Below are 72,089 nucleotides of genomic sequence, written 5' to 3' on the forward strand. Positions count from 1 at the left end.
GGCCTACAGAAGGTTACAACCTTCTCTTTTATTCCAGGGACCACATTTCATAAATTTTCAGACTGGATCCATCAATAGCATCAATCAAACATCAAAATATATCTGCATCAATCAATCTCCCTTTCACTATCCAAAACTGAATCAAACAATCACTTCTCTGAATGTTGTAACCAGAATACAGTAACAGTAACAAGAAACCAATCTCGAACCCAGAACACTGTAGCAATAAACAGAAGTAGCTAAAACATATTTTATGAGACGTACGCTACTTCAATACGTAGAACCTCTGTGCATATGCTGTTATATTATGGCAAACCTATGTATACGTGATTTTCAATTATCGAACAAGCGTGTATATGCGCCTTTGATATGCTGAACCTGCATACAGATCTATAAAAGGTAATTTATCCTTTTCAACTATTCATACATTAGTTATACCTAGATCATCAGATTTATATCAAGTCATGCGCCAAATATAACAGATCAAAATCACATAAAGATACTTCTCTTCAAGCCTAAAGATCTTAACACATCAATAGAACTTATCCTTCTTCTTGTGCTCAGGTTCCTCCTTGATTCAGATCCAGCTATGCACCATAACCCGATGACTAGTGTTCTAGATCTTGTTCTTCATAAGGTATTCGATCCTTGAGTACCTTTGCCTAATGATCTCCTTCCCCTTTTATAGTCTTAGGCCTTACTCAATACCATGGTCCAAAACCACTTAGAACCAATACCTGGGTCCAAATACTAGGGTTCAACACTTCGGATGAGATACCATGGTCCAAAACCATAGATCCAAATACCAAGGACCAAAAACCATGTTTTCCCAAACTGTACGCACTTTTCTGTGCATGAAAGTGTGTGTATATGCATATGCATCTTTTGGTCTGTGAATCCATGTGTATACGTGGCTTGATCAATGGGAACCTACGTATACCTATTTTTCCTTTATTATAAGAGCTTGTGATCCTGAACTATCATCTAAGTGATTTGCCAAGTGAGTTGCCATCAAGGACAATACCTGTGCCATAGTGCCAAGCCTGTGTCATAATGCCAACAATCTCCCCCTTTGGACTTGATGGCAATCCCAAGTCACTCTCCCCCTTTGTCATCAAGGGCAAAGGGTTATGCTCCCCCTGAGTTCATGCTAAAATCTCTGCTCTGTTGTGCTATCCATGCTCCCCCTGACTGTAGGCAAGGTATGAAAAAAGATGTTGTACAAGAAAGAACATGACTCTATACATCATAGATAACCTTCCTATCACCAAAGACTCATACATACATCCATCTCCCAACCAAGTGGGGATATACCAAAAGTTTATACATGATAAAACAAGAACATTACATCATCCATCCCAGGCATAGTGGGGAAACAAAATATGTCATTACATGACCTTGATACTAAAAGAAATACATGACATAGAGAACAAGTATCTAAGACAATATCAACAACTATCATCAGCAACATCTATCAATCACCATCTGTACCATCAACCATGATCTCCCTCTGCACCTGTTCCACCTGAATCAAAAACAACTGTGAATTTGTACCAAGATCTTCTAACATAATGCCAACAATGCATTATTAGAAGTACATGCTCCCCCTGAACTTGTGCCAGATGGTCTCTGTCAGAATCACATCATACTCTTTTCATCCCAAGTTTGGCCCATTGTTTTTCTTCAAACCAATATATGCGCTACTGTATCCACAGAAACCGGCGTATGTATGCGGATACGCTTCATGAAACTCGCGTGCACCAACTTTTCTCTGAAACAGATAAATGTCAACAACAAGATGAAGCATTTATTACTCCCAACTTCTGTCTGAGGTATTCAAATGTCTCCCTGGGCAGTGGTTTGGTGAATATATCAGCAACCTATTCCTTGGAGGGAACAAACTCCAATTTGAATTTTTGTTCAAGCACTTGTTCCCGAAGAAAATGATATTTCATAGGTATGTGCTTGGCCTTGGAATGGATGATAGGATTCTTTGAGATGTTGATTGCACTTGTATTATCACATAGAATGGAGATGGGTGGAGTATAAGTGATGTGAATGTCTTGCAATGTTTGCATCATCCAAAGGAGTTGTGTGCAGCAAGATGCAGCAGCCACATATTCTGCTTCAACTATAGATAAAGCAATTGAACTCTGTTTCTTGCTGAACCAAGATACTAATCTGGATCCCATAAAGAATGCATCACCACTAGTGCTTTTTCTGTCATCCACACTTCCTACCCAATATGCATCTGTATATGCATGAAGTGTGAGATCTTTATCTTTAGGATACCATAAGCCATAGTTTTGAGTTCCTTGAAGATATTTGAAAATTCGTTTAACTTCCTAAAGATGAGCTTCCTTTGGATTTGCCTGAAATCTTCCAACTATTCCCATAGCATGCATGAAGTATGGTCGTTACCTGTTAGATAGAGCAGACTACCAATCATGGATCTATAGGTTGGTTGATGTACTGCTATTGATTCATCATTTGCGCTGAGGTTGCATCCTGTTACCATAGGAGTACATACTGGTTTCGACTCTTCCATGCCATATTTCTTCAAGATCTGCTTGAGGTACTTGGTTTGAGATAGAAAGATACCATCTTTGTTTTGTTGGACTTGTAAAACAAGAAAGTATGTGAGCTCACCAAGCAGGGACATTTCAAATTCTTTCTGCATCACCGAAGAAAAGTTTTGACTCATGGCTTCTTCATTGCTGCTAACGATGACATCATCAACATACACAACAAGTATTAGTAATTTATCATTGTCTATTTTTATATATAGATTTCTATTTGCTGATCCTTTTGAGAAACCTTGTTGATGTAGGTATTTGTCCAGATGATAATACCAAGCCCTTGGAGCCTGTTTAAGACCATAGAGAGCCTTTTTGAGTCTGCATGCAAGTTTTGGATCATTTCCAAGGACAAATCCATCTGGTTGCTCAATATACACTTCTTCTTCTAAGTCTCCATTTAGAAAAGCAGATTGCACATCCATTTGATATACTTTGAACTTCTAAAAGATAGAAAGAGCAAGGAACATTCTTATGGCTTCAAGTCTGGCAACCAGTGCAAAAGTTTCTTCAAAGTCTATACCTTCTTGTCGAGCATACCCTTTACAAACAAGTCTGGCTTTGTTTCTAGTAACATCTCTATTTTCATTCAGCTTGTTTTTGAATATCCATTTGGTCCATATGACATTCTTATCATTAGGTCTAGGAACCAATTCCCAAATGTTATTCTTTTCAATCTGTTCAAGTTCTTCATTCATGGCCTTGACCCAGCATTCATCTTTGCATGCTTCACTTACATTTCATGGTTCGACAGAGAAGAGCAATGCAAGATAGCTTGAAGCTTCTGTAATAGTTCTTCTTGTTTGTACCCCTACCTCTTTCTGTCCCAAAATTTGAGTCTCTAAATGATTCTTCTGAACGTACCTAGATGGAGTCTTTTCTTCTGCCCTTATCTATTCTTCTGGTTCCTCATAAGTGTCTTCTTCAACATTAGTCTGATTTGATGTTGAAGGATAGTCCTCATCATCTTCAAAGTCTTCAATTTTTATCTGTTTTGGATTGTTTCCTGCTTCATCAATCACCACATCAATACTTTCAACAATTTTACCAAGTATTTTATTGTAACACTTATATCCTTTACTTCGGGAAGAGTAACCAAGGAGAATGCCTTCATTTTCTCTAGGTTCAAACTTGCCAAGCTTTTCATCAGTCCTTTTGATGTAACATTTGCTTCCAAACACTTTAAAGTATTTTACAGTAGGGGTCTTACCATACCAAAGTTCATGAGGAGTTTGCGTGTTGTTTACCTGGCTATTTGTTTTGTTGAGAATAGTAACGGAAGCAAATGCAGATTCACCCTAGAAAGTTGCAGGAGTTCCAGACTCATCAAGCATAGCACGAGCCATTTGTTGAATTGTTATTTTCATCCTTTATACCACTCCATTTTGCTAAGAAGTCCTTGCAGTAGAGAATTCCCTTCTTATTCCTTGTTCTTCACAAAAGTCGAAAAATTCATCCGAGGTAAATTCCCCCCCTTGATCAGACCTAAGACATTTGATTTTGTGATCTCATTCATTTTCAACCAAGGCTTTAAAAGCTTTGAACTTTTCGAAAGCTTCGTCTTTATGCTTCAGAAGTCCTATCCAACATATGCTAGAAAAGTCGTCATTGAACATTATAAAGTATTCTTCTCCTCGAGGTGACTTTTTCCTTGATGGACCACATAAATCAGTATGGACAAGTTCAAGTGGCCTACTAGCTGATCCTTCCTTCTCATGGAAATGTGTTTTGGTTTGCTTACCAAATTGACATGATTTACATATTGTATTGTCTAGAATTATGTTGTCAAGAAGATCGCGAACAACCTAATATTTGCATGCTTTCCTTATCTGAGGGAAGCTTAGATGCCCCAATATTCTATGCCATAGCTATTGTTCATCATTTTTTCTTAGATAGCACTGTTATAGTCCTCCCTTGAGTATGTATAAATTATTTGGAGTTCTTACGCCTTTGATCATTGTTTCTCCTGTATCAAGCTCGCGAACAATACATCCATTTGATTGAAATAATACCTCATTTCCTTGATCACACATTTGACTAACACTCAATAGATTATGCCTTAAGCCATCAACATATATAACATTCCTAGCTTTGACCTTTTCTTTTAAGAGAGCAAACCCTTTACCTTTTATGGTTGCAAGGGTGTCATTTCCAAATGAGACCTTCCTTTCCTTTTCTAAGGCACTATATGATTAAAGTTTCTCTTTATCACCTATCATATGTTTCGAGCATCCACTATCGATGTACCATTGATTTTCCCGTCCTTCTGCATATAAGGGTATACCACATCTTTCTGTTTGCAGTTCTTTCTTTCCCCATGTTTTGGGACCCAATGAAGCTTGCTCCTTCTGAGATGGTTGCCGAAACTTACTCCTGCATTCAGAATCTTCATGACTTAAGTTGTTACAAATAAAGCATTCCATTTCATTTTCAAGAGCAAAAAAGTTATTGTCGGTTCTTCTCCTAATCCCAGTCACATTCCCTTGATTTCGTGCTTCTCTAGTCATGATGGTCTTGTAAGCAACACATTGAGCAGCTTTGTGTCCAATGTTATGACATGAAAAACATTGGCCATTAAAGAAATTCCTGTGATTATCGAATCTACTGACCTAATGATTGTAGTTTCCATTGACATTCATTCTTGAAGCAAATTGAGAATGATTTACCTATCGTTGGTTATAGCTTCTATTTATCCTTGAAGTAGATTGAAACTGATTTACATGGTAATCTGCTTTATGCCTTTGTTGACGATTGTCAACCTGTTTACTTCTCCTTGCTGCATCAAGATAACTTTTGGAGGTGGATGACTTCTATGCTTGAGATGCTTCTTCAGCATATCCTAGACCTGTATTTGTTCGAGGAGAATGCTGCACTTTGATAATCTCATCTAAAGTTTTAGATCCTTTAGTAAATCTAAGATTAAGAGATTTTGTTTTCTCAATGTCTTTTCTAAGTCCCACAATTTCACATTCTAACTTTTCATTGTGTTTTTCCCTTTCAGCAAGTTGGAATGTCAGAGTATCTATAATCATACTCTTTTCTTCTAAAAAAAATTTAACTTTAGAAATTTCTTCATAGAGATCATCTTCATCTATAGCATCCAAGAAATCATCATCTTCAAAAGCCATCAAAAGTCTATAATCATTACCATGTTCATCTTCATCACTATTTGAAAGTCCATCGTTGTCTTCATGTGTATAATAGCTCTTCTTACTTATGCTCTATTTCTATTCCATTTAACTGGTTCCTTACCTTTAGCAATCTTATCTTTATGAGGACATTTGGCTGCATAGTGACCGACTCTTCCACAAGCAAAGCATTTGAAAGGTAACTTCTGAATCTTCCAGAGCCCTATTGAAGGTTCCTGAAAAAGTTTGATTCTTCCTCTCCTTCTGATGTATGTTCTAACTCATTGTATTCTCCTTTTCCTGAAGCTTTGAATGCGGCTTCTCTCATGTTTGATGGACCCCCTTTTCTCATTTCGAAAGCAGTTAGGATTCCGTGTAGCTATGACATAGTAATACTTTGAAGATTCTGCTTTTCTTCTATGGCAGAAACTTTTGATTCAAACTTAGAAGACAAGGATCTTAGAACCTTTTCAACTAAAGTGACTTCTTTTATCTCTTCACCCAGATTTTTCATGCGATTAACAATCTCATCTATACGTAGGAAATAATTAGCTACACTTTCATCATTGTGCATTTTGAGAGTTTCATATTGAATTTTGAGAGATTGTAGTTTTGCACGTTTTACCTTATCATCTCCTTCATAGCTTAGAACGATCTTGTCCCATATTTCTTTGGTGGTTTTGAGCTGCATAACCTTAACGAATTCTGATTGTGATAGACTCCCCAATAGAGTATTGACAGCCTTTGCATTTGTTTCATACTGCTTTTTACCTGTCGTATCTGTAGGGGTTGCTGCTAGAAATGTGTATCCTCCTTCCACGATATCCCAAACTTCTGTTCCAAGAGATTGAAGATAGGCTATGATTCTTACCTTCCAATAGACGAAATTGCTCCCATAAAAAATTGGTGGCCGGATGGATGCTTCTTTTTCGTAATTGCTCATGATGATAGATCTTCCTTCAAGCGATCAAGCTTCTTTTTGAAGGACCTGCTCTAAAACCAATTGTTGGAAATAATACTGAGGGGGGGGTGAATCAGTATTATCAAGTCATTTACTTTTCATTTCTCAATCAGATTTGTATACGCTACTTCAGTTAGTGAAAACTGCATATATACACAACTGTAGTTAAGGAAACTAGCGTATAACCTGCAGACTTATAATTTAATTTATTCTTCAAATGTTGATTGTTAATCTTTGCATTAGAACCATATAAACAATAACTAGGTATAGTAAAACAGAGCAGACTGTCACACACAAGAACACAAGAAATAAGGTGGAAACCCAATGTTGGTGAAAACCACCTGCTGCAATTTGTCTCTATCTTCTTTTAATAAGAAACTTCTTTTTACAATGTTTCTATATTGGTACAGTCTTATACCAGTATGCAGGCTTCTACCTGTAGAAGGCTACAACCTTCTCTCATTCTCCAGATTCTTCTGGAAGGGAGCTACAACTCCCTTAGCTCTTGTACTAGCTAATGTACTAGTACGTAGGTGCTGGCCTACAGAAGGCTACAACCTTCTCTTTTCTTCAGGGACCACATTTCATAAATTTTCAGACTGGATCCATCAATAGCATCAATCAAACATTAAAATATATCTGCATCAATCAATCTCCCTTGCACTAACCAAAATTGAATCAAACAATCACTTCTCTGAATACTATAACCAGAATACAGTAACAGTAACCAGAAACCAATCCTGACCCAAAACATTGTAGCAGTAAACAGAAGTAGCTAAAACATATTTTATGATATGTACGCTACTTCAATATGTAGAACCTGTGTGCATACGCTGTTATATTATGGCAAACCTGTGTATACACGATTTTCAATTATCAAACAAGCATGTATAAGAACCTTTGATATGTTAAACCTGCATACAGATCTATAAAAGATAATCTATCCTTTTCAACTATTCAGACATCAGTTATACCGAGATCAACGGATTTATAGATCAAGTCATGTGCCAAATATAACAGATCAAAATCACACAAAGATACTTCTCTTCAAGCCTTAAGATCTTGACACATCAATAGAACTTATCCTTCTCCTTGCGCTCAGGTTCCTCCTTGATTCAGATCCAAATATGCACCATAACCGAATGACCAGTGTTCTAGATCTTTTTCTTCATAAGATATTCAATCCTTGAGTACCTTTTCCTAATGATCTCCTTCCCCTTTTATAGTCTTAGGCCTTACTCAATACCATGGTCCAAAACCACTTATAACCAATACCTGGGTCCAAATACCAGGGTTCAACACTTCAGATGAGATACCATGGTCCAAAACCATAGGTCCGAATACCAAGGACCAAAAACTGAGTTTTCCCAAACTGTACGCGCTTTTCTGTGCATGAAAGTGCGTGCATACGCATACGCATTTTTTGGTCTGTGAATCCGCGTGTATACACGACTTGATCAACATGAACCTGCGTATACCTCCTTTTCCTTTATTCTTAGAGCCTGTGATCCTGAACTGTCATCTGAGTGATTTTCCGAGTGAGTTGCCATCAAGGACAATAACTGTGCCATAGTGCCAAGCCTGTGTCATAATGCCAACAAAAATGTGTAAGCATAACATTTTTTTCTTTTAGAAATTCTTGAATTCAATTTCAAATTTCAAATAAATGAAAGTTATATATCCTCTGCTACTATTTATAGGTTATACAATGGGAAAAAAGGGAAAATCTACAGCATCAAAACAATAAATAGAGCAGACCAAAGCAAAGATTAAGAGCATGGATGTTGAACCAGTACAACAAGTGAAATTCATTGCATTACTCATGTTAGATTCAACCTATAAGATGCAAAAAGAAGGTACAATGACCTAGAAGGAGATATTTGAATTGTTTGAGCAAAGGAAATGGTTACAAAATCCAAGAGATACTAAAACAAAGAACAAATTATTTGAAACAATCAAAGCAATGGAGTTACATAAAGTAGAAACCAGGTCTATAATTTTTCCCTATTATGACATGATTTCATGGATTCTCTCTCATGCTCATATTAAAACCTGAACAATATCTGACCCTCAAGAAATTATGATTTCCTCCTGGAAATATGAAGTGTTATCAGCCATATATAAGCTCAGTGGCCCATAAATCTCACTTAATTTTGAGTTCCTTCATAAATTTCAAAGTATTGTCTTGAACGAATGTCATGAGAATTATGATATAGTAATTGAAGAATGGTTGAGAGAAGAAGCCGAAGGTTCCAAGCTCAAAGGAAAACAGGACTATCCAATCACTATTTTTAAGAAGCTTGTTAGGTTTCTTTTTAAATTGCTAAGAAAATAATATGGGGAACAACATGCTAAGCATTGTAGAATTAAATGGATCCCAATAATCCATACCATTTTGAATGAGGGGAAACACCTAAACTGGGTTGAGATGTTGTCACAGAATATCATAGATTCAGTGAAGTTGTCAGCGTCATCTCCTCCAAGGTTCAATTATGTTTTTTGTATGTCTGCCTATTTGTTAGATTTTATTATTGCCTCGTTCACATTTTCCCTCATGAAATGGAATTACCCATCTGACTAGTAACTACCAATTCAAAATTATGCTCCTATTCTATGGGAGTCTAATTTTAATTAATGTTTCTATGATGTTTTCCACTATGTTTTGATTCATTTGCATCAAAGGTTGTTTGGAACAACACCTCCTAGAATAAGTGATAATCTAAAAGAAGGCATAGAATCAATAGGTTGCTGGTTTGTTGAAGAATTATTTTCCTACATTAGAGTTTTTGGAAGCAAAGTTGGTCCCTGTTTTCTACCTTGATTTATTCTACAAAAAATGTCTTTGAGAGAAGTGGCTAATCAAGTTGTTTTGTATGGGTAAGCCAAAAAATTAAGTAAGTTTCAAAAGAAACTCTGGCCTAATTTCCCAATAAAGTTTGGTGACATTAATATCTGAGACAAAGGGAACTGAATCATAGAAGCCAAAAAGATTGAGTAAATTTGGTTATTTACGTTGCCCCATTATGACTATGATCCCCAATTTTTCATTGGCCATCATTATATAACAGTTAGTTGTATTAAAATTTTCTTCATCAGGAATCACCTTTCAATGAAGTTTTTATATGCATTGATGATTTTCAGCAAGTTGTACAAAGAGGCAAAGTCCTACATAGTGAATCAAGATGACAATTGCAAGAATTTAGAGAGGCACTGTATATAAATTTTCTAAAGGAAAAGGCCCTAAACCTCAACATTTCATATGAAGAGTTAAAGTCTACTAAATTTTAATGAACTCACTTCAGAGGCTTCTATTATTTTGTAGGAGGGAAAAGCAGTAGAAATTGAAAAATTAGAAAGTTTTGTTGTCATGGGTGAAGAAGCTGAATCCACATAAACACAAAATCTAAAAGAGGAACATGAACCTACAGGAATAGAAAAGACTCCAAGAAAAGAAGAAAAAATTGGATAGGATATTATTATTATTAATTCTCCTAAGGAAATAGAGCAAGAGAAACTAGAAAGTGCGGAAGTAAAAGAAATGGAAGTACCTAAGGACAAGGAAAAACATGTATCTACTAAAACCAATGCCAAGGAAAATGAGAAAAAAATGAAATAATCTAGCAAAGTGGATATTATATCTACTTTATCCCCTCAGGCATCAGTAACACTGATTTCTACTAAGATTCCTTAGGAATCATTCTTGTTTAAACCGATTTTTGAATTAGAGCCAATTGCATATACTATTCCATCTTTGACAGATTATTATTTTAATAGTCATAAAAAGTCAATTGTCCGAAGAACAAAGAAACTAAAACATGATACTTTGGAAAATATATCTGAATTCAATTGGCGGCTCTCAAGGAGATCTAAAAGAAAAAGCTCAAGAATCTTCCCAAGGTTTAGGAGATTTTGTCAATTACAATCAATATCATTTGAATGAGCATGCAACTTCATATGATGACATTTTATAGAAAATTAATATTTAGGAGGAAAAATTGAAGAAAAATGAATTTTTCAGTGCAAAAAATTAGTATTGGAATTATGCTAATTTAATTCAAACATTTACTGTAGAAAAAGAAAACCTGCAGAATGATTTCCAGAAACAATTATAATAAGAAAATACAAAACCTGAACAAAATATTCAACAATTGAGAAAATTACATGAAAATCAAACTCGCATCTGGAAAGAAGAAGCAAATTCTTTTTTCATTATTGTCACAACTTATCAACGAGAAATTGAATCTCTTAAATATAAAGTGAATGAGAATCAACAGGAAACACAGAGTCTCAATATTTTCAATGATCAAGCTTTAAAAATTTGTCTAATTTTAGGGAAGAATCGAGCAAAGTTCTATAAAGAAATGGATAAGATCTCAATGGTTTATCGAGAAATTAAACATTCAAGTGAAAATTTTGATTCGTTGGTAGAATAAAAAAAGTTTTATGAGAATATTTTTCAGCGTAAATCACATTGGGATGATTTTGTTGATGTGTTTCAAACCAACGAGTGTGGCTCATTGTTAGGACAAGTTGAAGAACCAGCTCCTGGCTACAAGTTAAATAGAAGAGCAAATCACCCACCAATTGTATTAGATCAAGGAACGTCTATATTCGACTAGGCAACTAGACTTTCTAACGGCTATATTTGACTGGGAAACAGCTAACTAGATAGGACTACAGTATAGGGGTAGGAGAAATAAAATTAGTTAATTAGTAAGCTATTAAAAGCTATGAAAAGCTTTCCAAGAATCCCCTGAAAAAGATCTCAAGAACTGTGGCTCTTTCTATCAAGTCTAGTAACTCTGTGAGTTCCTTTTACCATAAACTCATTGAGAGTAGCCCCATTACTCCAAGGATCTATGGGCTTCCAAAGATTCACAAGGAGGAGGCTCCCATTAGGCCCATTGTTAATACCATTGGTGGTCTTACTTACCTTCTTGCTAAATACCTGGCCTTGAAGCTTAGACCCTTAGTTGACCTAAGAGAGTCTTTCATCAAAGGCTCTGTGTCCTTTGTTGAAGAGCTTAAAGGCATAAAGCTTGACCCTAGGGACATTCTTGTGAGTTTCGATGTGGTCTCCCTTTACACGTGTATTCCTATAAAGGAGGCCATTGGGGTTATTAACTTGGTTAGTTGAGATCTATCTCACATCCACTTTTTTCATCTTTGAAGGTGAGTTCTATGAACAGACCTATGGTGTTGCCATGGGCTCCCCTTGTCCCTGGTTGTTGCTAATATTTTTATGGAATATTTCGAATCCAAAGCCCTGGCCTCAGCCCATCTTCTGCCAAAACTCTGGAAACGATTTATGGATGACATGAATGTCAACTGGTCGCATGGCCAAGATGAGTTGAATCTGTTCTTCAAGCATCTCAACAATCAATCCCTCACCATTAAGTTCGCTATGGAACAAGAAGTCGATGGATGCCTTCCTTTCCTCAATGTTCTTATTTCAAATAATAATGATGGTTCCTTATCCCACCAAGTGTTGCAGAAGAAAACACATACTAAGTAGTATCTTCTTGCCAGCTCCCATCATTTCCCTGCTCAAAAGTTAGGCGTTCTCAACACTCTCGCTACTCGTGCATTAAGAATCTCTAATTAAAAGAGCATTGATAAAGAGAAGGACCATCTCCTTAATGTATTTATTAATAATAATTATAGTAGGCACCTTGGTCAGAAAGCCTTCCTTAAAGCCAGCAAGAAGTCATTGGTCAAGAAATACCCTAAAGATCGAGTCTCTAGGGTTCATCTCCATTTCGTCCAAGGGACCATTGATAAGATTGCAAGGATTCTGAGGAAGCATAATGTTTCCTCTACCTTTAGACCCCTTAACACCATCCGTAGCTCCCTCTGGTCAGTAAAGGACCTGGTTGACCCCCAGGAGATGAAAGGTGTCTATGTTATTCCCTGTTCTTTAGGGACCCCCTATGTTGGTGAGATTGGTCGTTCTATTAATTAGAGGATTAGTGAGCACTCACCCAACTTAAAACATGGGAGGACCCAGTATTCCGCCCTAGAAGAACATGCTGAGAAGAAAAAACATCATGTATGTATTAAGGAGGCCCGTGTTATTGCTAAGGTTTCACAATTTCATCACCGGAAATTTAGGGAAGCCATTGAGATTGAAAAAAGGTCGAACAATCTCAATAGAGATGATGGCTGGAAAATTAGCAGTTTCTGGATCCCTACCCTCTCTTCCTAGCCGCCTTTGCTCACTAGGGTTTTCTTCTTTGTAAATTCCTTCTTGAATGAAAATCCCTCTTATTAAATTTTCTTTACCTAAATATTGATGAAAAGATGAAAATTGTTCCTAATTAACTAACCAATTTAAAACAAACTATTTTGTTTCTCATTAGCTCCTCATTGTTTTGATCATTCTTAAGGTATTTGCCTCATATCCTCTTCCTATTATTTATTAGAAGGTCCATGATTTATCTAACCTAATTAGTTATCCTTTTAATGAAATACCCTTATTATATATTATTATTGACTTAAATTTTATATTTTATTAGATAGTTTTAGTTTATGACTTAATGGTTTAAGTTTATACTTAATTTAATAGTTTTTATTAATAGGTTATACAAACTATTAATTTTTTATAGTATTTAATTATATAATGTTAGCCCTTTGGATTCATACTAATTAAATACATACTTGATAATAGATATACAATTATTTAACTAAATATTTTTTATAAACTTCAATATGATACTAATTATTTAATTATATACCTTTAAATAAATATTAGCTTATATGTAATTTAATAGTTTTTTAATAGGTTATGATATTAAATATAACATAACTAACTCGCAATTAACTATTTAATTAGATAATATTAGCCATTTATATTTCATATTTGAGAATTAATTGTTTAATTACACAACTTGTTAACTTTAATACAATATTAAATATTTAATTATATAGTTTTTGATATAAATTTAATACTAACCCTTTTTCATATTAATTAAATACATTACTTCATTTATATATGGTAATAGTTATGAAACTAACTTAAGTTAATTTTACCAATTATTTAATTAAAATATAAGTCCTTTCGATAATTAATTAATTCCTATTAATTTAATATATGTAACTAACTTACTAATTAACTAATTTTATTTCTCCTACCCCTATCTCGTAGTCCTGTCTAGTTAGTCGTTTCCCAGTCAAATATAGTCATTAGAAAGTCTAGTTTCCCAGTCCAATATAGTCGTTACATGATCTAATACAGTTGGTGGGTGATCTACTCTTCTATTTAACTTGTAGCCAGGAGATGGTTCTTCAACTTGTCCTGACAATGAACTACACTCATTAGTTCGAAATGCATTGACAAAAGCATCCTAATTTGATTTACGCTGAAAAATATTCTCATAAAACTTGATATGGATCACAAAATCCTAAAGTCAACAACAGAAGAAAACAAATCAATTAAAAGGGAGTTTCTTTCCACACTTGACTAGGAAAATGAATTTCAATCTACTGAAATTCCAAGAGCTTCTAAGAGAGACAAAATATCGATGCTTGCTTCACTAAGTTGTAGGGAGAGAGAGAAAAAATAAATAAGATCATGTATACAAACCGCATATGAGCAATGTTTATAAATGTTGGGAAAATGAAATAAACTTTATAGAAGAATTTGACCTATCAAGTAGCAATTCATTAAAGGAAGCAGTTCGAGGAGAATTAAAACTGACCACAGAATATCTTGTTGCTAAGGGCTAGGTAGAAATAAAAAAACATTATAGTTTTGACACAACTAAAGTTTCCAAAAAAAAAATTCAACTGTGTTTTGAGAAAATCAGGCTTGTTGCCAAGTTTGAGTTCAAATATCAGAGGAAGAAGAAAGAGGCGCAATGATTAATTTTCAACTGTCAGATCAACATCAATAAATTTCCTCCCATTTATTTCTCTGCATTGTATGATATATATTCAAAATGGGATGCTTATGTCGAAGTACATGAACCTGACCTACTACTTAGTATCAATTAAAAAGGCTTTGAAGATGAGGAGAAAAGTTTTTCTTTCCTACTAGATTTCAATCGAACATACAACATTTTAGAATTAAGTCTTTAGTTTCTGAAACAAATTGTTGATTTTCATGTTCTAAGACCTATTTTATTTTATTTTATTATATTTTAGTATTTATAGACCTTTATGCATTGGTGCAAAGGGTCAAGAATTAATGAAGACCACAAACTTGAATGTTTCTAATTAATTTTGAAATGCCAACTTTTTTCAATACCATTTTCAACACTCATGTGTAATGAATTGTGGCATTTATGTCAGTGCATGATTTTAATTACTTAATAATTGCTTCTGATTTTATTCTATGACTTGTGTTGTTTGATTCCCAATGAGTGTTTGCTAACTCTATTTAATAGTCGTTATGAAATTTTGCAATTTAAATCTTTTTGTAATCAGCAATTAAAAAATTGTAGATTGACTTATTCCTAGTTTATCATTGTAGTACAATACTCAAATATAGGAAAATTTTCTCTCCTCTATGACATATAAATTGCTATTAATTTACTTTAAATTATGCATCTATAGATATTCCAAAAAATACTAAAAACATTGGCTAGATAGTATAAAAATACAAAAATATTTTTGGAGATTTTATTTAAATGTTTAGCCAAAACTTATCTATTCAATCTTGTGAATTCAATTCCAATTAGGAAATTAAGTTTCATTATATTATGTGTATTTTTATTCTCATTTAAACCCTTTGATTGCTAGTATTTATACTTATTAAATAATTTGTTAAATGAGCATTGTAGTTGAGATTGGTACACACATAATGTACTTTGGAGAAGGTGTTTGATGAACAGAATCTCAAGAAAATATCTTTTGTTTCTGTATTGTAGATATATATGTTAACATCAAATAGTTCACAAATTCTTTGCATTGCAAAACCTTTTTCCTCTATATGTCGATATGCATATGGAAGTAATGAGTTTATAGTATAAGCCCATGAATAATTGATACATTGCCCTTGTTAATTGTTTCTAGCATCCAATGTTGTTTTAAGAAATTGGTAGTAGTATTCTTATTGCAAATGAAACAATTATAAAAAACTTTTGCAACTATTATTTTCATATTAGACATATTGAAACATAGTGCAAGTGTGCAAATAGACTCAAACAAACAATGATCGCAGTCATAGATATTTTGTCCATAGATCTACAAACCTTGTTCAAGTAAGATTTGCTCAATTGGCAATATGTCAAAGTGTATAAGTGAGAACTTGTATGAACATTTTCATGGCCCAATTGCTTCAGTTATTGAAGCTAGGATATCTATTGTGCTATGTAACAGAAGTGGTGAAAATTTTCCACATACAAAATTTTGATTATCTTGCAAAATATTATATTCATGATCATCAATGGCTAGATAGAACTGTAGATATTAGTTTAGTTTTAGTTTTAGATAAACAATGGGACCCTTTTATAAGTGATATGCAACCATACAAAATGAAGAAAAAAAATGGAACTTTGATCGAGCATATACTGACATGTTCCAAGAGGGATTTTGCCACCTATCAACAATTTCTTTTATAAATTGAATGCAAGAATATTAATTGTTCCGGTCATAATTGTGACTTGATCCATTTTCACATTCAAAATGCTTATAATATAGTAGACTCATCTATTTCTAGTTAAAAAATTTATCACTGTATAAGGTACATTAAACTTACTATTCTTTTTAGCACTATTGTACAAGTTTCCTCAACAAACTACATTCCACTAGTTCTCGTTGCATTGTTGTTTCTTGTTATGTATATGTGTCAATATGTCCATGAAAACTGGTATGCCTATAAGATGAAGCACAACATTACATTGGATTCCATCTTGAACTTTGGTTGCACACTGAGTATGCCCAGATTCTGAGTAGAATATTTATTATACACAAAGCTAGCACAAGGAATTGAGCAAATACTTGCATATTTTTTCAAAAACTTCTCTATCAATTACTATGTTCTTGTATTAATTTATTTCAAGTATTTAGCTCTAAATATAACTGCAACTATAGAAGCCAGAGTTATCATATTGTTGTTCTAACAAAGTAGGTCTTTTCAGAACATATGTTATTTCTTCAGCTCGATCAATGTTCATGAAAATTGTTATTCTAGCAGTTGAAAACAAAGACAAAGACAAAACAATGTGCATTTCTTGTCCACTTGACATTTGTTGTATATTTAGCAATCTGTTTCCAAGTTTTTGCGTAGCTTCAACTTTGTTGTCTCGACAAGGCATACAATTTTTTGCCGAATTTGTTTAAATGCAATTATAATGGAGCATTCCATTTTTATCATATAAGATTGGGAATACATTACTACATGATAGAGGTCTAAAATGGATTATGCACCTATGTTTGCTTGCTACACTATGTTCTTATATTCAATTGTCTCAGGTGTTTTGCTCTGAATACAATTGTAACTAGATATAAATATATTACTAGATATAAATGTAAACACAAATAGACAGGGAATATAGGCTTTGAGAACTAGTTACTGAAATTCTAAAAATAATTTGTAGTGTCATATTCCATATAGTCTTATGATGTCAATTACTGAGATGAGAGTCAAGAAAAGAATTTCCAGTGTGCACACAATAAACTCTTCTCATAGTCTATTGGAGAGAGGCAAATCCAATTTTCTATATTTCTTTATTCTGCAATTATTTGGTATGAAACTTATAATCTAAATATTTACTGAATAATTTTCATTCTTTTTGTCATGTTTACAACACGTTTTTTTTCCCTTCGTGTGTCACAAAATCAATAAAAAAAAAAATCCATAAATAATGTTGTTGTTGTTGTTGTTGATTTTTTTTTGAAGACTTAAGTTGCAGATCGTATTGAGGAAAATTTTGTAAAAAAAATACAATCTCCTGAGTACCTGACCTTTCGACCACACGACCAAGAACTCAAATTGACCATAATTTTTTTTATGAATAATCGGGTCAACTTGTCAACCTCGGCATTGCCAGAATTTTGGCCGACCTACTGACCTCTACATTACCATACTGACAAACTCCCAGACCTAATGAGTTCACCCAACTATGATCTACTCCATGTCAGGTTAGAATAAACGCATCATAAACAAAACAAAAATGCTTGACTGTGTGGCTTCCTGACTGTATGTTCGACTCAAAAAAAAAAAACGTGACAATCACAATAGTGATCTTGTAATTTTCATACTTTCAGAGTTAGTTACTAAAACTCTAGTCTCCTTTATTTTTCTGTTTTGCAATTTTTTCTTTTGTTCGTCACAAAATGCATAAAAAACAAGAGCTTTAAACAATTTTTTTTTAAATTTAAGTCGCAAGTCAGATCCAAAAACATTTTGTAAAAAATAAATATGACCTTCTGACTACCCGACCTTTCGATCACCTGACTACCAACACAGAGTAACTACGAATTTTTTATAAATAACCAGCCCGACCTTTGACTTCAACATTGTCGAATGCCAAACTCCCGACCTCCCGATTTCAGAAATGCCATACTGTGAAATTACTGAACTAATGAAATCACCTAGCTATCAAATGACCCTACCTTCCATCCATCTGAATTAGAACAATGATTGACTATGATTTTTATAGATAATCCAAACAAACTCCCAACCTTAGTATTACTTGATTGTGAAACTACCTGACATCTAGACCTACATATTCTCGAATATCAAACTACTAGATTTTCCGACCTTAGCATGTTCTAATCTAATGAAACTTCTCGACTATGGTATAGTCAGTTCACGATATAATAATTGAAATAAAGCAGAAAACACTCAAGTGTCCAACCTCCCAACTATACAATCGGCCCAATATTAAGTCGAACATCGAATCCATATTTTTTTTATACAAAAATGTAACCTCCCAACTACCCAACCTTTTGATCACATGACTACCAACTCGAAGTGACTACAAACGAATATGGACTGACCTCCCAAGCTTGAAGTAAATGGATTTTGGCACTACTTTTCTTATGCTATTATGAAACTATTACTCTATCCTGCCAACTCTCCATTACCCACCATATCGCTTGAACCCTGCAAATAATCCATGTACGATGTCCAATTGTACAACAGTAGAATCGTGCTACCCTAATCACAAGTTTTCTTGCCCATGGTCCTAACTGCAACAAGATAAGCCTTATCCAATTCTCTCTATAAATTCAACATTTTTCCCCTTTGCTCGACATTGAACATCCTTTCTTATTTTTCAAGAATGGTTGTGTCATGGCCCTTTGGCTCTACACCATGCATAGTCTTTAGTCAACATTTTTGCACTATCCTCAAAGGCCAGGTGTGTTGCTACATCAAATATATCCAGCTAATCCTCTCAATTGTGGGATTCTCTCAGGAATTCATTTTGCTTGTATATCTAAATGCACACCTTGCCACTTTTTCAAATTCATACTAGGACGTTCCACAACGTTATCCCTTCTGAGCTTGGGTGATAGTCACATTAAGGAATTGCTATCTCATGGCATTTATTTGCCTTTGGGTAGAGAATTCCTTGCATGGTGGCACAGGTACTCCTGCAATTCTTATCTGACAGAAGCTTTGAGCCACCTTACACTGGGATTCCACCTCACATGCCACATACCAATTATTCTATAATGGTCGGGAACTCTCTCAGCAGCTCCTTGACACTACTCCTCGTGGTGGAAATGGAAGCTCATGCACAATAAAGGCTAAAGCCTGTAAAAGAACTACAACAAGAAATAATCGGCCTAAGTACATTTCTTTGATGTTTCACATATTATTTGCCTATCAGAACAATATTTTCAAACAAATATATTAATGTACACATTGGTTGTCTCTATCAAATAGAGCGTCTCTGGTATAGATTTGTATACTAACACAAAGGCTCTTAGAACCCAATTGTTCTAACAAATCTTGTTTTGCAAATTGAATAGATCATCGAGATCCTTAATGTTAGGCCCCTATACTACTAGTGTAACCCCTTATTATTCTTAGTACAACCCCCTTATTATATTGTTGTACCCATGTAGTCCGCATATTGTTATTATTGTGCCCCATAGAAGCCCACTATTGTTATTATTGTGCCCTTACATTATTATTGTTATGTCAGCTCTCATTATATTATGACCCCTTAGACTCCTATATATAGAAAGGAGGTCTTATCATTTGTATCATCCAAGAATTGTTCATTTGTGTAATGTAAAGGAGGTTGTCCCCTCAAAGAGGATGAATTCTAAGGCGTTGATCTATCTTTTCTATCTTTTTGTGAGCTGGTTTCATAACATTTGGTATCGAAACTTTGGATTCTAGGGTTTTTTTGCTCCAAAAAGGTCATTGTGGAATTTTCACTATAACTTTTTTCTACAACGTTTCAGAAGGGGAAAAAAAACACATTTTAGACGAAATTGCGCTAAACCTCGGGTCCAAATTTCATAGCTTTTCGCGCAACATTTGTGGAGATATGATCTGAGGAAGTTGGTCTTTTTGTAGACTCCTGAATTACATTCCAAATAGATGACCCGGGGAAACTCATCATAACTTTCTCTATGAGCATCATATTGAAATTTCATCAGAAGTTACAGAAAGAGGACAGACTGTAGTTTCTTTTGTACATTTTTTAGATCCAAAGGTCGAAACAGTGACACATGGCACGCTGTACAAGTTTTCTCTACTGAACTAGTCTATAATCAGGTCACCGTGGGAGATTTGGCATAGCTCTTCCCTGGAGAATCCAATTTGGATCAGACTGGTGGCATTAGAAAGAGGACGTAGAGGGATACTGTAGGTCGTGATTTCAAAACTGGAAGATCCGAAATTACAAAGTTATAGTTGTTTCAAGATCGAGCTCCTAAAATCAAGAAAAAGCGAGATGAGGAAGTTTGATGGCAAGGATTCGGTAAATTGGATACTACAGATGGAGAAATATTTTGATCTACATGGTGTACCACTATTACAAAAGGTATGTATTGCATCTAATTATTTAGAACCGAATCAATTTTTGTGGTATAAAGGGCTTTGTTCTCATAAACCACTTGTCACGTGGTCAATTTTCACAGAGGAAATGATAGCACATTATGAGGATACAAAGAAAAACTCCTTCTTTAGCTATTTGATAAATCTCAAACAAAAGGGTTCAATGGAAGAGCACATTGAGGACTTTAAAAAATTGAATAGAAGGGTAAATTATATTCCAGAGAAGCAAAGATTGATGTCTTCATAGGGACTTTAAATGATAACATTCAACATGAGGTTCGTTTTTCGCAACCTGATTCATTGGAGGAGGCATTCTAGTTTGCAAGGAAAATTGAAAGCGAAATTATGGAAACAAGGAATCCCACCACTCATGACTATAATTATGGAAGTGTTTCTTCTGCTAGCCTTCCACAACCTACAAGGATTACACCACAACAATTGGAAGAAAAAAGAGAAAAAGGGCTTTGTTACAATTGTGATAGAAAATGCACTAAAGGTCATAAGTGTGCTAAGAAGAAATTATTTTACATAGAGTATGAATAGGGGGAAGAAAAGGATCAAGAAACATCAAAAGAAGAGGATATACGCGAGGACCCAACCCTCGAGAAAGAAGAAATGAATCCAACCATATCTTGTAAAGCATTGGCAAGAATTACCACTCAAACTCTCAAGATAGAAGGACATATCAAGAAGAAAAAGGTTCAAGAAGTGAAAGATCACATCGAGAAAGAAGAAGTGAATCCAACTATTCCATTGGCCAGAATTACTACTCCTCAAACTCTTAAGATAGAAGGACATATCAAGAAGAAAAAGGTTCAAGAAGTGAAAGATCATATCAAGAAAGAATAAATTAATCCGACCATATCTTGTAATGTATTGGCTGGAATTACCACTCCTCAAACTATCAATATAGAAGGACATATCCAAAAGAAAAATGTTCAAGAAGTGAAAGATCACATCAAGCATTAATAAATGAATCCAACCATATCTTGTAGAGCATTGGAAGAGATTACCACTCCTCAAACTCTTAAGATAGGACATATCAAGAAGAAAAAGGCTCAAGCAGTGAAATATCACATCGAGCATCAACAACAAGTTCTCCAACTTTTAAAGGATAATGCCACTTTGGTGCAGAATCGAATGATACAACAGGTAGATCAACATCGTAGTGAAAAAAAATTTGATGTAGGTGATTGGGTATTTTTACGATGACATCTCAAGCAAGCTATTTATGAGAAGGAAATGTTGGCAATACTACATGAAATTAAGAAATGGCGACCTTACGCAATGGGAAGACACTTCAAGGTAAAAATGGATCATAATAGTCTTAAATACTTTTTAGAACAAATATTATCTTTAGGAGTAGTCACAAAAACAAGAACCCGATAGCTACGAAATCGATCAATTTCAGAGTATCTCATCAAGTGGAAGAACTTACCCGCCGGATATTCCACATGGGAGGACAAGAATTTTATACAGAAGCATAAAGAACTACTCAAGCATTGAGGACAACACTTTTTGAAGGAGAGGGGCATGCTAGGCCCCTATTCTACTAGTGTATCCCCTTATTGTTATTAGTACAACCCTCTTATTATATTGTTGTACCCATGTAGTCCCCATAGTGTTATTATTGTGCCCCATAGAAGCCCACTATTGTTATTATTGTGCCCTTACATTATTATTGTTATGTCGGCTCTGATTATATTATGACCCCTTAGACTCTTGTATATAGAAAGGAGGTCTTGTCATTTGTATCATCCAAGAATTGTTCATTTGTGTAATGTAAAGGAGGTTGTCCCCTTGAAGAGGCTGAATTCGAAGGCATCAATCTATTTTTTCTATCTTTTTGTGAGCTAGTTTCATAATACTTAACATAATTTATTGAATTTTTTATGATATTGCTAAGCATTTAGGGAAAATTGTTATGGGACTCTTCTTCAGTTTGAATTTCAGACACTTTGTAATTACTATTATTTACTATATTAACGTTTTACTTTTTCATGTAACCATAGGACACATGTGCCCATACATAATCATAACCACAACCAATATACAAATTATGAAAATATCGGTTCACAGTTGCATAACAGATATATTCAAAACAACAGATATTCCACTTGCTATTTATCCATATCTATTACAATGACAATGCAACATAACCCATTAATTGGAAATTGTAATTTCATACAACATATATCTCTTTTTCTTCTCCAGTAAAACTGAATCTAGCACTCCATCCACATCATCTCTTCCATGTGCCTCTTTTTATTTTGGTGCAAGTTTTTTGTCCCTCCCTTATTAGCACATCCTTGTTCTTGTAATCAATCCATAAATTGTGTTCCCTTTTGCTCCTTGTATTATTTCAAGAAAGCATGGCCCTAAATGTTTTCCTAATTCCATTTAATTTCATGAACCATCACCTTTACTTCATGGATCACTAAGCCTTTAATTCTTATCGTCAAGTTTAAGTTTCATTTGTGAAATAAATTGTTTCATCCCTAACGTAAATTATCTATTCCTAGCTCGACAATCCATGTCCTCAGACTCATTTCCCCTTTGTTCTGTTATTCCAAAAATTACAACATATGTACATTCTTTTTTTAATACAGCACATGAACCTTTGGTAACACTATGACATAGACAATAAAACCTCTGAAAACTAATAACCAACAAATACCCTTTTGTACTCTCTATTCTTGTTTTCTGATTTCATGCAAAGTGAAGAAAATGTCAAGTTGCTCTAGTTGTTTACTTATTTGTTTTAGTAAATAGGTTATCCATCAAACTAATAAATGTAAATATCGGTACACAATTAAACCAAAAAAACTACAACACAAATTTCATTTTGTAAAAACATAACTACAAGTAATTCTTGCCAATAAAACTTGTTTTCCCATTCCATGTAAATAAATACCAATAAAAATAGAATTAGTTCACAAAAAATTGATATTATCAAAACATGATGTTTTTATGTGTGAATAAGAGAATGAACCTATAGCTCAAGTTCATACATACAAGGAAATTTTAGACCTAACTAATTGAGCTAAAAACTACATGCATATGAGTCATGTATACAAATTAGTGACATGCCACCATGTGGCTCTTGTTTCAAAATTCAAAGAAATTCTCTCAAATTAAAACCTAAACTTAATCATAGGAACTAAATACAAGTTAATGAATAATAAATAAAGTAGAAGGGAACCAAAACTAAGAAAATAAAATAATAATTGAAATAATAAAAATAAATGATAATAATAAATGAAATTAAGATTATAATAATAACAAGATTATTTATTACTACTAATAATAATAATTGAGATCAATACATCCAAAGTAGCTCAATAATAAAGGAGAATAAACCATAAAAAGAGGGAAATAAGAAACTAAAAGCTACAAAAATTATCTAACATTATTAAAATTTAAAAAAAATTATTAATGATTTTATTATTATTATTACTATTATTATAAAAGGAAAGGAGGGAAATAATAAAGACATGGAAGGAAGGAAAAAATATGACCTGAAACAATAAAAAAGTCATAAAAGAAAGTGACCAAAAAAATATCCTAACAACAAAAAAGAATAAGGCTAAGAAAGCAACAAAAGGGAAATGAAAATCGACAAAATATAAAAGGAAGCCACCGAAGAAAGGAGGGAGAAAAATAAAACAAGAAACCTATGAATAAGGGGAGGGGATCCAACAACTTCTTATCTTCCAACCACCATCCCTATTTAGTGTCTTAAACCTTTCTTCAATCTCAATGCCCCCCCTAAACAGATGGTGATGGAAGTGATCAATCCTGGCAATGAAATGGGAATCCTCTATACAAGTGTGGTGCTTTGTCTTCTCAGTGTGCTCAACCAAAGTTGAGGAGTGAGTCCTACAATGTTTTATGTCAGTCACATGCTCCTCAATCCTTTGATTAATGGAACAACCAGTTTCTACAATGTAGGGAGTCCCACAGGAACCTAGGATCAAATAGACATCTTTCATGTTCCTATATTCCAATGAGTCTTTGACTGATCGTAAGGAGCTACGAATTGTGTTCAGGGGTCTAAAGGTGGAAAAAACATTGTGCTTCCTAAGAATCTAAGCAATAGTGTTGGTATTCCATTGTATAGAAAAGGTTGAACATTGGAAACCAATTCTCTAGGTTATTTCTTTATCTTCATACCTTTGCTCTCCTTTAGAAAATATTTGATACTTTGGGATATATTGTATCTATTCTTCTCAAATACATTAAGAAGATGGGTTTTCTCACCCTCCAAGTGGATCTCATTAGAAAATTTTAAAGTATGAGTAGCTAATGTCTTTATAACCCCCAACTTTTCGGCTAGATAGTGATGGGAGCGAACATGAAGATATTGTTCAATGTGTGTTTTATTACAAAAAACTTAGTGAGAGAAAGAATCATCAACTTTATTAGAGATAAGAATGTCAAGGAAGTGTAGGTTCTTGTTAACCTCAGACTCCATGGTAAATTTTATGGATCTTGATTGATTATTAATATGCTGAAGAAACAAATCCAACTTATCACAACCATGAGGCCATAAGATGAAGGTATCATCAACAAATCATTTTGTAAAGTTTTTATTGATATTGAGTTGAGGCCAAATCCCTAGAGGGTGATCAGTTTTTCCAAATTTTATTTTTGTTCCCAAGTGTATTTGCTTCCAAAAAAATGGGTAAACTTTTCCCTTGCTCCTAGAAAAATCTCCATTGAGGAGATTATCTGCAATGTTGAATTTGGCATTAAGGGCTTATCTAATCCCTTAAAAGACATTATTAGGCAATATTGTGTTATCATTGTTAGGAAGGCCAAACTCTCTAGGAGAAATATTCGCAAGGTGGAATTCAAATCCCTTAAATATTTGACCAATAACCTTGACATTTTCATTGTCAAAGCTGACAAGGGTGGTATGGTTTTTATATTGGATCCCGAAGATTACCACAGAAAAATGATCGATCAATTATGTAACAATGGTAGCTATGGAAATCTTAATAATAACCCTCTGAATGTTTTTTTAAATTGGTATCCCTAACTATTAAATCTAATAGCTCTGTCAACTCCATAAGCCAAAAACTTATTGAGAGCAACCCTCTCACACCAAGGATCTATGTGCTCCCCAAGATTCACAAGGAGGGGTATCCCCTTACACCCATTATTAATACAAAAGTTGGGCATGTTTATCTTCTATCTAAATATTTAGTGTGGAAGCTCAAGCCCCTTGTTGGTCATATATATATATTTTTTTTTAAATACTCCTCTTCCTCCATCAATGAGTTAAATGATATAAAATTTGAGCCTAATAATATTATGGTGAGTTTTGATGTTGTATCTATTTATACCAATATCCCTATGAATGAGGTCATTTAGGATATCAATCACATCACTGATATTGGTATTGAGACTGCCAAGCTTGTTGAAGCTTTCCTGATCTCTACTTTTTTCAGCTTCGAAGGTGAATTTTATGAACATACATGCAGCATTGCCATGGGTTCTCTACTCTCTCCTATTGTATCCAACCTGTTCATGGAGTATTTTGAAGCTAGGGATTTTGGCCTCAGCTTAGTTTCAACCAAAAATTTGGAATTGATTTGTTGATGATACTTTCTTCTTATGGCCTCATGGTCATGATAAGTTGGATCTGTTTCTTCAACATCTTAACTATCAATCAAGATCCATGAAATTCACCATGGATTTTGAGGTTAATGGAAACCTACCCTTCCTTGACATTCTTGTCTCCAAGAAATTTTATGGTTCTTTCTCTCACTAATTTTTTCGTAAGAAAATGCACACAAAACAATATCTTCATGCTAGCTCCCATCACTATACAACCCAAAAGCTACGGGTTATAAACACATTAGCTACTTGTTCTTTATAGGTTTTTTATCAGAGTCACTTGGAGGGTGAGAAAAACCATCTTCTTAATGTCTTTGAGAAGAATGGCTATACTAGATCCCAAGGTTTCAATTCTTTTCTTAATGCGAGCAAAGGTCCAAAGATAAAGAAATCACTTACAAAATTGTTTTCTAGTGTCCAACTTCCATTTATACAAGGGACTACTAAGAATATTGCTCAGATTCTTATGAAGTACAATGTTTAGACTTCCACCTTTAAATCCATAAACATGATACGTAGCTCCCTACAATTAGTCAAAGACCCAATGAAACCTAAGAACATGAAAGGTGCACATTTGATCCCATTTTCATGTGGGACTCCCTTCATTGGAGAAACTAGCCATTCCATTAATCAAAGGATTGAGGAGCACATGACTAACATAAAACATTGTAGGAATCACTACTTAGCTTTGGCTAAGCACACTAAGAAGACAAAGCACCACATTTTTATTGACGATTCCCAGATCATTTCCATAGTTGATCACCTCCATCACCATAATTTTATGGAGGCCATTGAGATTGAAAAAATGTCTAAGACGCTAAATAGGGATGTTGTTTGGAAGATAAGCAGTTGTTGGATACCCTCCTTGTATTCGTAGGTTTCCTCTTTTATTTTTCTCCCTCCTTTCTTTAGTGTCTTCCTTTTCTTTTTTGTCAATTTTTATTTTCGTTATCTTGCTTTTTAGCCTTATGATTTTTGTTGTTAGGAGATTTGTTTGGTCCCTTTCTTTTATGACTTTTTTATTGTTTATGGCCATATTTTTTCCTTCCTTCCATGTCTTCATTCTTTCTCTCTTTTCCTTTTATTAATAGTATTATTACTAGTAATAAAAATACTTATTTTAGTAATAGTAATAACTGTAATTATTTTAATAATGTTAATAACAATAATATTATTAACATTTTATTTTTTAAATTTAATAATGTTAGATAATTTTATTTTATAACTTTTAGTTGTTTATTTCCCTCTTTTAAACATTTATTTTCCTTTATCATTGAGCTATTTTGAATGTATTGATCTCAATTATTATTAGTAGTAGTAAATAATATTGTGACTATTATAATCTTCATTTCATTTATTATTATTATTTTAAATAATATTTTCTTTTCTTAGTTTTGGTTCCCTTCTAAGTTATTTATTATGTTGACTTGTATCTAGTTTCAATGATTACCTTTAGTTTTTAGTTTGAGAGAATTTCTTTGAATTTTGAAATAATGTTTACCCTGCCTGTTTCTCTAGTTTCTATTTACTTCTAATTTTATTCCTTTTTTATTTTTATTATTTAATATTAATTCCTTTTTAAATATATTTTTTTCCATTATTGTTTCTTTTTTTAATTTTAACTTCAATGTTTTTTAGTTTCTCTCTATTTTTTTTAAATATAATAGTATTTAATTTTTTGTCCATTAGGATTTAACCATTGCATCTCTATTGTTATTTATTGGTTCTTGGGTTTAAATTATCCATCTATGTCTTGATGATGAACCATAGTAAGTGGTTCAAACCACATCATCATTAAAACTCCTATGTGATTTGTCTGGAAAATATTTTATAGAAGAGAAGCTATGAGGAGAATAAAGAAGGCTCTTAGAAACCCTAGAGTACTCATTGTCAATGTAGAGACAAGGTTGCTTTGTTCAATTGTTGTATAAAACGATTATTTTCCCGCTACTATGCTTCATTTGCATGGAAATGATCATCCAACCAACTTTTGATGTTGTGCCTCTAGTGTTGCCAAATGCTTGGAGAATCTCCTATGGAGTCGATTTTCCATCTTGTTAAAATCCTAGCTACGTAACCTTCAACTTTATCCCATTATCCATTCGTGTTTCCTCTTATTTACCTGCAAGAAAACCACATTGGTCAAACACATTTGTAGTCAAAAAATAATATCAGAAACTTAACAAATTTATTGAAAGAAATATATTAAATTCAACCCTTATATAGTCCTTTTCTACACCACAATATTGTCAATGTACGTGATTTGTGTAAGATCATTTTGCACTTCCTCGACCATGTTCTTTTTTCCTGAGATGAGATAATAGCCAATATTACATCATCTAATAGTAAAAGAAGATACCAAAATACTACCAACATTCTTCCTTGTTCAAACATTAAAGGTGACAATTTCTTTCTCTGTTTAGGGATTCCTCAAATCAACCTTGCAAATCGTATTGGAAAAGATATTGTTCTCACATTTTTGGATAAATTCCCTTTGGCCTAAGTCACATATCCAACACCTAACCTAATGGAGTCATCATCCATAGATAAAATGTTGAATACAACTTCATTATCCTGCAATGCCAAGAGGCATGTATTTTCACTGCAAGATGCTCACTTCTCTATTGTATTTGCACATATCTTCCACCACACCATATTCAACTTCAATTTATTTATAAGTAGAGGTGGCACCATATTTATGTTTGATGCTTTCTTTCACATCGAGAGGCCATGAAACATCACCAATTCTGATCTTCCTAGGATTGTGGGGGCTAACATTTTGCAATTGAGGAGCCATGTTGGACTCAACCACTGCATTATTATCATTATCCTTCTCTTTAGTAGAGCTAAGCAATCTTCTCAAGGATTCATTGGCTCCAGTAGAAGCAAGCTCAATACTATCATACAAAGGGTCATATTGGTCTCTAAGAGAAGAAACATCTTTGATTGACTGATAAAGCAATGTTGTGCCTACCATGGAAGCCCCCCATGGATGAGAAAAAGGGTAAGATTTCCATTATCCAACAATGTAAGATGGATTTGAACTAAGAGATTTACTAAATGGCTACATTCTAGATCTAGAAGTATTCGGTGGAGAAACAGGCAGCATGGTAACTAACCTTGACATATGTCTTGCCTTCCCATTTCTAGAGAGTTGCTATAATTGTATGGCTCCAAAGAGATCTTTGAACGAAATGAGGCATGATGTGAAAAATTAGTTATTCTAGCATTGAAAGTACTTCCATTGAAATCTAGCTCTCATGTCAATGAATTAAAAGTAAATCCGAACTTAGATTATGGGTTGTGATTCAAAACAAATGAATTATTAAGACTTAAAGGTGGGTTTCCTTGTAAATTATTTCACTCAAACAAAGATAGATTCCTTGAAATTGTTGAATGTGTAGAAGAAGAAGGGGTGTCTGAATAGATCATGCTGCTATAGACTAGGCAAATATCTTGGAACAAAAGGGAAGTGTAAATCTTCTCTAGAGTAAGTATTAGAAAGAAAAATGAAGATCCTTGACCATTATATTTTACCAGGCATCTTGAATTGTGGCATTATCAAAAAATTGATTAGAATAACTGAGATTTACTAAAATTGATGGCCTCACGATGGCATAGCTTGACGAAATTGTCCCTTCTATATTCTTCAACAAACTATCACAAATTGTTTTATGTGCAACTACATTAAGAGGAAAAAGATGCTCCAATAAAAAATGTGCATGAAACCAATGGCATCAACAATAAGAAATTATTTTAGAAGATCTAGTTTCTTATTTGTAATAAGTTATGTGGAACACTCACCACTAGCTTCTGATTCAATATCCAGAGTTGTGAGTAAATCAATTGTAACATCTCCCGACTTTTCCTCTTCCATTAGAACCTTGTTGCTGGAATATTTATCTTGACAATTTCATTTGTCTCGTCTAATTTGAGATCTCTTCATCATGCTCAAATGCTACTTCATCCTTGGGGATTAAATGTGCATATATATTATCAAGGTCAATAAAATATCCCTCACTAGTTATGTCATAAGTTTGTACAATCCCTTAGATATAGGCTCATTTAGATCTTGAAGATGGTAGTACTGGAATTTAAATCCAAAAATATGCGCAACATGAAACTTTGGTAAGATAGTTATTAGTTCAAGGAAAACATCAGTTTTAGGTTGTAGTTCAAAACATTCCAATACAATTTCGAAACATGGTTTAGGTCCAAATCAAAGTGGCCAATTGATGAATTAATTACGTTGATCGATGTAAATGTAGTCCTATGTGTCAATCCCCCAAAGCCACATTGGCATAAGAGAGTTACCAATTTTTCTTAGCATTCACTCTCCTCTCAAAGAAGGTTAAACTTTGCTTGTTGATACAAAAGGAAAATGTCCCCTGAACTCCTTAGCTTTTAACTAGGCTACATTTATTTGATCATCTCAGATTCCCACAAAAATTCGGCCACACCTATTTCATGAAGAAGGATCACAAGGATCTAACCAGATTTGACAAAATAATTTCCAATCCAATAAGTCGACCCTTATGATCTCATGGCATTCTTGGATGTGTACTATTCATTGCCTTGATTACAATTATTGCAACCCTCTACATGACCTTTCAACGTGAGTAAATATTAGGGTGCTTGAGTTGCTACACAAGTTAGTTAAAATAAACTCCTTTCAATGCTTGAGAATGATATTTCAATGGTATTTGTCAATTTTCCTCCAAGGCATGACTATGGTGTCACATTTATCATTATCCCATGGTTTTTTCAAATGACAAAATTCATTCAGCATGCAAAACTCTAAAAGGTTGTCGCACATAACCAGCTATAAAATGAATTGATCGATAATGTGACATGAACTTTTACAATTTTTTAAAGTAGAATGAATTGCAAGAATGAGATGATGTAAGACCTTGAAACTACATATGATCTGGATGCTTTAGATGATTTTATTTTGAATATGTGCACAAAATATTTCTTCAAACATGTTAAACCCTCAAGGATATGAATGGCCTCAATAATTGAGGGCAATATTCATGTCATGAAATACGATTCCAATGACGATCAGGCAACTACTATGTCGAAGATTCAAATCAAGGTTGCATCTTAGAGAGTGGGAATCAAGGTAGAACATTCAAGTAATGAAAATATTCAAACCCTAGGGAAGTCATAAGAGTAAAATCTCCCATAAGATTCAATTGTAGCTAAAACATTGAAAGCATAGGTGGACTCAAAATCTAGTGTTAGGATAAAATTTGGGTGGTGTTGTAGCAACTGCAATAGATTCATAAGATACTAAAATCTTTCCGTGATGGCCCTTGTGGGGTCACTTTGCAAAGAAAATAACTTGGTACATGTGCTTCATCAAGGGTATTATTGGCCCACAATCTTTAAGAATGCCAACCAATACGTGAAGTGATATGATATATGCCAGCACATCGAAAGACATCGTTATATATGTCATTAGTGTTAGAGCCCTTTGAAAAATCGTCCATTGATTTTGTGGGACCAATCAATCCTTCCTCTCATTAAAATTACTACATTCTTGTCTACATGGAATATGTCACAAAGTGGATGGAAGCTAAGGCACTTTCAGTGGCAACTGAGTAAGTAGTCGTGGAATTTCTCCATCAGGAAATCTTCACAAGGTTTGTAATACCTATGAAGATAATGATCAAGAGTGGAACTCATTTCACCTCAGGGATCATTGAATAATTAATGGAAAAATACAAAATAAAGCATAGGGTGATGACATCATACCACCCCTAGGCTAATAGACTGGTGGAAGGTACTAATAAGATAATTTAGGAAATCATTACAAAAACCATTAAGTTGCACCTTAAGGATTGGGTTGAGCGATTCCCTAAAACTCTATGGGCCTACAGAATAACATGGTTGACTAAAATTGGATGCACCCCTTATGAATTAATGTATGAAAAGAGAATGATTTTTCCTATAGAAATAGAGATATAAACACTAAGGATAAGCGTACAACTTGTAATGGATTTAACTAAAGCACAGAACAAAAATCTCTTTCAAATTAATGAGTTAGATGAACTTCGACAGGATTCCCTGCAACAGAATACAATGATACAAAAACAAACGAAAAGGTGTTATGACAGGTTCGTAAAGAAAAATAAGCTTAAAGCTATAGATTGGGCCCTATGATTCAACTCCAAGTTTAAAGACTTTATAGGAAAATTCCACAGATGATGGCTTGGACCAGAAAAGATCAACATAGTATATGAAAATGGAGCTGTCAAGATACGCACTATTGATGAAGATAGGACTCTTATGGAAAACTAACATAGGCTTTGACTATATCATAGAACTCTATCTAAGGAAACATTTCTGACGAGGATCACTAGCAGATGTCCTCGTAGAAATTGGAAATTGTTCATAAGGAAATATTCCCCATTGGATAAGTCATTGTCTCATTTTATTCATTAAAAAAAATAAGAAGAAGAAAAAGAAAACTTCACAATTTTATCAGAATACTTCTGCTCATGATTTTCTAGTTCGTTTCTCTCTAATAAAGTATTTGTTTCAATATGTGCAAGGAGGAATTGTTGTTGTTACTACAACTCTTATTCCTGCAGCTCCTGTTGTTGTGTTGGGTCCCTATAATACTAGTGATTACCCCATTACTATTGTAGTTATACCCCTTATTTATATTTTTGTGCCCCCATTGCCCCCATATTGTTATTAATGTGCCCATAGAATCCCTCTATTGTTATTTTTGTGGCTTTATATTATTATTGTTAGGTCGGCTGGATTATATTGTGACTCCTTAGACTCCTATATATAGAAAGGAGGTTTTGTCATTTGTATCATCCAAGAATTGTTCATTTATGTAATGTAAAGGAGGTTTCCCCCTCGAAGAGGCTGAATTCTAAGGCGTTGATCTATCTTTTCTATCTTTTCTTGAGCTGGTTTCATAACATTTGGTATCAGAGCTTTGGATTCTAGGGTTTCGCTGCTCCAAACAGGTCATCGTGGCATTTTCGCTATAACGTTTTTTCTGTGATGTTTCAGAAGTCGCAAAAAAAACCCATTTGAGAAGAAAGTGCACTAAACCTTGGGTCCACATTTCAGAGCTTTCCGCGGGATATTTTCGGAGATATGATCTAAGGAAGTTGGTCTTTTTGCAGACTCCTGAATTACACTCAAAACAGGTGACCTGGGGAAAATCGTCATAACTTTCTTTCTGTGCATCGGATTGAAATTTCGTAAGAAGGTACAGAAAGAGGACAGAATTTAGTTTTCTTTTATATATGTTTCAGAGTCAAAGGTTGAAACAGTGACATGTGGCACTTCATACAAGTTCGCTCTACTGAACTAGTCTATAATCAGGTCATTGTGGGAGATTGTGCATAACGCTTTCTTGGAGAATCCAATTTGGATCAGACTAGTGGCATTGGAAAGAGGACATAGAAGGCTACTACAGGTCACAATTTCAGAACTGGATGATTCGAAATTACAGAGATACATCAGATTCAATATCAGGCTTCTACAAAGTGAAAAAAGGTGTGTAGTTTTTTTTTTAATTTTTGCATAAGCTTGGTTTGAAGGAATTCAAAGGGCATAGTAAAGCATTATTATCGGTAACTGATGCCCCGAGGAAAGAAAATGCAAACACCTAGTAAGGAACCTGAAAGCTCTAGCATGACTCATGAAGAAGAGGAAGAAATGCTACATGATATATCAAAATTACAAGAACAAGTGCAACAAATGTCACGCTCACAAAAGCTAACAGATGCTAAGATAAATGGCGTGGAATCTAAGATAAAGGGCATGGAAGCTAAGATGGATGATCTGAAGACAGATTTGAGGACAGATTTGAAGACAGACATGGCAGATTTGAAGACAGATTTGACAAATTTTCTACAAGAAATACTTACTAATGGTGAAAAGGTAGTAAAGGAAACTCATGATGAGAACAAAAGAAATGTTAATCATGATTCCATAGACTCTAATGTTGGATCGAAGACCCACCATATTCCAAAAATCGATATGAGGAAGTTTGATGGCAAGGATCCCGCCACATGGATATTACAGATGGAGCAATTCTTCGATCTCAATAATGTGCAAAACACACAAAAGGTACGTATGGCAACTTTATATTTGGAACCAAATCAGTTTGTATGGTATCAATGGCTTTGCTCTCGTAAACAATTTATCACTTGGGCAATTTTTACGGAAGAATTGATAGCACATTATGAGGATACAAAAAGCAACACTTTTTTTAGCCAATTGATAAGTCTCAAACAAAAGGGTTCAATAATGGAGCACATTGAGGAGTTCCAAAAATTGAACATAAGGGTAAAAGATATTCCAGAGGAGCATAGGATTGATGTGTTCATAGGGTCTTTAAAGGATAATATCCAACATGATGTTCGCCTTTGGGAACCTGATTCATTAGAGAAGGCATTCAGGTTAGCAAGAAAAATGGAAAGCAAAATTATGGCAACTAGGAAGCATACCACTCACAACTATAAAGACGGAAGTGTTGTTGCCCCTAGTCTTCCACAACCTATAAGGTTGACACCACAACAATTGGAAGAAAAAAGAGCAAAAGGGCTTTGTTACAGTTGTGATAGCAAATACACTAAAGGTCATAAGTGTGCTGAGAAGAAATTATTCTACATAGATTGTGAAGAGGAAGAAGAAAAGGAGCAAGAAAGGTCAAAAGAAGAGGATATACTCCAGGAACAAAGCCTAGATGAAGAACAAATAAATCCGACCATATCTTGTAATGCATTGGCGGGAATTACCACTCCTCAAACCATCAAGATAGAAGGACAAATCAAGAAGAAAAAGGTAATAGTGTTGATTGATTCAGGAAGCACCCACAATTTTATTCATTGTAGGGTAGCAAAAGAATTGAATTGCTTCCTATATCCAGCACCAGAGTGTCAAGTGATGATTGCAAATGGAGGAACAATAAATTGCTCTGGAAAGTGCCATAATATCAAGCTATCCATGGGAGAATATGTATTGACTAGCCCAATGCTTTCCATTCCAATGGGAGGTGCTGATGTTGTACTAGGAGTCCAATGGCTACAATCCTTGGGTACAATAGCTTTTAATTTTCAAGAACTTTTCATCAAATTTTCTACGGAAGGAAAGGAAGTTGAATTAAGGGGTATTGCAGGGAAACCAGGAAAGATAATCAGCTCTAATGGTATGACAAAGCTTCTAAAAAAGGAGCAAAGAGGTGTAATTGCACAATTATGTTCGCTAGATGTTTCCACATTGGAATCATCTATTTCTCCAGATCTCCAAAAAGTCCTGGACAATCATTCCAAGGTATTTGAGACTCCCAAAGGTCTCCCACCTATGCGTGATCATGATCATGCTATTCATCTGATTCCAGGAAGTGTTCCTCCAAACATCAGGCCGTACAGATATCCCTATGTCCAAAAAAGTGAAATTGAACGTATGGTTGCAGAAATGCTAGAGGCTGGTATAATTCAACCGAGTCAAAGTTCTTTCTCTGCTCCAGTAGTATTGGTGCACAAGAAGGATGGATCATGGCGCATGTGTCCGGATTATAGGGAGCTCAACAAGCTCACTATTAAAGATAAGTTCCCCATTCCTGTCATTGATGAATTACTGGATGAATTGCATGGATCAATTTACTTCACCAAGTTGGATCTTCGTTCAGGATATCATCAAATCAGAATGAAGATTGAAGACATTCCGAAAACGGCATTTAGAACTCATGAGGGTCATTATGAATTTTTGGTCATGCCTTTTGGCCTTACCAATGCACCTTCAACATTTCAAGGTTTGATGAATTCAATTTTCAAACCATTCCTTAGAAAATTTGTGTTAGTATTTTTTGATGATATACTAATCTACAGCAAGTCTTGGAAGGATCATGTTGAACATGTTGACAGGGTGCTACAACTATTGGAGGAGAAACAATTATATGCAAAAAGATCCAAATGTTTCTTTGGAGTCCAGGAGGTGGAATATTTGGGTCATATTGTATCTCATGAAGGAGTTAAGGTAGACCCTAGCAAAATTAAAGCCATTAAGGAATGGAAAATCCCCACATCCATAAAGCATCTGCGAGGATTTCTTGGGTTGACAGGGTATTATCGCAAGTTTGTTAAGAATTATGGGAGAATAGCAGCACCTCTAACAACATTATTGAAGAAAGATGCATTTTCATGGACTCCGGAAGCAACAAAGGCCTTTGAACATCTTAAAGAGGCAATGTGCCAAGCACCGGTCTTAGCTACACCGGACTTCACAAAAACCTTTATTGTGGAATGTGATGCTTCAGGAAATGGAATTGGTGCTGTTCTAATGCAAGATGAAAGACCCATTGCTTTTGAAAGTCGTCCAATCAAGGGAAAGTTTTTAAGCAAAGCTATTTATGAGAAGGAAATGTTGGCAATACTCCATGCACTTAAGAAATGGCGACCCTACCTAATGGGAAGACACTTCAAGGTAAAAACGGATCATGATAGCCTTAAATACTTTTTAGAACAAAGATTATCCTCTGAAGAGCAACAAAAGTGGGTCACAAAGATGTTGGGTTATGACTTTGAAATCATCTACAAAAAAGGGAAGCAAAATGTGGTGGCAGATGCACTCTCAAGAAAGGATGAGGATGTGGAAGCATTGTTGTGCGCCATTTCTATTATCCAACCAGATTGGATAAACGAAGCAAGGGAGGAATGGAAGAATGACGAAGAAGTGTGGGCACTTATTCGAAAGCTACAACAAGATTCCAGTACGTCTGATACATTTAGCTGGAAAAATGATTCGTTATGGTACAAAGATCGCTTATACCTCTGTAAGAATTCCCAGCTAAAACAAAAGATTCTTATGGAATTGCACACTTCTCCCTTAGGAGGGCACTCAGGATTTTTAAAAACTTACCACAGGGTTAAGAAGGAATTTTTTTGGGATGGCCTTAAATCAGATATTCAAAAGTTTGTGGCAGAATGTTTGGTTTGCCAACAAAATAAAGTTGAAACAATTAAGACACCGGGTCTATTACAACCTTTATCCATTCCAAGCCAACGTTGGGAGGAGGTTTCAATGGATTTTATCACAGGTTTACCCAAGTCTGAGGGAAAGAGTGTCATCATGGTGGTAGTTGACAGACTTACCAAGTATGCACACTTTTGTGCATTATCACATCCATTTAAAGCCAGTACAGTTTCTACTGCATTTATGGAAACAATTCAAAAGCTACATGGAAACCCAAAGATTATTGTAAGTGACAGAGATCCCATTTTCACTGGAAATTTTTGGACAGAATTATTTTCTTGTCTTGGTACTCAGTTAGCTCATAGCTCATCTTATCATCCTCAATCTGATGGGCAAACTGAGATAGTAAACAAATGTTTGGAAGGATATCTTCGTTGCTTTGTATCTGATAAACAGACACAATGGGTCAAATGGTTGCCTCTGGCTGAATGGTGGTATAACACTTCCTTCCATACAGCAACAAAAATGACCCCATTTATGGCACTTTATGGGTATCAACCACCATCCATCACATCATATTTAAGAGAAAATTCTAAGGTTCAGGCAGTGGAACATCACATCGAACATCAACAACAAGTCCTCCAACTCTTAAAGGATAACCTCGTGTTGGCACAAAATAGAATGAAACAACAGGCAGATCAACATCGCAGTGAAAGAAGTTTTGATGTAGGTGATTGGGTATTCCTACGGCTACAACCATATAAGCAAATGTCCCTCAAGCAAGCTAAGAAGGATAATAAATTATCACCAAAGTATTATGGTCCGTACAAGGTGTTGCAAAAGATTGGTACTATGGCATACAAATTGGAGCTTCCTGCAGCTTCTCGATTGCACCCAGTTTTCCATGTTTCATGTTTAAAGAAGGTTATAGGCGACAAGCTCCCAGTTCAAACAATATTGCCAGAACTTGACGAGGAAGGAAAAATTATATTGGAACCGGAAGCAGTCACAGAAACAAGAACTCGACAGCTACGAAATCGATCAATTTCAGAGTATCTTATCAAGTGGAAGAACTTATCCGCTGAAGATTCCACATGGGAGGATGAGAATTTTATGCAGAAGTATCCAGAACTACTCAAGCGTTGAGGACAACACTTTTTTGAAGGAGAGGGGCATGTTGGGTCCCTATAATACTAGTGATTACCCCATTACTATTGTAGTTATACCCCTTATTTATATTGTTGTGCCCCCATTGCCCCCATATTGTTATTAATGTGCCCATAGAATCCCTCTATTGTTATTTTTGTGGCTTTATATTATTATTGTTAGGTCGGCTGGATTATATTGTGACTCCTTAGACTCCTATATATAGAAAGGAGGTTTTTTCATTTGTATCATCCAAGAATTGTTCATTTATGTAATGTAAAGGAGGTTGCCCCCTCGAAGAGGCTGAATTCTAAGGCGTTGATCTATCTTTTCTATCTTTTCTTGAGCTGGTTTCATAACATGTTGCCACATCCCATTGCTACAAATCATGTTGTTGCCACTCTTGTTGTTTTAAATCCCATTTCAACCACTTCCATTGATGCAACTGTCATTCATCCCATTTCTACAAGAAAATGATGATGCCAACTCACCCCTCTACCAGGAAAAAAAAAAATTCTATGAATAGGAAATTATTGCTAACTTGACTGGTGCTATTGTTGAAACCATATTTCTTCAACTCTATTTTTTCCATTATTATGCTACAAATTTTTCTAATGAGATGATGCAACTCTTTTTTAATATGATATTGCAAATTTTTCCAATGAGATGTTGTGACTCTATCTGAAGCCAATGTTGCAACTCCATCGGATGAGATGTTGTGACTCTTTTTGAGGTTGATATTGCAACTCCATCCAAGGTTGATGTTGCAACTCCATCTTGCACCAATGTTACAACTCTGAGCTTATGCTACAACTCTAACAGCAATATAGGTTTGAGTTGTCCTATAGGACCATCATGTCAGTGCAAGAAGAAAGTACAAGCACTGAAACCACTCAAGGTAAGGAAAAAAGTATTCTTCCAACATAATGAATGAAAAAAAGTGGAATTTCCTCATCGATTTTACCCCCCAATCAATCCACTCACCTCATATGCTACTGTTAGCACCCGATAACATGACTACCTGAGAAGAACACCTGATACTTTCCATAATTATAAAATTCTGATATCAAAAATAGTTCAATTCCATTGTAGCCACAATTATTTCAGTTCTATAAGAGGAAATATGAACATGGGAAGCTAATTGATCCATATAGAGCCTAAATAACACCCATTATTGTAGGTGTACAATAATGTATGGAATATCTTCCAATAGGGAGGATGGATCAGATACATATAAAGACTAAAAGGTTACATTGATGATTTCACCCTCAAATTTGCCATGAATTTCAAGTAAAAAAGGTCAATGGTGGTTGGAGCACTAGAGGAAGTGACAAAGGAGATGATGGCCAAAGTTACAAGGCTTCCTTAAACTTAAAAATGATGGTATTATCACATATTTTAGAAGCCTAAAGTTTTGGAATAGTCCCATAAGCCAAGGGAGGCCCTGGTCAAGAAAACGATGATATTTTAGAGGTGGTAATTTCCAACTCCATGTAGATAAAACACCACCTTGTTCATATAGAAATATATCACCTACGAGGGCTAATACAAAATCATCTACCTATAACACCTCAAGATACTCATTCATTTATGACATAAAAACTAATAAACATGCCATTCTTTCTCCTAAGAAATGTGTAATCCATGGAGTCCTAGGTATGGAAATCTAGATGACCCAGAGATTCCTTAACCCACTAAGGCCTAATAAAACTCATGGTGGAATGTGCATTGTATAGATTTGACAAAACTTCCGAAGACATCACGCAAGTGATATTTGGAATTGTAGCTGCTACCACTCCACCATGAGACCATGATGTTGCAGCTCCAAAGGCTACGAAAGTTGTATTTCTAGGAGTTGTAACAAATTTATATAGCATTTTGGTCCCACTTTCCATGGCATATCCACCTAAGTAAGACTCACATGAGGATTTGGATGCATCTCCTCCAAAAGGTGATAGAAACCATGATAGTGATGTGGAAATCATAGGTAGTAAATCCTCAACTAAGAGGCCAAGGGAATGAAGAAAAGTCCCATCATTACTACTAAATAGGAAACGCAAGAAGAAGCACATCCTTCCCCACAAGAACTAGCAAAGTTGGAAAAATAAAGCTTTATAACTCCCCCACAAGAAATGGCAGGGTGGAACTGGAAGAAACCTCATGTGCTGCCACACAAAAACTAGCAAGGGTAGATAAAGAAGAGGCCTTCCTCGGTGGTAAAAAAGAACTGGAAAGGGAAACTAATCTAGAACTATATGCTACTCCACAATAATCAACAAAAGTAATGGAGGCTAACCTAGGTTTTTCTAAGTATGCACATGAGGAAGAAATGAGGATAGAGAGCCATGATTCCCCATAATAACTAGCATGTGTGGTCTTTGGAAAAGGATTTGCTTCCATTCTGGACACATATACAGGGGAAGAACAAGAAGAGGAGGTTTCCACTCCTAAAGATCCTGTTAGATCAACCAGTGCCACTTTGAAGCTAAAAAAGGAAGCCACGAACATGATAGTAGTAAGTACCCATTATCCCATGCCCTTGTATATGTATTTGATAAGGAATAAATCAAATGTTGGAGAGGGAAAATAGAAATTGCAGATCACCATAAATGGATTGAGTGATGATATTGAAGAGAAGAGATCCTTTGAAAAACTAGAGTTCCTTGCTCAATAAGTAGACTGCCTGATTTTTGAAAAAATAAATGCATCCCTTAGAAAATAATCCCAAGAGGTATCAATCCAAACAATTGACATTGACCCTGCCACAATTAACACAACCACCCAAACCATATGTAAAATAGTTAAGGACAAGGATATACTAGTGGAAACTCCTAATGAATGTGTGTGAGCTACAGAAGACAAATGGGACCAAATGTTGGCCTCCTACAAGGAGGGATTTATGCCCAACAAATAATATCAAAAAATTGTCAAAGAGTTGAGAGAGAGATGGGTTGATTTGTTGAAACCCATAGGACTATGAGGGAAGAAGAAAGAATAGAATAATAAAAATTGTCTAAGTTAGAAAATAAGGTGAACATAATAGAAATTGATAAGATCCAGCTAGGATTATTGGTGGAACTACCCTTAGCTGCAAACCCCCTTCTCCTCAGTATAACATGTTCATGAAAACAAATTTCATCATGTGCCAAATAAACATCATCCTAATGAATAAATCGTTTGACATAAGGTCCCATTTTTCTTTTGAATGAATATTATGCTTGCACAAATGAGGAGAAAAAATGTTATGTGAACTATATCAACATAATGTTTTGTTTCTTCATGACTATTAGATATTGGGCTTGAATTTTTGTTGATGGTGTTGGACCCGCTAACATTCAATGGGATCTCTCTGGTAAGAAGTCCCAACTATACTTAAGACTATTAAGAATAGGAGTCCCAACAATGAGTGGTACTGTAGTTCCTTGAGTGCGGTAGTGCGTAGAGGTAAGTATGATAAATTTGTTCGGAAGCAAGTGTGTGACCTTGCAGCGAGTCAAGTGAGATGCATGTGGGTTCTAACACATGGAAGGGAAAAGGAAGTGTGTCCCTTAGAAGCATGTAATAATACATACCCTGAAAGGAACACATGAGTGGAATGACATCACAAGATGGAAAGTGGAATAGTCCACAAACCAAAGTGACGAGTTAATCCAACAACATGCCTTCAACAAGATTCATACAATTCCATACAAAATAGTTCATAAGAAAATGTGTAAGTTAAACAACATACATTGATAAAGTAACCATAATAATTGAACTACAATAACAACATATGCATGAAAATGTGTTGGCTCGGTTATATTATTATTAAGTAAAAGTTCCATCCATACATACACCATTGATAGCCACTAGCCCCAATAGTGGAACATTATAGTCATCACTGCTTGCTCCTCCAAAGAGGTATACTCACTCTACACTGTGGAGAAGCCATTGCTCCTCACAATACTCCGAAGCCTTCTCTAATTCTAACCCTATCCAAAAGCTTGGCTCCCAAAAACCCATTCTATGAGTTATGAGGTTCTATTTATAAAAATGGGTGGGTGACCCTTGACATTCCCCTTTGACTCTTTCACTACCCTCATGACTCTTAAACTTCTTTAAAAATAACTCATTACATTACATAGTGATTGTTCGCATTCCACTAATGACATTGAGAATTTCACTTACAATATATTCACAAATAATATACAATTTCCACATGTACCCGTGTGAGACAAAAATAGATTAGAGATAGCCAGCCAAGACACAACACTATGACTCAGAAGTCTGGGGGAAGACAAACTCGACAAGATCCACCTTATGACTCTCAGTGATGTACTGATACCAAGCTTAGTACTATGCTATTGTGTCCACATACTTCTTGATGGTGTCTTTCTGGAAGCAAACTCTTACCCCCATAGCTTGTGGGTATATGATCTAGGAACCTTTGTCCAGCTCATCTTGAAGCATGCACAACATGGTCTTCACTACAATAGGACCATCGATGTACTTTTGTATGTTCTCTGTGCTCATCTCCAAGTCATCGTTGGTAGCTTCTCGCCCAAGCTGCTCCATGTACCTATCGGTATCTAGTTGGACTTGGTTCTTATCCCCAGCTACGATGAGGGAACCAATTGATGGGATCATGTGTGTCCTCACCATCACATCCAAACTCTTGAACAAATTTTCATATGAAGCCTATATGTTTTTGACGAATGGGAGATTTATTCATAGTTCTGGATCTGCATCCAAATATTTTCTTTGTCTATATCTTCCTATAGCTTCATCATCTTGGGCAAGTGATGTGGGGCTCCTTTATAACTCATTGTCCATTCTTGCACATGGGTGATAGCAGTGTGTATGACTCTAAGATTTTGGACAGTCTTTCTACTCTGCCGCTGAAAACCAAATAGATGGACAACTGCCTTATGCATGGTTACGAATCCGTCATAGAGTTTCCATATGGTGGCCTTAAGAGCTAATACTTCAAGAAGTATTTCCTTCCTCTTTTCTGCTATTGCAGATCCTACGGATTGTTCTAATTTTTGATTGGTCGCTTGCAAGTTCTTAGCCATCTTTTCATTCTCTGCTAACAAGAACTTTACATTTGGGCTTGTGGCTCTTGCAATAGCCATAGTGGCATTGACCATGGCAACTGGATGCTTCCTAACATCTAGAACTATCACCCTTTCTTTCATAAATGCAGGTGGCACGTGATCATCCAGGAAATTCTTTCTCCATTGCTATAGAATCCTCTATTGCAACTCATCAAATGACAAATTGTATGCATCCATCATCGGATCATCATAAAGGAGAATAGCCTCTCCTTGCTCACTCAAAACTAGTTCTAATACTAGAGGTGGTGGAGACTAAGAGGTGGCCTCGAATGCTCTCGGCATGAGGTTGGTATCTTGGTCCTGTTGCTCCTATCCCAACTCCATGTCTGTTGCTTCAACCATTTTCTCAATCTATTTAGAAAGCTCTCGATCCTACATCTGTTCATGCTCTTCTTCATTTGCTGTTTGTTCTGACTCCTCAACCTGCATGGGCATAGTTTTCTCTATGATCATGCCTTTCCCTTCTTCTTGTTGCTATTTTTTCTTCTCTTCCCTCTCTCTCCTTCTTATCTCATGTTCCTCTTTCAACTTCTTCTCTATTTCCTGCAACTTCCTTTCTGCTTCCTCCAACCTTTGCTTCCCTCTCTTCCTCCATTCTGATCTCTTTATGCATTGTTTCCCTTTTTCCTCTACCGCTAAAGCTCCTTTCTCAAAGAGAGGATCTTCTCTAAACTTGTAGCTTTTCTCAGCCTCTAGATTCTCGACAATCTTCATCTTACCCTTATCCTATGCTTGTTTTTGTTTTTTCTTCATGTGATGCTACTACCTGCAAAGTATCTTTCCATTCCATGGCTATGATGACTAGTTCATTATACCTTGAAGGGTCCTCCTGTAACCCAATGACATGCCCCATGGATCCATGGATAATATACTCTCGCACAGTGGTTCTTGAAAATCTCATGGGGATCATACTGATTGTAATATTTGGTGTTGAACTCAAACTTTTCAATCTCCTTGGCTTCAACATCCACATCTTTCAAGATTTAAATCTTGTACAATCCAATCCACAAAGGAAGAGTAGGCCATGGTGCCTTCTTCCTCCTATGCAACCCTGCTAATAACCCTGTGTGTATGTGCTATGTGACTTCTTGCATGACCAACTTGTCTATCACAAACCTTGGTAGAACATGCGGTGGCTTCTCTCTACCAAACATCCTGACGAAGGTGCCACCAGGTGAGGCATACCAATCTATAATGTTAAGTACTGGCTCCATTGCTTCTTGGGACATGAAAAAGTGGATCCTCTTTAAAGATAAACGTATACACTAGGGTGATGAAATGGTAAGCTAGCCTCACCATAACTCCTCAGTAGCTGCACTTGGAAAGCAACTTGCAATAAATATTGACGACATGCTCTTATGGTGTCCACATCCAAACCATGCCAGGAAATTGAAGTTGGGCACAACTTGCAGCAAGTAAATATGTGACCATGTAGAATCTTGCTTGTTCATCCTTGGGAGGATTGCAGGCATTAGTCACATGGAATTTAAACTGGCGAGCCAATAGATCTGACTAGTTAAATGGTTTTCCATCATTCACCAATTGGTCCAAAACAACCAAATTTTTCGGAAAGATCTCCATTCTCTCTGGATCGTATAATCTGCATGCGAAGATGATCAAGAATTGGTAGGCCTTTCTAAGTGACTTTGTCTTGTAAACATTCTTGGGTGTGCATCTGAAATTTGATGGCTCCTCCACCCAATGATTTATAATATCTATGGTGTTTACATAGCTGTGGGTGGCATAGTTCCTCCATGCAATTCACCAGTTGAGGTAAGTGATACAGTTGATGATTATTCTTTGTCTTGAAGGTAGCAAGTTGTGTTCCACTGGCACTGCTCAATGTCATCTTCTCGAGATTTGTGTGTGAGACAATCCAATGGATGTTGTTCACACATGGGAATGTGGGGTACCTGCATGCAACCTTATGTAATTGTCAACGAGGGATATTGACATACACCTTCTGATCTTCTAGATCTTCCTTGAAGTCTCCTGCAAATATATCCTTCATTTCTTGCCATGTTAATTGCATGCCCTTCTCGATGAACAACTGAGTGTATGCATAAACTGGTAAACTCACTGACACCTATTCAACTACATCCCCAGTGCTACTTTCAATTGTATCTTTTGAGGAATATCTATTGGAAGCCATGTTACCTGTAGCTATGGAGATTTTCTCAACAAATGTTGTACCTGGAGATAGAGAGGACACTCATGGCATGCAAATATTAGTGTGAAACCAAAATAACTTCAAGAATAGATAAAAAAAAAAACTAGGAAACTGCTAGGAAGAATTTTGCAATAGTGACTCTTAGAGGTGAATGGCTGCTAGCACGTTCTATGCATTGCAGAGTTCTAGCTGCCAGTGTGGAGGTGTTGCAGACTGGAATTTTCCAATGTGCAGTTCAGTCAGGTTCAGGCTAGCTGGGACTGCGCATTGTGCAATCCCAGTGACCAAGGCTCAGGATTGGCTCTTGGAACTACGCAGTGCATAGTTGGAGCCAGGCCTTGGTAGCCTCTGCGCAATTCCTGGAGCCAAGGCAAAGCCTTGAGATCCAAAAATGTGTAGTGCATGTGGAGAAGAGCTAGATTCGAGTAAAGGAAGTCCATATCTTCCCAATGGTAACATGAAAACGAGTAGATATGAAAGTAGAAGTGAAGGTGGGTGCATATAAGAGTGAATTATAATGCATGCAAACAAAACAAGTGCAGGAATCCATCATACATAAGAACAATGAAGCATGTGGAGAGAGTCACTACAATGACAACCGTTAGCGCAAAAACGAGGTTATGCATCCGACACTTGGGAAAGGTAATGAAATACTCAAAACAACACATCTACAAGCTAAAGAAAATCAAAATGAAAGAGGTCATTCAATAAAATAGGTAAAAAAACACTCTCACAAGCCAAGCAAACAAAAGAGACAAAAAAAGCAGCGAAATACTAGCAAAGAAAGACTTAACCGAAGAAGTTGTGACGATTGTGCCAAAGGTTCCTAGATCTCCTTGGGAATACCAAAGTTCCAAGATTGAATGTGAAAATGAGCTTTGGCGGCGTCCATTAAATAAATTTGGTGGAAGTCCATATCTTTCATTTTTCCTTTTTCAAATAACTATGCATATGCACTTATTTATTTCATGATCTGGAAGAGGGATCCCAACTTAAGGAGAATAGAATATGTTTTTCCCTTCAGAGAAGGATGTTTATATATACCTTTGAAATACTTGTTAAGGTTCCCCCCCCCCACCTTACTCTACTTGACTGAGTTGACAAGGGTTAACCGAACATAGAAAACCGATTAGAGTAGCAAGTACTAGCTAAAAGTTCAAGTATTGTGATTTCACCACTAACTCACTCTGAAAGGAACGTATTTTCCATTAGGGTATCATCAACTAAAAAAAATGCAAGATCTTCATAAATAGAGGGAATAGACAGATAACCAAATGTTGATAGTTGTACAAGTCCTCTTGTATTTCACCCTTCTTGTCTCAAGAAGCCAAACATGGTTTCATGGGAAAGCTAATCCTACGGGTGCATAAACAAAAAAACAAGCAAAGGAAAGAAGTAAAAAAAGGAAAAACAAGTAAGAAGAAGCAAACAAAAAAGAAAACACTACTCCTACTCCTATGCTAAGTAGAACATGGGCCTAACATGTGAAGTGATATTTCCAATGCAACCACCGGCGCATTGGTTGACCCATGTGAGTGATGGCATGACTCGAAAGAACTATATTCAAGCCAATCAGTACAAAAATAAAGATAAAACAATGAAAACTAGAACGTTCGAAGTTTGAATGCATTTATAAAAAAAAAAGGATTGAAAGCACATGAAAGGTACACTGTAGATATATCATGAAGTTGTGTCACATTGACCGTGGACGACAAGGATGTACACTCTTTCGAATGAGACACACGATCAAACATGAATTAGGAAGAAAAAAAATTCCATCATAATGTTTGCTACATATGACACCTCCAATGCATGAGCGATATGATTCTGTGATTCTGGTGGAGGATGTGAAAGTTGTAAACCATATTGATTTTCAATGGGAATAAGAGAGTGATGAGGAGCATGGGATGATTCAATAGATTTATGATCAGAAGTGGAACTGACCTCAAGGCTACGAGAACCTAACATAACCATCAGCTTGGGTTGAATTTCCTCAACATCTTGAGGGGTTTTCACTTCATCAGAAAATGGATCATCAAAGACCAATGTCTTAGAAATATCAACAGTAGGTAAATAATCGTGATCAAATGAATGAGTGAGAATATCATGACAACCACGATCATAAAATTTGAGATGGACATCAACATCCTCATCATCTAACGAATCATACAATGGGGGTGATGAGAAAAGAAAAATTTTACCCTCTGAATTTTTGGAAATGAAATATGAGAGATTAGGTAGATTAGAGAAGAAATATTTTTCCTCTCCACAATCGAATGACATACTAACATTCTGAGCATTCTATCAATGATCAGAAGTGGAAACATTCAGGGATAAGTTTTCTCAAGAGAAATCAAAAATGGAAGAATCGTAGAAGATGTTAGGATAAAGCGAACGAGGCACAGACAGAAGGAGGTCATCCTTCACCATAGCTTCTTCTTTAGATTCCCACACATACTCATCAAAGATGATAGCACAGGTTAGTTTCTCAACACCAACTCCATCCATAAATTGATCCTCGTGAACATCACATGTGGAATTTGGAATGGATGAACACAAGACACCAAAATCTGGAGGATCAAAGGGACCAATGGACAGAGTTTGAGTACACAAGACCACGTGATAACCATTAGGCTTGCAATCCAAATGTGTGTAGATATCTAGAGCAGGTGGGGTGGGAGGAGGTGACAGTTCAATAGGTAGATTCACAACTTCTCCCACCTCGTCCTGTAGAGCTAGAGTTTTTTGATGTGAAGAGGACAGAGAGTCTCTTGTGATAGCAACCTTTCTACTGGATTAAGGAGGTCTGGACCTAGGTTCAGAGTTAGTTGTGCCAACCAACAAAACCCTACACTGTCATCCCTTTCAACAAAAACTCACATAGCACGGGTTGTAGTCTCACCCAAGGTAGTATTAGGGGATGACATAACTAGGTTTCTACATCTAGAGGTCTAGGTTTCTACCTTATCCTGACCTTCATGAACCCTAACCCTTGAAAATTTGGAAATTATGATAACTTATAAATAACAACTTCTAACTCTTTGCTAATTTCTTTAAATATTCATAACATCAAGTAAACTAACAGATTTACTATTTTCACACACCAATTAAGTGTTTCTTATGATAAATACAAAAAATAGAGCGAATACACAAAAAAATGCAGAAGTAAACATAAAGGCATAGATACACATATATTGCTCTAAAATAGTCTTTATTAGGTTCAATCCTTCTATTACAAAAACTTTCTTCCCTACACACACAACTGCAAGGGCCCACGCACTCAGCTACGGACTTACCAATGTCACTGCGCACACAACTACAGGAGCCTTGCCCTTCGCCTAAGTACAGAAAATAGATTTTCTACCTTAGACCACTTTCCCATACATAGATATTCTATTGATTGACTGATTACTTCCCATGACTCGCTATGACTCATTTTTCTAGCATATTTATTTACAATACCATGGTTCGTGAACCATGGTCAGGTCACAAAACAACTTATCTTCTAACATGCTACGAGGTTTTTACCATCCTAAAACCCCTTTTGACTTCTACGACCTTCACACTCCACTCCTTAAAATGTGGAGACTTTACATAAATAACAAAAACTATTACAAAATTTACCCCAGGGTACCCTATCACAATAGGCACCCAAAAAAAAGTCATGAGTCTTCCTCAACTCACTTTGCTAGTGGTGCCTCGATCTTTGCCTATAGCTCAATTACTTCAATATTCAAAACTTGTAGGTCTGGTGTCCCTTGCGCAATGGCTTGACGAACTTCCTAAACCAGTTTCTCAATGGTGGGGCCTTCAACTACAAGGCCCACTATTCTCTATGTTTGTTGCATGGCCTTTAGCTTCCCTGTCCTGACAATGCCAACTAACTAGCCTCATCCGCCCAAGACTGCGTCCTTGAAGAGGTGATTGACGCCTTTCAACGCAACTGATCAATTTTTCTCTAGACGAGCTTGCCTTCCTATAATTTGGTGAACATTTACACTGGTGCTAAGGTTTGTGCTGTCGACCTGATTTCATTGAACTGTCTCTAATTTTCTCTTATGTCTGCTTCAATATTTTGTAGAGTTTGATCCTCTTGCAATGAGGTCCATAATTCCATGGCATGTTCGAACAACTAAGTGTAGCCCTTGACTGCAGCTTTCAAGGTGGCCATATCTTCTTTAATAGTAGCTTCGCATTGCTCTCTGACTTCTGGAGGGGTAGTGGGTTGCATCTTAAGTTGTAGCTCAGAGATTTATAGCTGCAACTCAAACTTGTCTTTGTCAATTTCTGCCTCTCACTCCTTTACTTTGGCAGCTATCTTCTAAATATTTTCTACATAGGTCGCTTCAGCTAGAATCTGGAGTTTGGGAAGCTCACTACAAGCTTATGCAATAGCTTCTTCCAGCTGTTAACTTCATGCTATCACCTCCTCCTTTTCCTTGAGGGCCTACACCTTTTCCTAAAAGATCTATTAATTATTCGTTTTTACCTTGTTGATGATCAACAATGTGTGTTGTTCCTGAATTCAGAGTTCGTCTGACACCCCTTGATGCAACTCATGCAGAATCTGAATAGGAAGTGAAAACAGGTTCAGAATCAAGTCCTTCATATGTAGTAGGTGTGCCCTGCCTTCTGCTGAATGGATGTGTAGGGACCCCTCTGGTAGCTGTACTAAGCAGAGATCCAGGGTGAGTTTTGCTTCCAAGGTCGACCCGCTCACTTGTTTCATGCTTGCTTGCTTCTAGCTCGCTTGTCCTACGCTTGCTTGAATAAGACCTTTTTGGACTTCCAATTCCTGTAGGCCCTATTGCACCTTACCTAGCATTTGTATTTACTTCTCCTCGAAGTGGCCCCAAATATCCATCGTTTAATTGTGGACCACATCCCCAATTTCATCTAGGTGCCCCTTTGTGAGGACCAAAGGCATCGTGATGTCCAATTTATCTCATTTTTGTTTCTTGCATGGCCCTGTCGAACTCCTTTTCTGCCTCTTCTTGATGATGACGAGGGAGTCCAAGCCTGTGCCCCCTTCCTCTTCTCCCTCTATCTCTTTCTCCACGTCCATGTGCTCGGTGCCTAACTCTCTGAGGTCAATGGTGGCCTCCAACGAAGTATTTTCCTTTGTTGCTTATTTTTCCTTGGCAACCACTTCTTTCTCCTTCGCAACAACTTCTTTCTATTGTGTGTAATTTTCTCTTACTACAACATTTTGTTTAGTGGAAACCTTATGTGCTTCCTTCTTCTTTTCTACTGTCGTGGTGGTTGTGGTCTATGTTGCGTTCTGCGTGGTGGTCTTCACTGTTGAACCTTTAGTAGCCTTGCTAGTACCTACACTGACATCATAAGAGGTGAGCCAGTCACTTGGCCACTTACTGAAAACCCCTAAAATATCATCCTCGATGACTAAGTAAGCCAACTTGTGCCATATGGCCTTAGAATCTTTCTTTGTGTGGATGTGCAGATTATGGAAATCTTCCTTGAAATCGACAACATTGATGTATTTCTTGTGCAAACTTGGTGATAACCTTGGTTGTTGGTTAATCACCATACTTAGCTCTGATTCAAACGAGACCCAAAATATCTTCATCTCCATCACTCGTGCAGGGTCTTTGGTAGCCCATACTGAAGCGAACATCATAGCCTCAAGTAGATCTATATCCTATTGAGGGAACTGCCTTTCTTCAGGCATCCTCCAGACCACCAATTCAATCAAAATTAACAGCCACACATAGTTGAATTCCTTGCCCTCATCTTGGGCCTCTCTACAGTCTTCCAAAAATTATTGACACAAGTATTGAGCCCAGTTATACTCGACTCCCTTGGTGCACTGTGAAGCCAAAGAAACAATATATGTCAGTACTTCATCTACGTGACACTTCCTCATAATATTTCTAGCCAAGATTTGTGTAGCAAACTGCACCGTGCCATCTGAGATTAACTGAATAGAATACCCAGGCGGCTTCTTTTCCAGACCAAAATCACTCCTCATTTGATCTACCAACTTTTTCTCCTACGATTTTCCTACAAATTTCAATGAAGGATCCAATCCTTAGTATGGAAGCAACATTATTCTATGGATTATCATGTCAGTGTTTAGGATAGACCCTCCAAACTGGAGGCACCTATCATGCACCAACAACAACAATTGGCACACACACACTATATTAATAGTTGCATCACTGAAGTGTGGCACCCACAACATATTTAGGAGCCCTGTGTACCCAACTCCCACCACCCATTTCATCAGATCAAGTGACGTGATGTCTGACTCTTCATAGTAAACCTTATTCAAGTACTTTCTCAACACCAACTATAGAAACCTCTCGTGGTCCCCGAGGTCCCAATCCTATATTTTCAAGTTTGGTATAAGGGCCAACAAATTTCCCTCAAACAACACATTCTTCGACAACAAAGGTGTGGAGACAGTAAAGTTCGCGGAATCTAGGTCTTTGGGTACTTTAGTCATGGCTTTTCTTGGTGGAATATACGGCAGTAGCCGAGTTATTGGCTCAGCCTCTTCTACATCAATCTCCTCTATTCCTCCATGCAATTATTCCTCATCCAGGTCTAAGGGCTCTATCAACTGTTTTGACCTATCCATTTTTCCTTTCTAGAAGGTTTCTATCAGATTTTTCCATGGTGAATGTCGCACTTGTGTTTACTGAGGCCTCTTTTGATTCTTATCTCCCACTGTAGAAGTAGATGGCTTAGGCCTTTGTCGCAGTCATTCTCTTGAGGAATATCCCGCGCTACCAATCAGGAAAATTTTCGAATCCCGATTGTGAAATAATTCTCTCCCAATATTTACTAGATATATAACACTACTCTAGCCACAATTGAAAGTGCAACAACTTAAGGAAAATTATTAGGAAGAAAAGTGTTCGAATGTGGAGTGAGATGCCATATTTATAGCTCAATTTGAATTAAAATTTGTTTGTTCCGTCCAATTCCCTGTCGTTAATGCATTTTTGTCAGCAAATTTCTAAAGATATGCATCTTAAATGCTCCCTCCTACTCCTTTTAATAGAAAAATTTCCATCCAATCAGCTACAATTCTTCCAACGGTCACTTTTTGGCCATGTTGCTTGGGACCCACCATAAGAGTACAACACCTTCTTCGCAGCTTTCCTCTTGTGCCTACCCTTGATTCATCATGCAACCTAATCACATCACCTATCCTTCCTTTTGGAAGTGTATTTTATAGTCCCGTGTTCCCTTGCAACAACTTGGAGCACTAAGACTCTCTCACAACCATATAGTCATTGCGCAGAGGTGGGATCTCCCTTGTATAGATTTAACTGACTCCAATTGACCTTTCGAAGAAATAATTCCCCATTCATCTTTACAAGTTGAATTAAGCATCCATCCTTAATCTCCTTAATAATATATGGCCCCAACCAATGCATTTGGAACTTCCCCAGAAACTTCGTGAACTTACTATCATATAGTAATACCAAATCTTCATTCTTGAAGGTGTGTTGCTTGATATGGAAATCATGCCAAGAATTTTCATGATATGTATTCCATTGACATTATAGCTTCTTTCCCATAAACCAATTGGAACAACGTTTGTCCTGAAAACTTCTTGCAGGTAGTTCTATACGCCCATATGACACCTGTTATGCGCACATCCCAATCATTTCGCTTCACATTAAAAAATTTTGTTAAGGCATTTTCCAGGATTTTATTAAATTCTTTGATGGTTTCATTCGCTTGAGAATGATACATCATACTCTTTTAGTGATGCATCTAGAATTCTTCCAGTAAAGTAGCAATTGTCTCATCTAAGAAGTGTGAAACTCTATCGCTCATCAAGATCTTAGGGTAGCCAAACCGAGATAGGAAATATTCAAAAATAAACTTTACAGTTGTAGTTGGGCTACAACCCTTTATAGGTTTTGCCTTAGCCCACTTGATTAAATATTCAGTTGTTGTAATGATATATTTGTCCGCTGTCTTCTTTCCTAGTGGCTAAATTGACCCCACGAAGTATATCACCCATTTATCAAACACTTTTAATGACACATGTGGGTTCAATGGAAATCCATCCCTTCACAATGGTCTTCCTGTTATCTGAAAAGAATCACATGCCCTCCAATAGGCCTTGGAATCCTTATGTACAGTCAGCCACCATAGTCATACTCATAGAATCTTCTACGAAATTGCTCTTCCCATATAACTTCCTCTTGCAACTCCTCCATGCGCTTCCGTGAAGATGCTTTTTCGTTCATTCTCTAGGACATACCTATGTAGTCCTTCATCTAATCCCATTTTATATAAGTGCCCTGCAATGATAGAAAAATAGGTGGCCTAACCACAAATTCTTTCTTTTGTTGTGTCATATACCCTTCCGGAGCTGTACCAATAGACAAGAATTGGATTATGTATGGGAAATGATCATCTACAATGCACACAACAAAGAGTTGTGCATTAGGAAATCCTTCCTCCCAATTTGTAGGTTCGTCACCATTCTCAATCTCCGAGAGGTGATCTGGTCCAACATTCAGTTTCCCTCATTTCAAAATTACTTCAAAGGCATATTCTTGAAAGAGAAGCAACCATCAACAGATTCCTTCCCCGCCCCCCCCCCCCAACACAGACTTTTTGACCAGGTACTTCAAAGCAGAATGGTTTCTATACATCTTGAAGTGTACACCCAACAAGTAGTGTCGAAATTTCTACAGAACATACACCATCGCTAGTCCTTTGCGCTCAATGGTTGAGTAATTATTTTTCAGCCTTTGATAACTTTCTACTTGCAAACGCTATCGAATGATCGATATCACCTTCACCTGGTTGGGTCAGCACAGCTCCCAGAGCTATGCATGATGCATCGACATGGACATGGACCTCCTTCTTCCACTCGGGGAAAACTAAAATGGTCATGGTGACCATTTTTTATTATAAAACATCCAAACCCTTCTGGAAATCCTCGTCCCAGCAAAACTTCGCATCCTTTTTCAACAATTTTTCCATGGGCGTCATAATATGTGCGTATGCCTGGATGAATTTCCTATAATACCTTTTGTGGCCCAACACCACACGCAGTTATTTGACATTCTTTAGAGGCTCCAAAGTAATAATTCGACAATTTGGGCAGGTTCTACCATCAACCCCTGCTTACAGGCTACATGGCCTAACAATATCCCATATGGTATGCATAATATGCACTTCTTCAAATTAAGGGATATCTGATACCTTCAACAAGTGTCCAACATGAGGTGAAGACTAGAAACATGTATTTTTACTAACCCAAACATCGTCCAATCATCGAAATAAAGCTCCAAAAACTTGTGAATAAACTCCTTGAAAGCTATGACTACAACCCTCGAGAATATTGCAAGGGCGTTCTTAAATGCTAAAGGCATAATTGTATACTAGAAACAACCTGATTAAGTCATGAAGGTAGTCTTACTTCTATCCTCCAGCACGATATTGATCTGATGATACCCTAAGAACCCATTAGTAAATGAATAAGCCTCCTGACCTCCAACATTTTCCAATACTTTGTCTATGAATGGCATAGGAAATAGATCATGGACACAAGCATCATTCAACTTCCTCAAGTCTACACATATCTGAATTTCACCCTGCATATTCTTCTCTTGAACCACCATGGGACTAACCCAATCTGATTCTTTGACAGGTTCAATAATCCCAGCTGTAAGCATCTTATTTAATTCCTCGCACACCTTTTCTTTATACTTAGGATTCAACCAATAGGGGCGTTTCTTTACTAGATTTGCATTTGGCTTTAGAGTGATCTTCATGATGCCCAGATCCCTTACTATCCCTTTCAAATCAAAGAACTTGGTGGGAAACAAGTCTTGATACTCCCACAGTAGCTCCCCGACTTTGTCCACTATGTCTTCATCCCAATAGTCACCTATATTTGCAAACTTCAGCTGGTCTTTCAATCCAATATTCACATGATTGGTCTTCAAGGGTTGTGAAAAATTAGTAACTCCCGCCTTTTAGGCCTTGCAACTTTGCATTGTCCTTTTGACTCAGGAATATTGATGTTCCTAAGATTTTCTTCACCTTCCTTAGTGGTTACATTGTAACATTCGAGCGCATGGAAAAACCACATACTCCAATCATGTTGTACTTATTATCCCCCACAATGTCCTAGGCTGAGAGGAATCGATGGAGGTAACCACAGACCAAACTTTCAGTTTGGTAGCTAGCCCTACCAGACCAGAGAGGGCTCTCTTTATAATATCACAACCAAATATTTGACTAGAATATAAAATTATTTTAGGCTAGGTATGTCAGGCTTATATAGGTTTGAAAATTTAGTGTTCTAATGTTGAACAAGGGATGAAAACTAGGCAACAAGGTCAAAAGCTCAAAGGGTAGCAACAGCAGAAATATAATGTTGGGTCCCTATAATACTAGTGATTACCCCATTACTATTGTAGTTATACCCCTTATTTATACTCTTGTGCCCCTATTACCCCCATATTGTTATTTATGTGCCCCATAGAATCCCTCTATTGTTATTTTTGTGGCTTTATATTATTATTGTTAGGTCGGCTGGATTATATTGTGACTCCATAGACTCCTATATATAGAAAGGAGGTTTTGTCATTTGAATCATCCAAGAATTGTTCATTTATGTAATGTAAAGGAGGTTGCCCCCTCGAAGAGGCTGAATTCTAAGGTGTTGATCTATATTTTCTATCTTTTCTTGAGCTGGTTTCATAACATTTGGTATCAGAGCTTTGGATTCTAGGGTTTCGCTGCTCCAAACAGGTCATCATGGAATTTTCGCTATAACTTTTTTTCTGTGACGTTTCAGAAGTCGCAAAAAAAACCCATTTGAGAAGAAATCGCGCAGAAGTTGGTCTTTTTGCAGACTCCTGAATTACATTCAAAACAGGTGACCTGGGGAAAATCGTCATAACTTTCTCTCTGGGGATCGGATTGAAATTTCGTAAGAAGCTACAGAAAGGGGACGGACTGTAATTTCTTGTATGTGAGTTTCAGATCCAAAGGTTGAAATAGTGCCTCGTGGAACGTTGTACAAGTTCGCTCTACTGAACTAGTCTAAAAGCAAGTCATTGTGGGAGATTTCACATAATTCTTCCTTGGAGAATCCAATTTGGGTCAGACTTGTGGCATTGGAAAGATGACACAGAGGGCTACTACAGATCACAAATTCAGAACTAGATGATTGGAAAGTACAGAAATACATCAGAGGAAATATCGAGCTCCTACAAAGTGAAAAAAGGTGTGTAGATTTTCTTAAATTTTTGCTTAAGCTTGGTTTGAAAATTTATTTTGAAGGAATTCAAAGGGCATAGTAGAGCATTATTATCGGTAACTGATGCCCCGAGGAAAGAAAATGCAAACACCTAGTAAGGAACCTGAAATCTCTAGCATGACTCATGAAGAAGAGGAAGAAATGCAACATGATATATCAAAATTACAAGACCAAGTGCAACAACTGTCCCTTGCACAAAAAGGAACAGAATCTAAGATGGATGGTTTAAAGAAAGGTGTAGAAGCTAAGATGGATTGTTTAAAGAAAGGTGTAGAAGCTAAGATGATTGACGTGGAAGCTAAGATCGATGATTTGAAGATAGATTTGAAGACAGACATGGACGAATTGAAGATAAATATGAATAAGTTGCTACAAGAAATGGTCCCTAAGGGTGAAAGGGTACTAAAGGAAACTCATGATGAGAACAAAAGAAATGTTAATCATGATTCCATAGATGCTAATGTTGGATTGAAGAATCACCATATTCCAAAAATCGATATGAGGAAGTTTGATGGCAAGGATCCCACCACATGGATATTACAGATGGAGCAATTCTTCGATCTCAATAATGTGCAAAACACACAAAAGGTACGTATGGCAACTGTATATTTGGAACCAAATCAGTTTGTATGGTATCAATGGCTTTGTTCTCGTAAACAATTTATCACTTGGGCAATTTTTACGGAAGAATTGATAGCACATTATGAGGATACAAAAAGCAACACTTTTTTTAGCCAATTGATAAGTCTCAAACAAAAGGGTTCAATAATGGAGCACATTGAGGAGTTCCAAAAATTGAACATAAGGGTAAAAGATATTCCAGAGGAGCATAGGATTGATGTGTTCATAGGGTCTTTAAAGGATAATATCCAACATGATGTCCACCTTTGGGAACCTGATTCATTAGAGAAGGCATTCAGGTTAGCAAGAAAAATGGAAAGCAAAATTATGGCAACTAGGAAGCATACCACTCACAACTATAAAGACAGAAGTGTTGTTGCCCCTAGTCTTCCACAACCTACAAGGTTGACACCACAAAAATTGGAAGAAAAAAGAGCAAAAGGGCTTTGTTACAATTGTGATAGCAAATACACAAAAGGTCATAAGTGTGCTGAGAAGAAATTATTCTACATAGATTGTGAAGAGGAAAAAGAAAAGGAGCAAGAATGGTCAAAAGAAGAGAATATACTCCAAGAAAAAAGCCTAGATGAAGAACAAATAAATCCAACCATATCTTGTAATGCATTGGCGGGAATTACCACTCCTCAAACCATCAAGATAGAAGGACAAATCAAGAAGAAAAAGGTAATAGTGTTGATTGATTCAGGAAGCACCCACAATTTTATTCATTGTAGGGTAGAAAAAGAATTGAATTGCTTCCTATATCCAGCACCAGAGTGTCAAGTGATGATTGCAAATGGAGGAACAATAAATTGCTCTGGAAAGTGCCATAATATCAAGCTATCCATGGGAGAATATGTATTGACTAGCCCAATGCTTTCCATTCCAATGGGAGGTGCTGATGTTGTACTAGGAGTCCAATGGCTACAATCCTTGGGTACAATAGCTTTTAATTTTCAAGAACTTTTCATCAAATTTTCTATGGAAGGAAAGGAAGTTGAATTAAGGGGTATTGCAGGGAAACCAGGAAAGATAATCAGCTCTAATGGCATGACAAAGCTTCTTAAAAAGGAGCAAAGAGGTGTAATTGCACAATTATGTTCACTAGATGTTTCCACATTGGAATCATCTATTTCTCCAGATCTCCAAAAAGTCCTGGACAATCATTCCAAGGTATTTGAGACTCCCAAAGGTCTCCCACCTATGCATGATCATGATCATGCTATTCATCTGATTCCAGGAAGTGTTCCTCCAAACATCAGGCCGTACAGATATCCCTATGCCAAAAAAGTGAAATTGAACGTATGGTTGCAGAAATGCTAGAGGCTGGTATAATTCAACCGAGTCAAAGTTCTTTCTCAGCTCCAGTAGTATTGGTGCACAAGAAGGATGGATCATGGCGCATGTGTCTAGATTATAGGGAGCTCAACAAGCTCACTATTAAAGATAAGTTCCCCATTCCTGTCATTGATGAATTACTGGATGAATTGCATGGATCAATTTACTTCACCAAGTTGGATCTTCGTTCGGGATATCATCAAATCAGAATGAAGATTGAAGACATTCCGAAAACGGCATTTAGAACTCATGAGGGTCATTATGAATTTTTGGTCATGCCTTTTGGCCTTACCAATGCACCTTCAACATTTCAAGGTTTGATGAATTCAATTTTCAAACCATTCCTTAGAAAATTTGTGTTAGTATTTTTTGATGATATACTAATCTACAGCAAGTCTTGGAAGGATCATGTTGAACATGTTGACAGGGTGCTACAACTATTGGAGGAGAAACAATTATATGCAAAAAGATCCAAATGTTTCTTTGGAGTCCAGGAGGTGGAATATTTGGGTCATATTGTATCTCATGAAGGAGTTAAGGTAGACCCTAGCAAAATTAAAGCCATTAAGGAATGGAAAATCCCCACATCCATAAAGCATCTGCGAGGATTTCTTGGGTTGACAGGGTATTATCGCAAGTTTGTTAAGAATTATGGGAGAATAGCAGCACCTCTAACAACATTATTGAAGAAAGATTCATTTTCATGGACTCCGGAAGCAACAAAGGCCTTTGAACATCTTAAAGAGGCAATGTGCCAAGCACCGGTCTTAGCTACACCGGACTTCACAAAAACCTTTATTGTGGAATGTGATGCTTCAGGAAATGGAATTGGTGTTGTTCTAATGCAAGATGAAAGACCCATTGCTTTTGAAAGTCGTCCAATCAAGGGAAAGTTTTTAAGCAAAGCTATTTATGAGAAGGAAATGTTGGCAATACTCCATGCACTTAAGAAATGGCGACCCTACCTAATGGGAAGACACTTCAAGGTAAAAACGGATCATGATAGCCTTAAATACTTTTTAGAACAAAGATTATCCTCTGAAGAGCAACAAAAGTGGGTCACAAAGATGTTGGGTTATGACTTTGAAATCATCTACAAAAAAGGGAAGCAAAATGTGGTGGCAGATGCACTCTCAAGAAAGGATGAGGATGTGGAAGCATTGTTGTGTGCCATTTCTATTATCCAACCAGATTGGATAAACGAAGCAAGGGAGGAATGGAAGAATGACGAAGAAGTGTGGGCACTTATTCGAAAGCTACAACAAGATTCCAGTACTTCTGATACATTTAGCTGGCAAAATGATTCGTTATGGTACAAAGATCGCTTATACCTCTGTAAGAATTCCCAGCTAAAACAAAAGATTCTTATGGAATTGCACACTTCTCCCTTAGGAGGGCACTCAGGATTTTTAAAAAATTACCACAGGGTTAAGAAGGAATTTTTTTGGGATGGCCTTAAATCAGATATTCAAAAGTTTGTGGCGGAATGTTTGGTTTGCCAACAAAATAAAGTTGAAACAATTAAGACACCGGGTCTATTACAACCTTTATCCATTCCAAGCCAACGTTGGGAGGAGGTTTCAATGGATTTTATCACAGGTTTACCCAAGTCTGAGGGAAAGAGTGTCATCATGGTGGTAGTTGACAGACTTACCAAGTATGCACACTTTTGTGCATTATCACATCCATTTAAAGCCAGTACAGTTTCTACTGCATTTATGGAAACAGTTCAAAAGCTACATGGAAACCCAAAGATTATTGTAAGTGACAGAGATCCCATTTTCACTGGAAATTTTTGGACAAAATTATTTTCTTGTCTTGGTACTCAGTTAGCTCATAGCTCATCTTATCATCCTCAATCTGATGGGCAAACTGAGATAGTAAACAAATGTTTGGAAGGATATCTTCGTTGCTTTGTATCTGATAAACAGACACAATGGGTCAAATGGTTGCCTCTGGTTGAATGGTGGTATAACACTTCCTTCCATACAGCAACAAAAATGACCCCATTTATGGCACTTTATGGGTATCAACCACCATCCATCACATCATATTTAAGAGAAAATTCTAAGGTTCAGGCAGTGGAACATCACATCGAACATCAACAACAAGTCCTCCAACTCTTAAAGGATAACCTCGTGTTGGCACAAAATAGAATGAAACAACAGGCAGATCAACATCGCAGTGAAAGAAGTTTTGATGTAGGTGATTGGGTATTCCTACGGCTACAACCATATAAGCAAATGTCCCTAAAGCAAGCTAAGAAGGATAATAAATTATCACCAAAGTATTATGGTCCATACAAGGTGTTGCAAAAGATTGGTACTATGGCATACAAATTGGAGCTTCCTGCAGCTTCTCGATTGCACCCAGTTTTCCATGTTTCATGTTTAAAGAAGGTTATAGGTGACAAGCTCCCAATTCAAACAATATTGCCAGAACTTGATGAGGAAGGAAAAATTATATTGGAACCGAAAGCAGTCACAGAAACAAGAACTCGACAGCTACGAAATCGATCAATTTCAGAGTATCTTATCAAGTGGAAGAACTTATCCGCTGAAGATTCCACATGGGAGGATGAGAATTTTATGCAGAAGTATCCAAAACTACTCAAGCGTTGAGGACAACACTTTTTTGAAGGAGAGGGGCATGTTGGGTCCCTATAATACTAGTGATTACCCCATTACTATTGTAGTTATACCCCTTATTTATATTCTTGTGCCCCTATTACCCCCATATTGTTATTTATGTGCCCCATATAATCCCTCTATTGTTATTTTTGTGGCTTTATATTATTATTGTTAGGTCAGCTGGATTATATTGTGACTCCATAGACTCCTATATATAGAAAGGAGGTTTTGTCATTTGAATCATCCAAGAATTGTTCATTTATGTAATGTAAAGGAGGTTGCCCCCTCGAAGAGGCTGAATTCTAAGGCGTTGATCTATCTTTTCTATCTTTTCTTGAGCTGGTTTCATAACATATAAAGGAGAAAGGTAGTAGTAGTTTTGGATAGCTTAGGGTTTGTCAATGTAGTGTAGTGTTTCAGAATAAATAAGAAGACTTAAAGAGCATATATATCATGAATTCATTAAACTAGAAATCAAATAACATATAGTGATAATTCCATCAAAACAGAGATTCAAGGAAAGAATTTTTCTTATAAACATAGGAAAAATCATTGAAGAAACCCATGAATATAAATAATAAATGAATATCTATTATATGAAACTATAACAGAGAAGAAACAATACCACAAAATCACTGCACATGAATTCCTAGATAACAGTTGCAATTGTTCTTTGATTTCTTGAAAATGCTGAAACACAAGTTACAAGAGTTCTCTCCTCAAATGTCCAACCCTTCTCTCCGACTAAGAAAATGATACATGTATACTAATATAAAAAACTTCCCCATCTTAAAGAGTTGAATCCATGAATGGTGGAACAGTTTCCAAGAATATCTCAACCAACCAGTGAGAGTGAGAAGGTCAAAAACAAACTCTTCTCTTAGACTTTGATTTGATCTTTTCTTCATTTATGAGGCCTAATTAAATATAAAAACAACCTATCATGCTAATTTATTTATTATTACAACATCAAGACTTCGAACTAATGAAGTTACATCACCAATTTACCTTTACCCAAGTCAAACTAGAAAATCTAAGAAATTACACAGTGAAATTTTTAATTAAAATCTCAAAAAATTGCAGAAGTGAAACGCCAAGTTTGAGGCCATTTTTAGGTGCCTTCCTAAACTCAAAATTGAAATATTAAACAACGTTAAACTAGTGTTGTCTGTGTAGTTTCGATAACATCTTGAATTTTTGAAAATTACCCAACGCAAGGCCTCTAAAAATGCATTCCCCCAAGCTTTCTCCAGAACCACAGCACCTGTCAAAAAGAGGGGCAGAATGTTGATTTTTTACCCCTTTCTCTCATTTTTCTCAAAATTTGAGCCCTGTTTGAAAAATATGAGGAAATGTTTTTTGAGAGGAGGCCAACATATTTCCAAAAATTCAAACCATTTTTCATTTAGAGCCTTGAAGAAAAAATCGCAATGCCAAGACACTGCTTTTCTGAGACTAGTGTATTTTCCTGAATCTGCACCAAATTTCACGAAAAACCAAAAATGCTCAAAAAACTCCCAAACTTGGTCCAGAAGAGCCAAAGGAGGTGTACTATTCTATCATGGATTCTTAAGAAAGCATCTCCAAGTTTTCCTTCTCATCTTTTCCTTTTAGGGTTTGCTTCAACTTATTTTGCATTTGTTTGATCTTGAAGTTGCAAATCTTATTTCTGGTTTGGTAGTTGTGGGCCATGTGCCTCAAAATCTGGTTATCCCTGTTAGCTTTGCCAAGAAGATTCTCTAGATGGCCATTGAATTTGCGTATCCAATATTCCCTGTCTTCATTGATTTCCATATCAATTATGTCTTCAATATCCAAACCCTCATATGGTAGGTTTTGGTCTCTTTCCTTCTGGAATGCTCTTTTGAGACTCATAGTCCTAGGCCTCTTCCTTCCAACCTAATTTTCTTGTGCATCATGCTCTAGCACTACTTTAACTTTGACCTCTTTCCTCATCACCCTAGATTTCTCTTTTTCCATCATTAGTTGTTTAACCTTGAGTTGATTGTTTTCTTGCTCAAGGAAGGAACTGATAAATTTGGCCCTTTCCAAAATTTTCTAGGAGCTCCATGATCTGGGAATCATTCTCCTTGATATCTTGTTGTAACGTTAAATGCTCATCTGCTGACTCGAAGTCAACTAGGTAAATATCATGCTCAATTAGCTCCTCATCCTGCAAATATAATTCATGTTGTGCTGATGTAGAGGGCTTGGCCCTTTTCTCAACTTCAGAAGTAAAGACAAGTATTTTTCCTCTCTAGTATGTTTTAGTCACCTCAAGTCTAGGTGCCTTGGGAACCTCCTCTAATTTGTTTGATTACCCTACCTCCATAGGTTGTGTTGATGTGTCTTGGTGAGGTAATCTCATGCCTTTGCAAGGTTGTTTCAATAAAGGTATCCCTTACTATGTTCTTTACTACCAACTGATGAAGGACTACAACCTTTATCAAACTGTGATGGAAAAGGATAGGGTAATGCTCTTTGTTTTTCATTTGCACCTCTTCAGACATTTTTGTGACCCTTCTAAACAATTAGTTACATAGGTTAAGAGGTTTCACAGTTGTGAAGTGCATGAGCAACCTAATGTGATATTGATACAACCTGGAAAACCTCCCCTCACAAGTGAAAAACTTCATCACAACCTTCATCAACGGTGCATACATTTCCAACAAGTATTTGAATGGAATGATGTGAAAATGAGCTTCTTTGTAGGGTGATTTCAAGAAGGGTTTGTATTGCTCAAGGTCTAGGGTCATGCCTTTGAAGAAATACTCCCCATGATTTTGTGTCCCTGTGGGCAAAGAGATGGAAGCAACTGAGAATGTAAAATCAACCCTTTCAATGGTGGATTTTTCTCCCTTTATATTGGTGGAAGTCAAATCAGTGAGCTTCTCATGAAAACCTACTTCTCCCACTCTTTAAAAAAACCCTAGGTAGTTGACATATTCAAAGAATTTTCTTATGAATGGTGAAGAATTGATCTCATTGCAATTTGTGGTTTCATACCTCAGAATCTTCCCCCTTTTATTATGTTTTCTTTTCTCTAATGGTGAAGAGTCTCCTTCCATTTTTGAAACCCTGGATGATAGTAAAAGGGAAAAAATAGTGAAAATTGATTGAAGTGGTGAAATTAGGGAGTCAAGGAAGGGATATGGGAGTAGGGAAATTTTGGGAGATGGACATGGGTTTTAGGAAAGCTTATGCACAATTCCTGGGCTGAGTGGCTAAGGCTGCCTCTCATGCTCTGCACAGTTTCACAGCTAAAGGAAAGTTGTCAGTTGACTCTATCAAATTTTGTAGTTGAAGTCTCACTATGGGATTGGACTACACAATTCCTGGATTGAAGGTTGGTTTCCCTCAAGGATTGCGTAGTTCACTAAGGCAGGTTTTGAACCAGGTTGAAACCAAGTGAAGAGACTAGCTTGTGGGTAAGACAAAAAAGCATGTTGGAAAGCACAAGATGCAAGCAGAAGATAAAACTTAATTAAAGAAAAGTACCTAGGTCAGCATAAGATAAGTTTTTGTGACTTGATGAGGGAGGCTCCAAAATGAAACATAGGAAAAAATTTGGAGGGTGGCTGTCACCACTACAACATTGGCGACACATTGGTACAACTCTAGCTCTCTATATGGGCCTTGTCTTGTGTAAAGCGAGTCTAACTCTTTCGGAATTATTGTTCCATTCTTTGATCGTCATGGTTTCTTCACTAGCTTGAGTTAAAGATATAGTCCCTACCATTCTCTTTTTGACAACAGACATACCAAACCAAGTCAACTGAGTTGTTTTGATTGGAGATGATGGGTATATTGATGCATAAGTAATATAGACTATCAGAGTTTTAGTTTCATTTCTAGCGTTTCTCCCTACCAAGAGGCCTAGATAGTACCCTGACAGAGTCACTTCAGGAGCACAAGCATTTCTCCACTGCCAACGAGCCTGGACAGTACCCTAGCGGAGTTACTTGATTCACATTCTTGCGCAGGAAGCCTTTCTCTTCTTTTTCCTTTATTTTTTTATTTCTTTTTTCTTTTTTCAAAAAAATATGCATAGGCACTTATTTATTTCATGAGGTGGAAGAGGGATCCCAACTTAAGGAGACAGAAGAGGTTTTTCCCTTCAGAGAAGGATGTTTATATATACCTTTGAAATACTTTTTAAGGTTTTCCCCCTCACTTTACTCTACTTTTCTGAGTTGACAAGGGTTAACCTAATATACAAAACGAATTAGAGTAGGCGGTACTAGCTAGAAGTGTAAGCATTGTGATTTCACCAATAACTCACTCTGAAAGGAACGTATTTTCCATCAGGGTATCATCGACTAAAAAAAATGCAAGATCTTCATAAATAGAGGGAATAGATAGATAACCAAATATTGATAGTTGTGCAAGTCCACTTGTATTTCACCCTTCTTGTCACAAGAAGCCAAACATGGTTTCATGGGAAAGCTAATCCTACGAGTGCATAAACAAAAAAACAAGCAAAGGAAAGAATTAAAACAAAGCAAAACAAGTAAGAAGAAGCGAACAAAAAAGGAAACACTACTCCTACTCCTATGCTAAGTAGAACATGGCCCTACTCACATGAAGTGATATTTCCAATGTAGCCACCGGCGCATTGGTTTACCCATGTAAGTGATGGCATGACTCAAAAGAACTATATTCAAGCCAAGCAATAAAAAATAAGGATGTGAAAGTTGTAAACCATATTTATTTTCAATGGGAACAAGAGAGTGATGAGGAGCCTGGGATGATTCATTAGATTTATGCAGGGAAAATTTTAAGGATGGAAATTTATCTTAACGTTTAGAAACCTTGGCGAATCCCACTAGGCCATAATATGAAATCTATAAAATGTTTGGAGATATTTTTGTAAAAATATTCAAATTTATAATATTTTATATAGTCTATATATAATTTTTTGGCGATTTTTAGGGTAAAATAATTTCATTCTATAAAATTTGGGTGAATCACTTTTACAAAAAAATGGAAATTAGCGAATATTTTTTTTGGAAAAAGTATAGAAAATTAGCCCATGGGCGAATATTAGCCCCTAAAATTTTCCCTGGATTTATGATCAGAAGTGGAACTGACCTCAAGGCTACGATAACCTGACATAGCCATAAACTCAGGTTGAATTTCCTCAACATCTTAAGGGGTTTCCAATTCATCAGAAAATGGATCATCAAAGACCGATGTCTTAGAAATATCGACAGTAGGTAAATTAGAATCGTGATCAAATGAATTAGTGAAAATATCATGACAACCATGATCATAAAATTTGAGATGGACATCGACATCCTCATCATCTAACAAATCATACAGAGGGGGTGATGAGAAACAAAAAATTTCACCCTCTGAATTTTTGGAAATGAAATATGAGAGATCAGGTAGATTTAGGAAGAAATATTTGTCCTCTCCACAATCAAATGACATACTGACATTTTGAGAATTCTATGAATGATCGGAAGCGGAAACATTCGAGAATAAATTTTCACAAGAAAAATAAAAAATGGAAGAATCACAGAAGATGTCAAGATAGAGCAGACGAGGCATGGACAGAAGGAGGTTATCCTTCAATGTAGCTTCTTCTTCAGATTCCCACACATACTCGAAAAAAATGATAGCGTAGGTTGGCTGCTCAAATCCAACTCCGTCCATAAATTGATCCTCGTGAACATCACATGTGGAATTTGAAATGGATGAACACAAGACACCAAAATCCAGAGGATCAAAGGGACTAGTGAATGGAGGTCGAGTATATGAGACCATGTGATAACCATTAGGCTTGCAATCCAAATGTGCATAGATATCCAGAGCAAGTAGGGAGGGAGGAGGTGACAGTTCAACAGGTTGACTCACAACTTCTCCCACCTTGTCCTGCAGAGTTAGAGTTGTTTGATGTGAAGAGGATAGAGAGTCTCTTGTGACAACAACCTTTCTATTGGCTTAAGGGGGTATGGAGCCAGGTTCAAAGTTAGTTGTTCCAACCAACAAAACCCTACACTGTCGTCCCTTTCGACAACAACTCACGCAACGTAGGCTACAGTCTCACACAAGGTAGTATTAGGGGATGACATAACTAGGTTTCTACATCTAGAGGACTGTGTGATGGGTTTTTGTTACTTCTAGGGCCTTATCCTGACCTCCGCGAACCCTAACCCTTGAAAATTTGAAAATTAAGATAACTTATAAATTACAACTTCTAACTCTTTGCTAATTTTTTAAACATTCCTAACATCAAGTAAACTAACAGATCTACTATTTTCATGCACCAATTAGGTCTTTCTTATGATAAATACCGAAAATAGAGAAAATACACAAAAAATGCAAAAGTAAACATAAAGGCATAGATACACATATATTGCTCCAAAATAGTATTTATTAGGTTCAATCCTTATGTTACAGACACTTTCTTCCCTACACACACAACTGTAGGGGCCCATGCACTCAGCCACAGACTTACCAATGTCTTTGTGCACACAACTGCAGGAGCCTTCCCCTTAAGTATAGAAAATAGATTTTCTACCTTAAATCACTTTCCCATACATAGATATTCTATTGATTAACTGATTACTTCCTATGACTTGTTATGACTCATTCTTATAGCATATTTCTTTACAATACCATGGTTCGTGAACCATGGTTAGGTCACAAAACAACTTATCTTCTAACATACTAAGGGGTTTTGATTGTCCTAAAGCCCCTTTTGACTTCTACGACCTTCGCACTCTACTCCTCAAAATGCGAAGACTTTACATAAATAACAAAAACTATTATAAACTTTACCCCAGGAGACCCTATCACAACAGGCCCCCAACACAAAGTCATGACTCTTCCTCGACTCACTCTGCTAGTGGAGCCTCGATATTTGCCTGTAGCTCACTTAGTTCAACCTTAAAAACTTGTAGGTTTGGTGTCCCTTGTGCAACGGCCTGATGAACTTCTTAAACCAATTTCTCAGTGGTGGGGCCTTCGACTGCAAGGCCCACTATTCTCTATGTATGTTGCATGGCCTTCAAATTCCCTATACTGACAGTGTCAACTAATTGGCCTCATCCACCCAAGGTTGTGTCCTTGAAGAGATGATTGCCACCTTTCGACGCAACTCATCAATTTTTCTCTGGATGAGCTTGCCTTCCTGTAATTTGGTGAACCTTTACACTAGTGCTAAGGTTTGCATTTTCGACCTGATTTCATTGAATTATCTCTGCTTTTCTCTTACGTCTGCTTCAATATTTTTTAGAGTTTTATCTTCCTACAGTGAGGTCCATAATTCCATGGCATGTTCGAACAACTGAGCACAGCCCTTGACTGCAACTTCCAAGGTGGCCATATCTTCTTTAATAGCAGCCTCGCAATGCCTTCAAGAGGGGTAGTGGGATGTAGCTTAAGTTGTAGCTCAAAGATTTGTAGCTGTAGCTCAAACCTGCCTTTGCCAATTTCTACCTGTCACTCCTTTACTGTGGCAGCTATCTTCTGAATCTTTTCTATAGAGGTTGCCTCAGATAGAATCTAGAGTTTGGGAAGCTCACTACAAGCTTGTGCAATAACTTCTTCCCATTATTAACTTAATGCTATTACCTCATCCTTTTCCTTGAGGGCTTACACCTTTTCCTTGAGGGCCTACACCTTTTGATTATTAGTTTTTACCTCATTGATGATCAGCAGTGCATGTTGTTCCTAAATTCGGAGTTCGTCTGACACCCCTTGATGCAGCTCATACAGAGTCTAAATAGGAAGCACAAACAGGTTCAGAATCAAGTCCTTCATATCTAGTAGGTGTGCCATGCCTTCTGCTGAATCTACATGTAGGAACCCCTCTGGTAGCTATACTGTGAAAGATGTAGGGTGAGTTCTGCTTCCAAGGCTGACCCGCTAACATGTTTCAGGCTCGCCTATCCCATGCTTGCTTGAATAAGACCTATTTGGAGCTGCGATTCCCGTAGGACTTGTTGCACCTTAACTAGCGTTTGTTTGTACTTCTCCTCAAAGTGGCTCCACATATCTGTTGTTTAATTGTGGACCACATCCCCAATTTCAACTAGGTCCCCCTTCATGAGGACCAAAGGCATCGTGTTGTCTGATTTATCTGAATTGTGTTTCTTGCATGTCCCTGTTGAACTCCTTTTCTGCCTCTTCTTGACAATGAAGGGGGACTCCAAGCCTGTGCCCCCTTCCTCTTCTCCCTTTATCTCTTAATCCACATCCATGTGCTTGGTGTCTGACTCGTCGAGGTCAATGATGGCCTTCAATACAGTCTTTCCCTTTGTTGCTTCTTTTTCCTTGGCAACCACTTCTTTCTCCTTTGCAACAACTTCTTTCTATTACACGTCCTTTTCTCTTACCATAGCCTTTTGTTTATTAGAAACCTTATGTGCTTCCTTCTTATTTTCTGCTGTCATGGTGGTTGTGGTCTACGTTGTGGTTTGCACAGTGGTCTTCGCTTTTGAACCTTTAGTAGCCTTGCTAGTACCTGCGCCGACATCATAAGGGGTAAGCCAGTCACTTGACCACTTACTGAAACCCTTAAAATATCATCCTCGACGACTAAGTAAGCCAACTTGTGCCATATGCCCTTGGAATATTTCTTTGTGCGGATGTGTAGATTATGGAAATCTGCCTTGAAATTGGAAACATTGACATATTTCTCATGCAAAATTGGTGATAACCTTGGTTGCTGGTTAATCACCATCCTTAGCTCTAATTTAAACAAGACCCGCAATATCTTCATCTCCATCACTCATGTGGGGTATTTGGTAGCTCATAGCAAAGCGAACTTCATAGCCTAGAGTAGATCTGCATCATGTTGAGGGAACTGCCTTTCTTTAGGCATCCTCAAGACCACCAACACAATCAACATTAACAACCACGCGTAGTGGAATTCCTTGTCCTCATCTTGGGCCTCTCTACAGTCTTCCAAAATTCTTCACACAAGTATTGAGCCCAGTTATACTGGACTCCCTTGGTGCACTGTGAAGCCAAAGAAACAACAAATGTCGGTACATCATCTGCGCGACACTTCCTCATAATATTTCCATCCAAGATTTGTGTAGCAAACTACAACACGCCATTTGAGATTATCTGAATAGAATATGCACGTGACTTCTTTACCAGACCAAACCACTCTTCATTTGGTCTGCCAAATTTTTCTCCTACGATTCTCCTACAAATGTCAATGAAGGATCCAATCCTTGGTATGGAGGCAACATTATTTTGTGGATCAACATGTTAGTGATCGGGATAGGCCCTCCCAACTAGAGGTACCCATCATGCACCAACATCAACAATTGGTGCACACAAACTATATTAATAGTGGTGTGATTGAAGTGTGGCACCCACAACATATTTAGGAGCCCTATGCACCCAACTCCCACCACCCATTTCTTCAGATCAATCAGTGTGACGTCTAACTCTTCATAGTAAACCTTATTCAAGTGCTTACTCATCGCTAACTGTAGAAACCTCTCGTGGTCCCCCAGGTCCCAATCCTACATTTTCAAGTTTGGTATAAGGGCCAACAAATTTCCCTCAAACAACACATTCTCCGGTAGCAAAGGTGTGGAGACCATAAAGTTTGCGGAATCAAGGTCTTTGGGTACTTTAGCAATGGCTTTTCTTGGTGGAATATACGTCAGTAGCCGAGTTATTGGCTTAGCCTCTTCTACATCAATCTCATCTATTCCTCCATGTAGTTATTCCTCATCCACGTCTAGGGGCTCTGTCAACTGTTTGGACCTATCCATTTTTCCTTTCTGGAATATTTCTGTTGGATTTTTCCATGGCGATTGCCACACTAGTGCTTACTGAGGCTTCTTTTTCTTCTTATCTCCCACTGTAGAAGTAGATGGCTTAGACCTTGGTGACCTAGGTGCAATAGTAGGCAACCCTTTAGGTCTAGGTTGGGCTAGCTCTATCTTAGGTTTTGTCGTAGTCATTCTCTCGAGAAATATCTCGCACTACCAATGAGGAAAATTTGAGAATCCCAATTGTGAAATAATTCCTTCCCAATCTTTATTAGATATATAGCACTACTCTAGCCACAATTGAAAGTGCAACAACTTAAGGCAAATTATCAAAAAGAAAAGTGTTCAAATGTGGAGTGGGATGCCATATTTATAGCTCAATTTGATCTAAAATTTGTCTGTTCCCTCTAATTCCCTGTCATTAATGCATTTTTGGCAGCAAATTTCCAAATATATGCATCTTAAATGTTCCCCCCGCACCTTTTAAGGGAAAAATTGCCATCCAATCAACTACAATGCTTCCAACGGTCACTTTTTGGCCAGGCTGCTTGGGACCCACCATAAGAGTACAACACCTTCATCACAGCTTTCCTCTGTGCCTACCCTTGATTCATCACGCAACATAATCACATTGCCCATCCTTCCTTTTGGAAGTGTAGTTTATAGTCCTGCATTCCCTTGCAACTGCCTGGAGCACAACGACTATCCTGCAACCATATAGTCATTATGCAAAGGTTGGATCTGCCTTGTATAGATTTAACTAACTCCCATTGACCATTTTGAGAAATAATTCCCCATTCAGCTTCACAAGATGAATTGAGCCTCCATCCTTAATCTCCTTAATAATATATGGCCACAACCAATGCATTCAGAACATCCCCAGCA

The 72,089-nt window shown here is 36.6% G+C and overlaps 1 pseudogene; it reads right to left on the reverse strand.

The window, feature by feature from the left end:
- Nucleotides 1-28,846: 28,846 nt before the first annotated feature.
- On the reverse strand, nucleotides 28,847-43,454 carry LOC149203979 (uncharacterized; annotated as a pseudogene).
- Between the last annotated feature and the right edge of the window lie 28,635 nt (nucleotides 43,455-72,089).

Source organism: Pinus tabuliformis, chromosome 2_1, assembly GCF_031772625.1.
Source record: "Pinus tabuliformis cultivar Carrire ecotype Pingquan chromosome 2_1, CPIR1, whole genome shotgun sequence".
Classification (NCBI taxonomy): domain Eukaryota; kingdom Viridiplantae; phylum Streptophyta; class Pinopsida; order Pinales; family Pinaceae; genus Pinus; species Pinus tabuliformis.